Consider the following 72,089-nt stretch of genomic DNA (forward strand, 5'->3'; position numbering starts at 1 on the left):
GTGTTTGAAGGACGGTGGGCCATGGCCCAGCTGAAAAAGCCCAGATGATTTGTTGATTTTATCCAATTTTGCATAAGCATGACGTTCTGAACATGCCATTAAAGAAATGGAGAATTTCTCCATCTTTTAAGGTGTACTTTTTGTTTCTCAAGTGATGGGCCAAAAGTTAGGACAGAAGGAGGTGTTTCCCCAACAAAGCAGAGGCTGTTTGGCAGCCCCTGCTGCAGGAAGGAAGTCCAAGCCAAACACAGGCATGGGCACAGGCACAGAAGGTAATTGCTGTGCCAGGCTCAGCCGGGCTCAGCCATTGGCAGAGCTGTGTGGCTGCAGCTCTTCTTCTTCTACCAGGGCCTCCCTTGCACAGCCCGGCAAAGCTGGAGGTGCCTTTGGAGCTCGTTCAGAGCCCTGGGAAAAGGGGACTCGTGCACCAACGTCCCTCCCACTGCAGCTGCTCCGGAGCTGGCCCTGAGTGCCCAGAGGCCCAAGGCACAGGAGCAGCCCCGAGCGGGAGCCCTGCCGCGAGCCCAGGGCCAGAGCCAGCCTTGGCTCCTGACTGGGCAGGGGCTGCACTGGGTCCTGACAGGGCCTGACTCTGTGCCCTGGGGCGGGGGGAGCTGTCACGGGGCAGGGAGGGCCAGGGCTGGCAGGGGCTGCTCAGGGATGGCTGTGGCCCGTGTCCCTCCAAGCAGCGACTGCCCAAAAAGCTGCGCTGCCCCCGGGCTCTCCTCTCGGCCTGCTGGGCTTTGTTGGGTGGCACAGCCTGTGCCACGGGGTGGCAAGGTGCCTGCAGGCCCCAGCTCTGGGGGAAACGGAGAATGTCCTGCCCGCATCCACCGTGCTGCCAGCTCAGCAGTGCAGCACAGCAGGGGCTGACGATCCCCATCGCTCCCACAGGTGCAGCTGGAACCACAGCACATGTTCCTGATTCCCAGAAGGGCCTTGGAAGGGGTTTCTGTCAGGGAACAGGCTTCTGGCTAGGGTTACTGGCAGGCCTGCTTGTCTTGGAGCTGATCTTCATCTTATGCTCTGTCCGAAGTTGGACTTGCTGGAAGAGAAAAGGGTGAGTGTTTAGTTCACCTTTCCCTCAAACAGCTTCTTTTGAAAGTCTACGTCAGACAGAAAACATTCCCAGTGAGGTTGCAGTGTAGGGGTGGCCAGTCCTTGATTGTCCAAAGAACTCTGCTGAGGGTTCTGCTGCTGCCCAGAGCTTTCATTGGCCTCCTAAATGCTGGGCCTTGTCCTGGGGGGGCCCGCTGGGGCTGCAGCCAGTACTGGCTCCCACTGAGGCTGCCTGGCCAAGAGCAGCCCCAGGGGCACAGGGCAGAGGCAAAGCACGGTGGGGAGGAGAAAGAGCAGGGACGAGATTGCCCTTGAAAGGCAGGGGAAGGGAGAATGTTGCTTATTGGAAGAAGCCCCAAAGAGCGGCTGGAAGGTGTGCTGCCTGATCAAGGACCCCCGAGAAGCGGAGGGAGGGCGTATTGGCTGATGGGGTGTCCCGAGGAGCGGCTGGGGAGAGTGGGGGTGTCCCTTAGTGGGGAGGAGCAGCTGGAGCGCTTGCACGGTCCGGTGGTGGGGAGGCCGGCGGGGCCTGTTGGAGTAGGCTCAGCCCGGCCAGTGGGCACGGCTAACCCTGCCCGCCCGCAGGACCACGGTGCAGTTCCTGTTGGAGGCGGACCTGCACGGGCTGCTGAAGCTGGACACGCTGATCCCGAACGCGCCGCCTGCGCCATGGCAGCGCAAGGCCAAGGAGAGCGGCCCGGGGCCCAGCCCTGTCAGCGTGTCCCCCATAAAGCCGGCATGTCGCTCCCACAGCCCCAGCAAGACGCCGTCCAAGACACCCGGTGAGCGCCGGCCACCGGCGGCAGAGGTTGAGTGCGGGAGCCTGGCCCAGGCTGCTTGTCCGTAGCCATGGGGCTCTGGGCTCCCTGCCACGCTGCCCTACCGGCTGCTGCTCAGGCAGGAGGAGGTGGGCTGTGCTCCTGACAGCCACCCACCTCCTTGCCAGCATGAGGGGCAGAGCTCTGAGCACTGGGGCTGGCGAGCTGCTGTTCGGCCAGCTGAGCCTTGCTGGCACAGCTGTATGCTAGGACGAGTGTGGGCAGGACTGTCAGCTGACAGCTTTACATCCTGTGACCGTTTTTGTATCTTCCCCTTATCTCTGGACTCTGGAATTGTTGCACTAGACCCAAGGAGTTGCACCACACAGTCCCTAACCAACTTGGTGGCAGGGAGGAAAATATAAGTTAGTTGGGACTGGGTGGCATGAGACCTCAGAGTCCTACTTGTCTGGTGGGTGTGATGTGGAAGAGTGTTGGGTTTGCTCCCGTGAAAGCTCTAATACAGGCTGTTAAATAGCTGTAAGACAATATTTTCATATGTGAATGCAGGTAAATCTGGATCCAAAATTCAAAGCACCCCACAAAGGCTGGGGGGGATCGCTACATTCCCAAACGCAGCACTATGCAGATGGAGATGGCAAATTTCCTCCTAACCAAAGAGAATGACCCTGCTGAGGATTCCCCTACCAAGAAGGTGAGCATGTTGCTAAGTTACAATTACTTCAATAACTGCTACTCCTTCCTGCCCCTTTACAGAGCAGTGAACAATAGGTTCTATCAAGGGGGCACACGGCACTGACAAGTCCCAGCCATCACTACTTGCAGCTCTGGGCTTCAGGAGCCTAGGATGAGACTGAAGCTGTAGAGACTGCCATGCACTCGAAGCCTATGCTGCTTCTGGTAGCAAAATTTAGCTTTTGACTAACGAGGCTTTAAAATGTAGCAGGCAACAAAAACACAAAGCTGTAAGCCTATGCAAAGTGAAACTGCTGGTGGTAGCTATTCTAGGACAAGGTCTCCACAGGGAACACTTCTGGAATGTTTTACACTGTGTTCTGAAATCTGTTTATGAAGCATTTGGTCGCTTTGTGGCTGTGGCTTTTCCCTCTGGCAATGACACTGAATTTGCCATTGTTTGAAAATGTGAGCAGGACAATGTATGAAAGTCTGAGGAAAACTGCTTTGACCTGCCTCTGTGTGACTGACCCTTGCAGAACAGTCAAACATCTTCAGATTCTATGAGAAGGGGACTTAGATGTCTGTTTAAATTGTAGTGTGGGAATTGTTTTAAATGCATTGCACTGAGGGTGATTTGTCTCTGTAGGAGCAACAGAAAGCCTGGGCAGTGAATCTGAATGGTTTTGATGTGGAAGAGGCAAAGATCCTCCACCTCAGAGGAAAACCACAGAATGCTCCAGAAGGTATGATACAGGCTCCGTGTGAGCTGAATCAGCAGGAGGGATCAGGTCAGGGGAACAGCAACACAGAGGCTCTGTGTGTGGTCACAGGAGAAATCAACTGGTTTCTGAGAGCTGTACAGGCTGGAGTCTCCTTTCTTAAGGTTCCTGAGGTCGAGGGAGGGCATAACAGTTACAGTGAATTTATTTAGGAGAGTTGCTATGACTGCCAGTTGGTCACCTGTTACAGGGCTTGCAAGGGTCTTCAGGGTGGAGAGAGAGATGAGAATCTTGACCTCATGTTCAGAAGGCTTGATTTAATATTTTATGATATATATTACATTATTACTATACTAAAAGAAATAGAAGGAAAGTTCTCAGAAGCTAGCTAAGCTAAGAATAGGAAAAGAATGAATAAACAAAGGGCTGTTTCTCAGCAGAGGGTGAGACCCAGCTCCGCTGTGAGTGGTCAGTAAATCCAAACATTCACCCAAGACTGATCACGCATCCACCTGTTGCATTCCCCAGCAGCAGATAACCATTGTTTACCTTTTGTTGCTGAGGCCACAGCTTCTCAGAAGGGGGAAAAATCCTAAAGAAAGGACTTTTATGGAAAGATGTCGGTGACAGTTACCGGTACTGCAGGGTCCAAACGTTCATGAAGTCTGTAAGAGCATCAAAGCCTCTGCTGTGCACTTTCTAGCTTAAACTGCAACTAAATATAATGGGATTCAAAAACCCAAATGTTTGTTAAATTTGTTTCCATGAATGAGGAAATTGTAGCTCACCCCTGTTCAGCAGTTCATTCTGCCAGTGATTTTAGTGCACTGCAGGCTTGTGAGTGTTTCTCTTAGGACTTTATTTTCACTCCAAGGGATTCCTAGTTGGGTGAGCAGCACTCAGCTGGGAGGAAACTAACTCAGGTTAACAAACCTGTTCCCCTGCACACAGACTATCAGAATAACCTGAAAGTGCTCTACAGTCTGAAAATGGCACCTGGATTCAGCAGGAAGAAGAGCAGATATATTCCCTCAAAGCCAGAACGGGTCTTGGATGCACCAGAGATGTTCAACGACTACTGTAAGTAGGCTACAGGGTTGAGTGCTGGGCATCCAGAACATTCTGCACTGGATTGCTGTTCCTAGGACAGGGTAACTGGGCTGTCTGTATTATTTGGTGTACCCAGGCTAGCACAGACCACTTCTGGAGTGTCCCTGTGTGGCCTTACAGGCACAGTGGTCTAGGGCACTGTGTAGATGCCTTGGAGCAGGGTACCTGGCCCCAGCAGCTGGGCATAGTGACACTCAGAAGGCTGCCCCTCACCTGCACGTGTGTGTGTGCACGTGTGCACCCACACCTGCTGCAGCAGCACGGGTGAAGGGCAGGGCTCTCTAGCCATCATGGTGTGACCTGCATTGCTCTTTCAAAGTGTAGATCTGAATCTCATAGACTGGAGCTCCCAGAACTTCCTGGCAGTGGTTCTGGATGACACTGTTTATCTGTGGAATCACGCTACTAGGGAGATTATCCCCCTGCTGCAGACGGAGCATCCAGATGTTTACATTTCCTCTGCATCATGGATTAAAGAAGGAGACTACCTTGCTGTTGGCACAAGTAGTGCTGAGATTCAGGTGAATGCAGGAGTAAAACTAGAGGTGTTTTCAAGGGATTGACAGAACTGTGGGGCCTGGGGACAAAACCTTGGCTGGCAGAGGAAGGATGCCATGCACCTGACTTGTCTTCCCTGGTGTGGGGTGGAACTGCCCAGTGTGCAAGGCAGGGTTTGATTTGGGCGTTTTCTGATAAGCAGCGTTACCTTCTGTGCTATGGTCATGAGATACATATTTTCTCTGTTCCCTGACTGAGAAAGCTGAATGCCAGAGCCTGTGCAGTGAGGTTCCTAGGGCATAGAAACAGGATTTGGTTTCTTCTGAAGAACTTTTTACTTTGCCTCTCCAGCTATTGTTGCATTTACATTGTTGTATATCATATTTCTAGGGTCTCATACCTTCTGGGTGGTTTTCTCACAGCAGCTCTTCACAGCAGTGCTGTTGTTCCTTCTCAGCCAGGGCTCCTCTACAGCCCTCCCTGAATGCCCCACCCCCTTTTATCCCAGCTACCTCCACAGGCTACTGCCCAATCAAGGACAGTGCAGCTGCAGCCCATTTACAATAACTAGAATCAGGGCAGGGTCACTTATACAATACAGAGATCTTTTACTGCAATACATATATTTACTCAGGCCCCTATAAGCTATGGGACGTTGAGCAGCAGAAACGTCTCCGAACCATGACCAGCCATTGCGCCCATGTGGGAACCCTCAGCTGGAACAGCTGCATCCTCTCCAGGTAAAGCAGTGGGTCAAGGGCAGTTTCCAGTTGTTGCAAACTCCTATCCCTCAATCTATGTGTGGCATGGGTTAGGGATGGCAGAGAAGTTTGTCCTGGCTTGGGATTCTTACTCAGCCTTATCTGTTGGGGCTGTGAGGAGAAGGCCTCTTTCCTGTATTGCAATTTGTGCTGAAGCTGTAAAGAGCTTGTGTGGGTGTTTCACTCACACCAACAGACCTGTGTTGCTGGTAACACTGGTTGAAACCCAGTGGCAGGTATAGCAGTCTTGCAACAACAAAAATGGATTTGGGTGAAAATGTGCAGCCTGGGGCTGGCTCTGGCATAAAGCCTGATGCAAAACAAAAGGTTAGCTCACACTGCAACACCCAGCCTGGATGTCATGCAAGAGCCACGCAAAGCACCACCAACCCTGTGCTCAGCCTTCAGTCATGTATTCTTCCAACAACTCTGATCTCCCTTCCCCTCCTGCTGACAGGAGGCCCTGGTGCCTCACTGAGGCTTCATGCAGGGGAGCAAGCACCAGGGCTCAGCTGAAATTTATTGGAGCTTGACTCCCCTACACTTGGAAAAACGCCTTTTTTCCAGGCTGAACTGTGCTGGAGCAAGTTGCAGGAAATATATTTGAGCCCTTACCTGACCAACAACCAGCTCAGCCACGCTGCTTTGCACGGCGGAGCCGCAGTGTCTGAGCCACTCCACCAAGCCTGTGCCTCCCATCAGCCCTCAGTGATTAGCTGAGGGTGGATTATTAACTGTATTCACCTTTCCCTCAGCACAGTACCACACTGTGCCTAGCACCAGCTCTGCCTCCTGCGCCTCACAGCAGCTGGAACCTTCAAAGGTTCCGACTTGTGCTCTGCCAAGGCCAGTGAGTGTGTAACCACAGCCACCAGAGCACCCCCCCCCCCACACACACACACACATAAAGCTGATATGGGGGGCACAGTCTCAAAAAACAGCCACTGAGCCAGCACCTTCCCAGCAGTGCTGCTGGTGCATCCCCATTTGGCCACTTGGGAAAGATCAGGAGGTCCAAGGATGGAGCTCTCCCTCAGACGCAAATCCTAGGGCCACAGCTGTCTCCAAAGGGGCAGCAGGCAGGAAAAGACTGAAATGCTCTCTTTATGGGCAAAAGAGCTGGTGCAGTAATTCAAATGCCTGGTACAAAAATTCTGTTTAATATTTAGCTCCTATTTAAAACACAGCTTTTCATTTAATTCTATTTACAGAATACTTTCATTTCATTTGTTTCTTTAAAATTACTTAGTTCTCACCTGTTGTATGTCTAGGAATATTTTCTTCCAAAAATAGAAAAAAATAGATGATATCTTTTCAGCAGAAAACATTGGTTGATACAATTTTAAACCATCATGATATGGAAGAATTGTTCTGTCCCTCTCTAAGGTGGAAGAAGCATTTGGATCACAGATCATCTACAATGAAATACTTGACATGTTTAAGATGCTTTCAATCAATTGTGATCGTCAATTGCTTATTCGTTGTAAACAGTCATTTTTCAGTGAAGGGAAAGTGTGTGTGGTATATCTACATGATGTGTTCAAAGCCAGTTCCTACTAATGGCCAGGCTGAATTCCAGTCCATAATGTCCCGAATGATATTTTGCCACCTTCTTGGGCACTTCATGAAATCTTACCATGATGAAGTGCTGAAACACAGAGATTTTCTCTTAGAGAGTGTCTCATGTTGTAACCCATCCCGTGGATTTTATGCTGTAATTCTTATCTCTTTTGAAATTTGCTATCTTCTGTACAGTTTTCATGAACCTTTCAGTTACAGTAGTGAATATCACAGATAAATGTCATTTTGTACAACTTTGAATTTACCCCAAGAGCTGAGAGAAAACTTGCTCCTATACTTCAATCCCAGTTTCTTCTATAGTCCAACTTTGTTTCTCTACCATCAAGCTTCTCCTTTGTTGCTGCTCCAAGTCCCGTCCAAGCTGACCTTGAATACTTTCAGGCATGGGACATCCACAACTTCTCTGGGCAACCTGTTCCAGTGTTCCAGCACTCCCTCAGTAAAAAAGGCCTTCCTTTCATCTAATATGTGTAGGAAATCATAAATCTAGGCATAGAAACTTGGAGTGCAAATTTGAAATTCTTTTGATTTGAAGCACATTTTATATGAATACTGACTTACAGATGACTAAAAGATGTAGATGGGCATTTGAGCTGACAAGTTTTGAAAAAGTGCACGGAAATTAAAATTGAAACCACTAAAATTAAAAACTTCTTGCCATTTTCTTTTTCCTCTCCAATTCAAAATGGCATATGTCAGATATCAGTGCTTCATGCAAACCTCTCAGATGCTCTCAGAGAAAAAGCTTTTCTTTCAGACTAAGTTGCGGTTGACGTAGAACACTAGCAGTAGTGAAAGTTTTTCTGGGCATCGGGCAGCACCTTCTCCTTGGATTTGTGTGCAGAATGCATTTTATCCAAACTGGAAAATAGATCCCAGCTCTGTTTTATTCATCGATCTTACTGCATCAGGCCTGAAGATTCTGTGAAAAGTAGCCTGTGGACCTTGAAGATAGTGCATGTGAAACAGATGAGAGGTGATGGAGAAGTTGAGGGAGAGAAGAAAGAGCATATGGGCCAGTACAGACACCAGAAAGTATTTCTTCATGTGATCATGGGAGATTGCAGGAGCCACTTGGTACTATCAAACCAGCCCGACTTGGCACTGGTGCCATCTTGGGTCTGGGAACCATCCTGCGTATCGTGGATTTTCAGGAGCCAGCCGGTCACTCCCAGCCACAGGCCCCCAAACACAAACCACGGCCCTTTTCCCTGGCAAACAAAACTCACCTGCCCTGCTTCTGGATGGCAGATTGCAGGAGCCACTTGATACTATCAAACCAGCCCAACTTGGCACTGGAGCCACCTTGGGTCTGGGAACCGTCCTGTGTATCGTAGATTTTCAGGAGCCAGCCGGCCACTCCAGGCTATAGGCTCCCAGACACAAACCTCAGCCCTTTTCCCTGGCAAACAAAACTCACCTGCCCCGCTTCTGGATGGCAGATTGCAGGAGCCACCTCTTACTGTCAAACCAGCCTGACTTGGCACTGGTGCCACCTTGGGTCTGGGAACCATCCTGCGTATCGTGGATTTTCAGGGGCCAGCCGGCCTCTTCCAGCCCCAGGCCCTCAAACATAATCAACAGCCCTTTTCCCTGGCAAACAAAACTCACCTGCCCTGCTTCTGGATGGCAGATTGCAGGAGCCACTTGATACTATCAAACCAGCCCAACTTGGCACTGGAGCCACCTTGGGTCTGGGAACCATCCTGTGTATCGTAGATTTTCAGGAGCCAGCCGGCCACTCCAGGCTATAGGCTCCCAGACACAAACCTCAGCCCTTTTCCCTGGCAAACAAAACTCACCTGCCCCGCTTCTGGATGGCAGATTGCAGCAGCCACTTGGTACTATCAAACCAGCCTGACTTGGCACTGTGTTGAAAGCGAAGGGAAGCCTATCCACCTTGTCGTTGATCAGCATTGACTCCAATTTATTGATTAAATTAGCCATTTTATATAACAGTGTTAATTAACTTCATGCATATTGCAAAATCCAAGCTCACTATAGGTTAACAGAGAAAACTCTAACCCCTCCTTTTGTTTTACCATACCCATGATTGTTTATTGGAAACAAGACCAGCGTTCCCACTGTGATATTAAAGTCAAGTATTGGAGAGTGCTTTTGTTACTTCTTTAGAAGTTTAGAATATGCCAAAAAGATGCTAGCTGGGGACTTGCAATTAATGAATTATTTGCTGTAAGTAGGTCAAATGACATTAGCTTTCAAAAATGAAAAGTAGTCTTATTCCACGTGCCAAATCTAAAGTAGATTAATAAGCCTTAAGCAGAAGATGGATGTGAAGAGGGATATGACATGAAAGGTTAAGCAACACTGCTGACAGCAAAAGGCTTACCTGCTGCAGATACAGGAGACAAAATACTATTTTGACACAAACATTGCTATTCAGACGACAGCAAAATTTACTCAGTCATGACAGTAAAATTTGCTCACATCAAAATGTGCTAATCAATTCTTAGTGTAAGCTAAGCACCTTAAGCAAAGGGTAGTTCAAGCGTAACTGGTATTTGATGGCAAAAAAGGCAACTTGGCCTGCGTTTCTCACCTCTACTCCATTCAAAAGCTTACTCTGTCTCAGATTCCTTCGGAGGGATACCAACGCAAGCCGCGAAACTGCATGAAAATGATGATTGAAAGAAAGATAGATTAGAAAAATGGAATAATGGTTCATGTTCTTTTCCTTCCAACTGCTTTGTTTGCCATTTTAAATTTTTGAAGTCCTTTCTGGTGTCACCATGGTTGCACTGCAGCAAGTGTTCGGCTGTAAGCTGTCCATATTGCCAGCTTCTGGACTGCCTTCAGAAAACTTCCCGCTGGTTTTGTATAGAAATCACAAGCAGTAGAGATGACAAAGACTGCAGAAACCTTCTCATCTCCTTCTAGAGCAAGATCATGTCTTTCACCCACTCTTAACTAGACAACTTTCATCAGTCATGAGGGAGTCTCATGTTCAAGAGCTAGGCAGTGACAGCTGTAAATGACAAAAAGCAGACTGAAATTCTCTTGGGACTCCAGCAGAGAGCAATGAAGGAGGTTGAATTCACCTTCTTGGGAAGTTCTAAAATGCACGTTCACTTGAGCCCAGGAGCTAAGCCATCGTAACCTTTGTTGAGTATGTCTGCGTAGACAGAGTTTCCATCACTGCAGAAGCAATGTTATTTAACCCACGTTATCATCTCTAGCTGCTAAGCTGCACTTATTGCAAAGTATCTGCAACGTATTTTACAGGGTGGGCTTTTATGTGTAATTCCTGAGTAACAGTGCAAAGAGAAGTACTTGGGGTGTGGGGTGGGGGGGGAACCGCAACTCTTAGGTTTTTCAAATCATGGTTCCATTTGAAAGTCAAACAAGATGTCAAACTTTTCTTTCCTAGATGTATTACCAGCACAAACTGTACCAGAAATTTATGACCCGTAACTGTACCATGGACGCTCTTTCTCTGGACTATTCCTTAAGAAACAAAGTCCTCACTAGAAATAAAACAAAATTAGCCAAAGTATTGGCCTGGATTAGTTCCAAGGCTCTGTACTAAAGGCCAAACACATGTAATAATAGTAATAATAATAGAGTGGACTAAAAGTTAAATCAATAGAGCATTACTCAGTTCAAAGACATCTTGTGTCCTAATGTTCTCACAAAGACTGTAAAAACCTGTCTATTTTTGTGGGTTTCTTTTATCCATTTAGCTGTACCTTCTACTTCTCTCCACTGTCTGAGAACATTGATGGTAAGGTTGGATGACCTCATGTCAACTTGTAGAAGTAAAGAAAGAGAAGCCAGTAAAGAAAGGCAAATTTGTTAATTGCAGGTGGAAAGAGGGAGGCCAACAAGAGAAAAAAAAAGAACAGTAATAATGAAATGCTCCCCTGTCTTCTGTGAAAAGTAAAGGCACAGACAAGAAAGAACAAGAGCAAAATTCTCACTAGAGAAACGCACTTGATCTGACTCAAGTATTTTGCGGTACATTTCTTGCTGTTTTCTCATGCCAAACATATTAACCATTGAAGGTATCCCTTTCCTCTTTCTGGAATACAGCGAGGAAGATGGCTGTGTCATTGCTGACAAGCTGCTATTCTCAGAGGTGTCCAGCTGAAAGTCCGAGATCAATTGATTTGCTCTGTCACTTTGATATGGCATGACTTACAGTTTCAGCACCTGAACTGGCCAGCCCTGCAATTCTTTGCCCCTTGAATGGTTAGATAGGCTCCTTGGCAACTGGCATTTGTAAGGAGATGAAACTATGCAGAATTTGCACCGTGAGATGATGCCAAATGAGTCACGCCGGTAGATTAACTAGGGCATGCAAGGCGGAGAGAGGGAAATGAGAGCACAAGAAGAGAGTACACAAGAAGAGAGTACAATCTCCTTTTTTCTGAAACACTGTAGAGATCAAAGTGAACACAAATCCTCCTAGGGGTAGTTCTTGCAAAAGACTAAGAGTTCTTTTTGTGTTCACAGGCCTGGAATCACAGGCCTGGAAGCTTTGGATCACGGCAAAATGCAGATGACAAAACGAGGCCTTGAAGTCACATCCAGTATGAAGCAGTATGAAAGAGGAAAGAAAGCAGCTGAGAGCGTCAACCCTGCTAAGTAGTCTCAGTATTCTTCTTGACATGAGCAGAAATTTGAAATGAGTCTCTGAAAATGGCAAAGGAGGCAGAAGAAAAGGGAGCGATGACTCCTCTGGCATAGTGTTTCCTAACAGGGATCTTCAAAATGGAAAGGTTGTATCATCCTTTCAACTGAAGGAAGGTATGAAAACAACAGGAAGGAAATGGCATCAAATACTCTGGGCAGTGTACTTCTAGACAGAAAGGCCACTGATGGAAAACCAACTAAACTGGCACCAATGCAGCAGCATTGTAACTAAAGCCAGAAATGTCCAGCGCTTCGCTCTCTGCCATTCCATTCAGATGCACACAGCAGCTCTGCAACATTCCTACTGATCATCTCCTTGGCAAACTGGGAGTGAGGGTCCGTGGTGATGCAGAGTCTCCAGGCAGACGCAAAGGAGAGCTGCTTTCTTACAAAAACCAGGCTTTTGAAACACTTAGGCCTTTCTCAGTTCCATAGCTTTAAGCCATAACAAACACAATTCAACCAACCACCATGCACCACGCTGTGAACACACGATGGTTCTAGAACTTGTTGATCTACCTCGAATTCAGCTGCCTCACCTTCCCACAGTCCTTTTCTACTTAGCCAAAGTAATGGGCCTCAGCCCAAGGCCTTCCTTTTGTAAGCTTCTAGCTCTATGCAGCAGCAAACCACTACTTTCTTCTGTGCCAAGACTTCAGGTAGACCATTTGCATCTGCCCTTCCAGTGAAACCTAATGAGGAGAGAAAAGCCTCTCAGAGATGTTCAGTCATTCCATTTTCTAGACAGGCCAAATCCAAAGAAAAGCAAGCTATGGGATTGTGTACTTGCTCTTACAAAACACCTGCTGCCCTCTGACAATCAACTAGCAGAAAACCAGCCAAACTGAGACTTGAGGCAAACAACCCTTGGAAGGGAATAATGATGTGATCAATAAAGACAACACTTTTCCAGGCTACCGAGATATTGGAAATGTCAGCAAAGGCTTGAGAGCAAAGGCTGAACTAATGGGGAAAGGGTAAAAGAATCGCAAGAAAAACATGACCAAAGGTTAAAACAGTTCCAAGAAAAACATAGGCAACTAACCTGTTGAAGCCTTCAGGAAATCAGTGGCCGCTGATTTACATAGGCCATTCAAGTTAATTGACCCGTGCACCTTCCACTCCTTTTTCGGCACCATAGGGTGAATTGAGACCATGGAATCACAATTCCTTGGATTCTGTTCTTAACTTTAGGAGAGAAGTACAGCAGCTGAAGTACCTGTTACTGATGTGAAACCCAAAAACACAGAGTTGACACATTTCATTCTTGGCCAATCACAACAAGCAAGACTAAGAGGATAAGGCTGGCTTATTTTCATGACACTTTTCTTCTTTTACAGCCTGCTCTGATTCCGGTGAAACTTTTCCATTAGCTTCTCTCTAAAAGGAGAAAGTCCAGTTCAATGTCCCGCCCTACTGCTGCAAGTATACCATTTCGTTTGTCGAGCCTAAAAATTGAATGGGAAGGTACGGTGCTCTCTGGAGCTAAGGGTCGCTCCCGGGCGTCTTTCGGCAGAAGCCGCGCTAAGGAGAGCACTGTGAGCGGCACCATCGTCTTTGCGCGAAGAAGCCGCTTCTTCCCCTCCAGGAGCCAGAGAGAGCGGCAGCTTCGGAAAGGTGAAGAAGGAAGCTGTACGACACTGGGATTGTGTGCGCAGCTTGCCAACTGATAGAAAACAGTACCTTACCACTCTCCCGACTTTTCCAATCACATGAACATTCGATTGGAAGCTGTTTTGGACAACTTTCCTTTTCTCCCTGCCAAACACTTGGCAGATCTCCGTGCAAACTCTAGAACACGATGGGAGATGTTTTCTGTGCTGGCAGAGTTTCTCCCTGCCAGAACTAGTGGATTTTTAGTGGTTTTTAAACCAGAAAGCCCTGAGTTCCAAGAACACAGCAGCTGCCAAGGACTACCCAAGAGGAGCGCAAAAGTACCACAACATGGCTGCCTCCCCAGCTATTTCCTTTTAACATCCCTAATTCCTGGCTGATTTGGCTTTGAGTCTTAGGGTTGGTTTTAGGCCTAGGGCTAGGATTTTTAAAATCAGGAAGCCCTGAGTTCCAGGCTTAATGCAGCTGCAAAAGGCATCCCAAATGGAGTGCAAAAGTGCCACAACATGGCAGCTTTCACAGCTTTTTCCTTGGGAAGAACCCTAACACCAGGCTGATTTACCTCCCAAGGGTTAGTGGTGGATTTAGGCCTAGGGCTCGGATTTTTAAAACTAGGAAGCCCTGAGCTCCAGGCACACTGCAGCTGTGAAAAGCATCCCTAGGACAGCGCAAAAGTGCCACAACTTGGCTGCCTCCGCTGCTATTTCCATGAGACCCTCCCGAACCATAGGCTGATTTACCTTCCTAGGGTTAAGGTTTGAGTTACGCCTAGGGTTAGTGGTTTTTAACCAGAAAGCCCTGAGTTCCAAGAACACAGCAGCTGGGAATGACTACCCAAGAAGAGCGCAAAAGTACCACAACATGGCTGCCTCCACAGCTTTTTCCTTGGGAGCATCCCTTATTCCTGGCTGATTTTCCTTTCTCATCTTACGGTTGGGTTTTGGTCTAGGGCTAGGATTTGTAAAACTAGGAAGCCCAGAGCTCCAGGCACACTGGAACTGTGAAACACATTCCAAAGGGAGTGCAAAAGTGCCACATCATGGCTGCCTCCACAGCTTTTTCCTAGGGAACATGCCTAATCCAAGCCTGATTTTTCTTCGTAGGGTTAGCCTTAGGGATAGTCGTAGGATTTTGATTTTTATAATGAAGAAGCCCTAATCTCCAGGCCCACTGGAGCTGCGAAAGTCATCCCAAGGGGAGCTCAAAAGTGCCACAACATGCCTGCTTTCACAGCGCTTTTTCCTTGGCACCATCCCTAGACCTAGGCTGATGTATCTGACTAGGGTTAGGGTTGGGGTTCAGCCTAGGGCTAGGATTTTTTTAAACAGGAAGCCCTGAGTTCCAGGCTTACTGCAGCTGCGAAAGGCATCCCAAAGGGAGTGCAAAAGTGCCACAACATGCCTGCTTTCACAGCGCTTTTTCCTTGGCTCCATCCCTATACCGAGGCTGATTTATCTGCCTAGGGCTAGGGTGAGGTTCACCCTAGGGATAGGGTTTTTTTAACCAGGAAGCCCTGAGTTCCAGGCTTATTGCAGCTGCCAAAGGCATCCCAAAGGGAGCACAGAAGTGCCACAACATGGCAGCTTTCACAGCTTTTTCCTTAGGAAGAACCCCAATACCCGGCTGATTTACCTTCCTAGGGTTACTGTTAGGCTTAGGCCTAGGACTTTTAAAACCAGGAAGCCCTGTGCTCCAGGCACACTGCAGCTGTCAAAGGCATCCCTAGGACAGCGCAAAAGTGACACAACTTGGCTGCCTCCACTGCTATTTCCATGAGACCATCCCGAATCATAGGCTGATTTTCCTTCCTAGGCTTAAGGGTTGAGTTACGCCTAGGGTTAGTGTTCTTTGAACCAGAAAGCCCTGAGTTCCAAGAACACAGCAGCTGTGAAGGACTACCCAAGAAGAGAGCAAAAGCACCACAACATGCCTGCCTCCACAGCTTTTTCCTTGGGGACATCCCTAATTCCGGGCTGATTTGCCTTTCTCGTCTTAGGGTTGGGGTTAGGCCTAGGGCTAGGATTTTTAAAATCAGGAAGCCCAGACCTCCAGGCACACTGGAGCTGTGAAAGGCGTCCAAAAAGGAGTGCAAAAGTGCCACGACATGGCAGCTTTCACAGCTTTTTCCTTAGGAAGAACCCTCATACCCGGCTGATTTACCTTCCTTTGTGGGATCTCAGCACCTCACGATGGAGGTGCAGAGTGGCCAAGAACACCCTTGGGGGGCTCGGGAGTCCTGGAATGTTGCCAGAAGTGTCTGGTGGCTGGACATTGATCCTACACAGGAGATGACACCTGTATGAGGACTGGGAGGATTTCACTGGGGTGAATGGTGAAGGGATAATTTAATTAGAGTGTGAGACACAGGGTTTAGGATTTCTGTACAGGGGGGTCTAAAGAAGTAAGATGGAGGAATTGGGGCGTGTCCTGTCCTTCTTCTTCTTTTTCTTGGCCTCCATCTTCTGTGGTGATGTTGGCACTTTGGGATTGGTCATTACTAGAAGTTCACCGGTTAATAAGAGTAGAAGGTATTGGAGAAAAATTATAAATATTGTACACGTAACTTCGGGTATAAAGATAAGTGACCGCCCCGGGGGCTCGCAGTGTGCTCATGGCTGGCTTGCTGTGCAAACCTCTGTTGGGCTGAAAGAAAATCTTTTAGATAAACAATTAATAAACACTGAGACCGAAACAAGATCAGAAGTCTCTCCTCGTCCTTTGAAGCGCCGGGCTGTCCAAGGCCACCCTGGGCCTTTCCAGGCCACCTAAACAGCCCAGAAACCGACAAGTGGCGTTCGCTGCGTGGGCTACTCCCCGCCAAACCTTTCGGGACGGGATCAGCCCTGAAAAGCTGAAGCTCAAGAGCTGAAGAGCCAAGAGGGCAGCTCCAATCTACGACGAGTTCCCAGGAGAGCACTGATAGCTCCTGAGGAGAGAAGCCTGAGGAAAAAGGCAAAAGTTCTCATTATCTATCTCTAAAATCATCTTCATCTCTGGGAGCACAGATCTTCATTTTTAGAAGCACAAGACTGTGCTCTTTCTTTGTGCAAACTTCTCATGAGATTACAGCTATTTCAACATCTGCTTACTTTAACATAGAAGCCTTTACCTAATATCAATTCAAACACTTTCATTTCCTTATAGTTTTATGTGTTATAAGGGAAAAGAGTCTTTTCTTTATAGCTTACAAGAGGATTTCAGCTCTAAAAACAAAGCATCTTCTCCCCCTCCCATCTGGGCCTTACTTACCTTCTTCTTTATTACCTTTAATATCTTCATCTTGTTTTTAATATACGTGCATGTTGTTCTTTTCTCTCACTCAGAAGAAGACTGAAGCACTGAAAAAGTTAACATCACGCCTGAAGCCTACCTAACCCACCAATAACTACTAACAGAAAGCTGTGGCTCAGTTGTGTTCAGATCAGCTTTGTAGTTAGTGTTTAGTTTTCTACGCCAGCCACAGAAGTCTCTGGTCTCAGCCAGGCTAAGAAGAAGAAGCAGCAGCCTGACAGCGAGATCTTCGCAGCCACAGCCAGCCCTGCTCTGGCTAAAGCTCCGCAGCCTCCCCTGTCTCCTTGCCCGGCAGCTGCTGAAGCCCAGCCCGGCCAAACCAGAGCCCATGGAGAGAGAAGCCAGCAAGCAGCCCAGGAAATAGAAAAGAAGCCCAGCCTGCAGCAAGACGGCCCAGCCCAGCCCAGACACAGAGCTGAAGCCCAAACCGAAACCCAGCACCTCCCTGCCGACCAACAAAGAAAAGAAAAGTTTCTGAATTTTTTGGTCTTTACCATGTGTGTTTCACAAAAGCGTGTCTAGCTTTTCAGCAGCTCAACAGACTGTCAGATACACAAAAAACTTTGCATCACTTCCCTACATTTCCTCCCATTCCCAAACATAACACAGGGGCCACTGGGAACAACTGGGATCAGACTGGGAGCAACTGGGAGCAGCTAGGACCAAGCTGGGAGCAACTGGGATCATCATGGCATCAGAGTAGGATCATACTGGGAGGGACTGGGTCTGTGCTAGAGGCAACTGGGATCACACTGGGAGGAAATGGGGACATGCTGGGGACCAATGGGATCATACTGGGAGCAACTGGCACCACACTGAGGGTGACTGGGATCCTTCTGGAATCATACTGGAAGTGACTAGGGGCAGGCTGAGGGCAATTGGGACCATGTTGGGGCAACTGGGATATACAGGAAATGACAGGAATCATGCTGGAGGTGACTGGGAGTGGCTGTGAGCAAATGGAATCATACCGGAAGCTACTGGGAGCAACTGGGAGTGAGTGGAAACACATTAGGGACAACTGGGATGTACTGGGAGAGACCAGGAGTGACTGGAATCACAAAAGAACCATAAAGGAAGTCACTGGAATAATACTGGGAGTATCTGGGATTGACTGGAATCCTACTGGGTGACTTGGAGTGACTGGGACCATACTGGGGGCAAATGGCACTGTACTGAGAGTGACTGGGTTCATCCTGGAATCATACTGGGAAGGACTGGAACCATACTGGGAGTGTCTAGAACTATAGTAGGGCTGAATGGGAACACCTGGGATCATACTGGGAGTGACTGGGATGATACTGGGATCACACTGAGTGTAACTGGAAGTGACTGGGACCATCCTGGGGGTGACTGGGAGCCACAGGGCCCATGCTGGGAGTGACCTGGGGGGAACTGGGGGAACTGGCCCGGCTGGGGCTCAGGGTTGTTCTCCCCCAGGGCTGCCCTGGCTCCTGCTGCCACCCTGGGCCCCACAGAGCCGAGGGACAGGGGACAGCTGAGGGACAGGAGACAGGGGCAGGGACGTGGAGAGGTAGAAGGGAGTTCCAGGGGGTCCTTGAGCCCAGGAAAGGGGAGTCCAGGGTTTCCCAAAAAGGGGAGACAAGGGTGGGGACAGCAGGGATGTTCGAGAACGAGGAGTTCAGGGGGTCTCTGGTTTTGCACACAGCTGGGGCTGGGGACTGGGAAAGGCAGGAATGGGGGACCAAGGCATTCCAGGGCATCCCAGGGTCAAGCCAATGGCCAGTCTGGAGGCTGGGAGCCATGGGATGGCCGGGAAAAGGGGAGCAGAGAGCCCTGATGTCCAGGAATGGGGTGTGAAAAATGCATGTATTTTATGATTGGCTTTTCACAAATATTAAAATGAATATTATATGTGTTGTATTAGAAAGCAATGCTGTATTAATTTTCTTAAGTACTGTGTTAAATATAGTTTTAGGTTATAAAAATTGTTAAAATAGAACTATGCTATGTAAGATGCTTTGTTTAAAAGAAAGGACTTGCAGCGAGATAACTTGCAGCCACAGGACACCTAGATCTTTCAGAGAAAAAGAATTTACGGCCTTCTTATCAGAAGAAACAAACTTCTTCCCACCTTGGAGGTGCTATTAGGATTAGAGGGAAGAAGTTGACACTGGTCAGACAGAATCCTGTGTTTGAATGGAATTTATGCATCATGTATGAAGTGTATGAATATGCAACGGGCTGTTGTTTGTAAGGGTTAATCCTTTCTTACCAGGGGTCCTTTTTTGGGCCGTGATGCCCAGAAAAAGGTACCTGGACGTCCATAACTCTTTGTTTTTATTGTCTCATATTGTCTTAATTCAATTTGTCCAAATTGTTATTACTCTAATTGTGTTACTGTATAACCATCTTATTACTATTAAACTTTAAAAATTTTAAAAACAAGTGATTGGCGTTTTTCACAATTTGGTAGCAGAGGATGGTTACTAACTCCTCGCTGCCGGTGCTTTGGGAGAGTCAGAGTGGGGAAGGCGCGCCCTGCCCTCTTTGGCAGCCTCGCTCTGCTTCCCCTGAAGTGACCGACAGACGCAGGTTACGATCTGTGGACAAAAGGAGACAACAAAACAAAGAGAAGGGGAAAAGGGTCCCTACAACTGCTGTAATTTGCCCCCTAAGAGTAGTAGTGCGCACGAAGAACCCGGGAAGGAAAAAGGATTGGTAAGTATTTCTCGGGGGGCAGGTACGGGGGGATGAATGTGTGTGAATGAGAGGCGGGCTGGTTGTCCCAGACCTGCCAAGTGAGTGCGGAGTCTCCCACGCTGCGTTTCCGACTTTGCGCTGGAAAAGCGGCCAGTAAAGAGACAAAGCGACTCAAGAGAGAGTGAAAGAATCCCCGGGGGTGACTGGGACTGGGTCTCAGGGAGGGGTTGGACCCCTCGGTGGTGGGGAGCAAGGTTTCCTAGCCCAATCCACTAGGAAACAGGACAGGAGGGGCTCCTAAAACCTGCTGGGTTGAGGGATTTATATTCCAAGAGCATCCAAGAGCAGGGTTGAGCAGAATTCTGTCCGAGTGAGGATATGCCCGAGAACACTCAGGGTGGGACAACACAGCTAGATTGGGGGATAAAAAAATGCCCAAGAACATCCAGGGTTGGACAACACAGCAGAACAAATGAAATGCCAAAGAGCATCTGTAGTTGTACCACACCGCTGGGTTGAGGGACAGAAAATGCCCAAGAGCATCTGAGGTTGAACAACACAGCTGGATTGAAGGAAAATTACCCGAGAGCATCTGGGGTTGGACAACACGACAGGATTGAGGGAAAAATTGCCCAAGAGCATTTGGGGTTGGATAACACAGCTGGGTTGAGGGATATCCAATAGCACCGGGACTGGCCAGTAACACCTAAACTTGTAATAGGCGATGTGAAAGTAAAAGGTACCTTATTGTTGTTTTGTGGTGTGTGAGAGTGAGACCCACACAGAGCCAGCCTCAACTTCCTGGGCAGGTGGGAAGGGGGAGGTGTGGAAAGAGCGAGTGACCTGCACACCAGGCTGCAGCTCCCGGCTGGGTGGGGGCTTCTGGGCCCAAGAGGAGCGAGTGACCTGCGAACCAAGCTAGCGTTCCCTGGGCGTGTGAGGGGCCGTAGCTGAAGAGTGTGAAAGACACGCAGACAGCCTCACAGGGGAACGGGCACCAGAGGCAGCCAGAGTCAGGGCCCTTCTAGGGGGCCTGGTGACACTGAGACCTGGAGGTAAACCCCAAAGCGAAAGAAGGGGCCACAAGGACCTGTGATTTCCTAGCAATAAGGATCCCCTTTGTGTCTTGAGAGTGTGAAGGAATGTGTGAAAGTGAATGAGAAATAAAAGTGAGTGAATGTAGACGAATGAAAGTATAGGTAATGTCGATTGTGCATTTTAAGCCTTACCGTATCTCCTTGGAGGGAGTTGGATTGTATTGAAAAGCAGTGTGAGAAAAAGGGGTTTTTTTGGGTGTAAGTAGTTGAAAGAAAAGTGGTATTTAAGTTGTTAGTAAAAAGTGAAAAACAGAAGCAGGGGATGAATAGATAGAAAACTGAAAAATGAGACAGAAATTCAGTAAGGTGGATACAGGAAAAGAAAAGCAGAAAAAAAATACCAACAGAAATACCCCAAGACAGCACTTTGGGAGTTATGTTAACAAACAGAAATACAACTCATTGCAAAATACAGGGTATGCAGAAGTTGATGAGAAAAAACATGCAAACTTGTGAATTATATACTTAAAAACAGCATAAGAAAATTTAACACACAAGAGTTATATATTGATTCAAGGTATGCCTTTAGAGTAGCACATACCTTAAGAAAAATTTTAAAAGGGAGATTGCTTAATTAAAGAAGAAAAAGATTAGTACATGAGAAACTTATTTTCGAGGTTTTAGAGGCATTACAATTACCTAAGAGAGACAGCAATAGTACATATTAAAGGACACCAAAAGGTAAAGACCTAGAAATAAGAAGAAATAAAATAAATAATTGGCAGATCAAGAAGCTAAAGATGCAGCAGAAAATAGAGCTGAAAGAGTTAACATTAACTCCAAATGAAGAAAAAAAAAGGGGGGGGGAATTAAAACAAGATTGTGGCGAACAAGATAAATTGGGGAAATAGAAACATCTTGATATGGAAGACAATTAGATAATAAAACGCTTACGAGGGAATAGCAGAGGACGTGTATCAAAAAGCCCGGTGGGATACACAGGCTAGGTGTGATCATTTTTTTAAAAGAACTATGGGTGCATTGAGACTTTTAGAGTAAAAAAACAAGTACCTGAAACATGTATAATTTGCCAAAAGATAAATAAAAGTGTGATGAGAAAAACAATATGAGAAGGTCGTCAGTTAGCTCGTCGACCATTTCAAAGCATCCAAAAAGCAAAACGGGGAAAGTATAGAGCTGAGAACAAATTACCTCATCCATTCCCGTTCGTTCCCCGACTCGTTCGCACCAGCCCTCCCAGCCCCTGTGCCGGCTCGGGCACAGTCCGTCTGTCCCGGTCCGTCTGTCCCGGTCCGTCTGTCCCGGTCCGGCCGCCTGGCCCGCGTTCTTGCCGGGGGTGGGGGTCTGTCCTGCCGTGTGCACCGCGGTTACCGCGCTGATCGCACCGAGGGGGGGTCCCGTCTGTCCCATCCCCGGCTGCCCTGACTCTGTCGGCTCCCGCCGCTGCAGCCGGGGTCAGTCCCGGCTTTGTCTCTGCCGGATCAGCCACCGTGAGCCGAGTGAGGGCGATCCCCGCTCCAGCTCGGTCTGCACAGGAACAGCCCCTCGGGCCATCCCAGCCACAGACCCCGCCTCTGGAGCCCCCAGACCCTGAGCTGTGCCGATCCCCTCGGGCGATCCCAGCCACAGACCCCGCCTCTGGAGCCCCCAGACCCTGAGCTGGGCCGAGCCCCTCGGGCCATCCCGGCTGCAGACCCCGCCTTTGGAGCCCCCAGACCCTGAGCTGTGCCGATCCCCTCGGGCGATCCCAGCCACAGACCCCGCCTCTGGAGCCCCCAGACCCTGAGCTGTGCCGATCCCCTCGGGCCATCCCAACCACAGACCCCGCCTTTGGAGCCCCCAGACCCTGAGCTGTGCCGATCCCCTCGGGCCATCGCGGCTGCAGACCCCGCCTCTGGAGCCCCCAGACCCTGAGCTGTGCCGATCCCCTCGGGCCATCCCAGCCACAGACCCCGCCTCTGGAGCCCCCAGACCCTGAGCTGTGCCGATCCCCTCGGGCCATCCCGGCTGCAGACCCCGCCTCTGGAGCCCCCAGACCCTGAGCTGTGCTGAGCCTCCCCGTCCTGCCCTGAGCTCCATTCCCTTGGTAACCACAGCTCCGGCTGCTTAAGGAAACTCTCTAAAGGAATCACTTTATTGAAACACTAAAAAATCAGTTAGAAGAAAGCCCTCTCCTGATTCTTCCTAAAAATACGTGAGAAAGGCTGTAGAAGATAAAAATCCAAAAAGAATGGGATAAAGAGATTGGTCTATTTCCATTAAGAGAGGTTCTCAAAGGGGGGTGATGGATCAGAGTTTGTAAATGCTTCTTTGACTTTGTCTGTGGTCTGAAATTTTAAGAAATAAATAAAAGAGATATTTGGAGAATCCCATAGGCATAGCTGAACAATTAGACCAACTTTTAGGTCCAAACATGTATACTTGAGAACAGATGTGGTTGGTAATGAAAATAATATTTTTCTCAGGAAGAAAAGCAATTAATCAGAGCAACTGAAATAAAAGCTTAAGAAAAAGATAATCTGCAGGGACCCCCAGAGAAGACAAAATGCCAACTGTACCTCCTGAATGGGGTTAAAATAATGAGGAGGGGAGTAAACACATGAACAGTTATTGTAATTACATAACCAAGAGAATAAATGAGACAGCATATCAAAGGCGAAATGTGAAAACAAAAGATTTTTGAGAGACAGCTTTTAGAGGGGAAAGAAAAAACTCCAACTAAATAGATAAACAAACTTTAGAGAAAAAGGAAAATGGTCCTAAGTAAGCAGAAGATCTGAAAATCTTTAAAGAAATGGGCCCATTAAAAAAAAAAAAAAAAAGTCATAGGCTTTAATTTTTTTGGGGGGGAACAAATACCATCAGGAGCCTGTGATAACTTTAAAAGTGGGTCCCCAAGAAGAAGAATTGGAATTTGTTATAGACACAGGGGCAGAGAAAACCTGCCTGTTAAACGTTCCAAAAGGTTATAGTGTGAGCAAACATATAGCGAAAGTAACAGGGGCAAAAAGAGGAAGTTTTACATTTCTGGTCATTAAAGATGTGGTAGTTGAGGGAAGAAACTAAAATTTAGATGGGAGATGTGTTATTGGTCCCAGGGGCAGGTAGCAATTTATTGGGAAGAGTCTTACAAGTGCAATTAAGAGTAAGAGTTATATCAGAAAATAAGAAAATGACAGCTAGAGTTTTGAAATTAAGCCAAGAGGATGAAGAAAATAAAATCAACAAAGAAGTTTGGGCTGGAGAAAGAAATAGGGGAAGAATAAATATCGACCCCATAAGGGTTACAACTGAGAGAGGAGAAGGAGAGAAGTTGAAGTAGAGAAGTAGTTAGGAAACTCTGAGATGTTAGAATGTGAAGTGATGACATCTTGGTGCTAGAAGAGAGCAGAAGTGTGAATGCAAGTTTTTTGCAGGAAAGGCAGAGAAGTATCTTAACACACGGTTGTTAAGAGGTTATTCAATGCCACACTGGGGTCCGGAAAAGCCTTAGCAGAACGGGCCCTCCTTGAAGAGAAAAGAGGATAAGTTGACGAGAGAAAGAGAAAGAATGTCAGGAGCACCTGGGCACGCCAGGTTTGGGGTTGTCAAGGCTGGGAGGTGTCTGAGCGCTCCCTGCGATCGGCGGGGTCTCGGGGGCTGCGGCACGGACCGATCCATGGAGGTGCCCCGGGCGGGGCTGGCAGCAGAGGACACAGGTTTGCGGCCAGGAGCGGGCTGGCTCCGGGGCAGAGCTGCCGGGGGGCTCCCAGACTGTCGGGGTGCCGAGCCCAGGATGGCAGCGTCAGCCTGGAAGTAGGCCGAGAGAGAGAAGGGGAGAGAGAGAGAGAGAGGGAGACAGAGGGCAAAAGAGACCCAGGGCAGCCCCCAGGGTCCCCATGCCCGGGGCTGCTCTCCCCGGCCCCGGCCCTGCAGCCAAGGGGCCGCACCGGGGGAAGGGCCAAGAACAGCACTGACAGCAGGGCTGTGAAAAGAGGGGCAGGGGGGACTAGCACTAAAAGATAAAATCAAAGCAGAGATTGCTGACTCTCCAAACCTCACAAAGCGGTTTGTTTTTCTTAAGTAAGAAGTTTTTTGGTTTTTTTTTCTTTTGTGTGTTTTGTTTGCCGTTAACGAGAAGGCTTTTTTCCTGAAGAAGAGGCTGCTGTAGAGAAAGCTTTTAGCTAAACCCAGAAAGTTTAGAAGGAAAGCGAATCGTAAAAGTTAATGCAGTATTATCTTTCTTTTATTATCTATGCTATTAAGAAGTCCTTTCCAGGTACTACTGAAGCAACAACCAAAATCACGGAAAGAGAGTGAATTCATGCCAGCAGAATCAAAGGACTTGTGAAGAAACTTGAGGAACGGACTATCATATTTAAACCGGGTGATACTGAACTGACTTTCCAATGGGGACTGAGTGGTAATGGTTTGAGAAAACCCAAATGATCCAAGAAATGTACAAAGAATAACACTGAATTAAGAAATAAGATAATGCTTATATCACTGGATTTGAGCACTGCCTGAATAAAACATCTCCTTGGGGAGGAATACCTCAGATAGAAAGATCAAGAACGTTTTTGTATTCTGACCTTAGCCCTAGAATTGTACAAGGGAGAAGGGGAATTACTATTTCCATTAGTAAACTTTACTTGATTCATTCCAATACTGGACATGCTAGGTGGGTTATAAGTAAATGCTTAAATTGTAAGAGTAATTAGTGTTGTGATTCACAAAATTTATGCTCTTATTGCAAAAAGTGTTAAAGTACTGACTTGGTTTTGTGGATGGGAATTATTAGTGCCTGTTAAATGAGAGATACCTGAGGAACAGTCAGAGACCACAGTTAAAGAGTGTCAAAAACAATTTGCCTAGCAATTAGTTAAGAGAAAGTGACAAGAAAATAGAGGGCAAGACCAGATTGGCCTCTGTATTTCACCACCAAGAAGATCAAATAAACCTGCTGTGGGTTGCAACCTCACAGGCATGGGAGGTGGGAGTATAAGCCATACTGGACCTCTGTTATTCCTGTTTCTGGCACTCATTTGTTGTCTTTTCCCTTTCGGGATACCAGCAGGATTGTGTCACAAATGCTACAGAAAGCATCACATAGAAAGAAACCAAAGTTCCTCCTTTATTACACACACCTATGTCAACAGCCACTGTTATAACCCATCCAAATTAAGAACTTGTAGGCAAAACAGAGTAAATTATTAGATTACAAGAAACTTAAGAAAAAGTGGCAATAGATTTAGAACTGAATGTCCAAAAGGAGAGAGATGGATTTGTTTTAAATTTAATCTTGAAGATGCGGTTCAAGATTTGGAAAAAAACCCCCAAATAATAAAGGAAAAGGTAAAACCAGCACAGCAATCTAACTCTGTATTGACTCCAAATTATCTGTTGAATTGTATTACAAGACTCCAAGCAGTTACAGAAATGATAGCAAATAAGGCTGCCCAGGCATTAGAGTTAACATTAAGTCAGCTAAGCCAAACAAAAACTGTAGGGTATCAGAAAGGTTCGCTTTAGACTATTTATTGGCCAAAGAAGGGGGTGTTTGTGGAAAGTTCAATATATCAGATCGTTGAAAATTGATGACCACAGAAAAGTCATTCTAGCAAAAGCAAAAGAAATCAAAAAGAAAAATATATACGCATATAACAACCCAGGTACCAGTCCAAAAATTAGAAAACAATGTTAAAATCTAGCTGGTGGGGTAATGTATTAGAAGAAATTAAGATCTTTCATTTGTGTTACAACTGTTTTTATATTTCTTTCTTGTGTAATCCCGTGTTTTATTTTACCAGCATAGTCCAGAAGATATAAGTAGAAAAAAAATATTGCTCAAGCCAAACAATTTACAAAGAATAAGAGTGGGGATTGTGAAAAATGCATGTATTTTATGATTGGCTTTTCGCAAATATTAAAATGAATATTATATGTGTTGTGTGAGAAAGCAATGCTGTATTAATTTTCTTAAGCACTGTGTTAAATATAGTTTTAGGTTAGAAAAATAGAAACTATGCTATGTAAGATGCTTTGTTTAACAGAAAGGGCTTGCAGCGAGATAGCAGCCACAGGACATCTAAATCTTTCAGAGAAAGGGAATTTCTTGCCTTCTTATCAGAAAAAATGAACTTCTTCTCACCTTGGAGGCACTGTTAGGATTAGAAGGAAAGAAGTTGACAATGACCAGACAGAATCCTGTATTTGAATGGAATTTATGCATCATGTATGAAGTATATGAATATGCAACAGGCTATTGTTCTTAAGGGTTAATCCTTTGTTAATGGGTGTCCTTTTTCAGGCTCCTGATGCCCAGAAAAAGGTACCCGGACATCCGTAACTCTTTGTTTTTATTGTCTCATATTGTCTTAATTCAATTTATCCAAATTGTTATTACTCTAATTGTGTTACTATTTTTATAACTATTTTATTACTATGAAACTTTTTAAAATTTTAAAAACAAGTGATTGGTGTTTTTCACACTGACTGTTCACCGCTGCCAATGCTCACAGTATTCTCCTAACACACTTGAGCTTCCTGTCTTTCAGTGAGAGAAAGATTCAGCTAAAGTCAAGGAAAGAGGGCAGGGGAGATGGAAACCTTCCCTTGAGATGCTTTTAGGAAGGCCTGAAGGGACCCTGCCTTTCCTTGGAACAGAGGTGGTCACCATGCATGGTGTTGCCTGACCTGCCCTAGGTGCTCCTCTATTCCAGAAGGACTTTTGCCCACTTCATCACTTGTCTGTCCCTCCAATTCCAGGGCCTCAAACCTGCTCTGTGAGATACTAAACCTGTAAGTCAGCTGTAAGTTTTCAGAATATGGCACTGACCATGGCTCTAAGTAAGTTTTTTTAATCAGGCTTGCAATATATTTTGAGAAGAAGAAGGAACAGAAGGGGTAGATACCACACAAGAATCCAGCAGAGTCTTCCCAGCTTTTTTGTCTGGGTTCTATGAAGCACAATGCCCAGTGCTTGCATTATGCTGTCTTTTCATGTGTTCTGGTGACCAGAACCATCCCATGGCCAGGCCCAGGATAATTTGGGTGCCAAAGTCCCATTGCCTGCAAACATCACACTCTTTTTTACCCATCTGGTGCTCAGCTCAGCATATTTGCTGAGACAACTTTAGGACTGTTTTCCTTAACTTGGCAGTTCTAGCAGATGTCCTTATGGCCCCTAAATTCTGCATCCTTTGTGTCCACTATCAATGGGCATCCTTCTTCCCAAGCTTTGTCAACCTCCCTCTGGGTCTGAGATCAGTGAAACGGGCCCAGCCCTGAGTCTTAAAGACAATTCTAGCAACAACTACTTTGCTTTTCTAATACCTGGCCATCACTTCGAGCTTGTAGGCTGCTATGTGTGTCACAGGTTAAATGTCTCTTCCTGTTGATCAGGCTTGGAAGTGTGGACAGCCCAGGCATGACAGGATATGTTTTCTTCAGGAAATGGGACGTAGGGCCCAGCTTGCACCAGGTCCAGGCCCGCGCCTTCCAGAGCGCCAGAAGGTTCGCGGCGCCATTGCAGGGCTCAGGGCGCCTCCTTGTGGGCAAGAGTCGCCTCGACAGCGCGGGCGCCGCGCGGCGGGGCCAGAGGGCGGGAAAGGGCGGGCGGGTGTGAGGGGCGGGGCGGTTCGTGCCTAGAGCCGAGCCCGCGCTGTACCTCGGCGCCTTCCCGGCTCGGTGTTGGGAGCGAGCCGCCGCTGCTCGGGCTCTGGGAGAAGCGTGCGGCCGCTGCGGAGTCCCAGCCCGCAGATCTGGCTGCTGGCCGAGGCTGCAGTGCAGAGCTGCCATGCCAGAGCTGCCGTGCGCCGTGGCACTGCCAGAGCCCCTGGCAGAGCCGGGCTGGAAGTGCCGACAGCTGAGGGAAGCCCTGCCATGGCAGCGCCCCAAGCTCTTGTTTATCCCACAGAAAGAGAGGATCAGCACCTGGAGGTGACTGCGTCATTCCTGGAAAGGGACTATCTGCTTACAGTTGCGATGTCTGGCAGCAAGCAGGACGGCGCTGGTGCCAGGGAGCCAAGTGAGGGCAAAGCAGCCCTGTGACAGCCTGGCCCAGGGGCTCTTGTGGCAGCAGGCAGCGTGGGGATCAGAACAGAGGCAGGGGGAGGCAGGAGCTGCTCGGCCATGCCAGGGCTGGGAGCCTCCTTCCTGCCCAAGTGGGGCCTAGCTGGGCCAGGGGGCAGCTCCTGGGACAGCCGTGCCCGCAATGGCCCCTGCTCTGCAAGGCCTCCAGCGCTGCCCATCAGCCAGGCAGGGACAGAGCAGCCTTGGGGCCGATGCTGCTGCAGGCTCAGAGCCCCGCACAGCTGCTCATGCCCGGTGCCATTGGCTCTGTCCCCTGCAGCCTGCATGCTGTGTCACCGTGCAGAGGCTGAGCCCTGTGCCTCCCCTGGCCCTGGCAACTGTTCCTGTGCTGCTCCTGCACTGCCCAGGGCACCCACGGGCCCTGCTTGGGCCGCACGCAGACCAGAACCAGCTGGGGCTGTGACAGCTCTGCTGCTCTGGGCCCAGCCCTTGGGCAAAGCACCCACCTGTCCCTGGGCTGGGGGCAGTGCCCAGGCTGGGCTTGGCAGAGCCCGTCCGCTCCTGGAGGGCTGGGGGCACTGCTCTGGCCTGGCCTGGCCCGGCCCTGGGGTCCCTTGGCATTCCTGCTTGCCCTTGCATCCACCAGGGATGGGCTGCAGCTCAATGGCCCCGGCCTGGCCGCACACTCAGGCCTGGAGCCTTCCCATGGCTCCCCAGGGCACGAGAGCCTCAGCCCCAGCTCCCAAACACGGCCTAACAGGGTTTGCTGATATTGATCCCTGTTAGACCTTTGAAAGCATGTTGAAAGTTACCTTGTTTGGCAAGTCCTTCAAGGAACAAACGTGATTCGCTTCTAATCAGTAAAAACTTTATTGGTTTGCTTGCACTTCCTATAGGGTATCCTAATGCTTCCTTTGGCGTTCCAGAAAATAATGAAAATCTAACAAATTCTAAAGAGAAGTTCTTGAATCCACTATGAGGAGAAGTCTCTACATTCACTATCCTTACATACACTTAAGTAGCTGCTCCTGTAACACACAAAGATGTAGTGGTTTACCTGACTGGACCACACAACAGGATGTTATACACACCGCTACACTAAAAAACTTCTCTTCCCTGTTCATCACAAATTTAAAGCTCTTCTCGAGGTCCTGACTTAATTTTACATGCACATTCATACCTGCAATCCCTCCCCATGCTCAGTTTTCACCTAGACTTACCAGGGAACAGATGTTCCATACTTACCTCAAGCAATAATCTACGTCTGTCTTCCTAACCCTCTTTTTCTTCACTGACTTCTACTAATCTACAAAATAACTTGGACCCTCTGCACAAAAGAAACATCCAATTAATAGCCTTAAACACTTGTGAATGTGCTGCTACTTCTAACAATCTTGACCACCACAGCACTAAAATCAGAAATCAATTCTTCACATCCTTCCTGTTCTCCTGCCCCCACCACGCCTTGGCTCCAGCAGAAATGTTCCCTACTGCAGCCTGGTGTGCTAAGAACAATCAAAGGCAGCAGCACTTTTCCTCAACATGCTGCAATCTGAATTGCAGTGAAATTGCAGCTGTTGCATTAGAAGCTCAGCACCAGCACCCCACATCTTCCCCCAGAACTGAGGCCTGCTGAGGCCTGAGCTCTCCATTTCAACACACCCTGTAAATCAGGCTGCCTGGAAGATTGCAGGCTGGTAACTGTGTGAACACAGCAGTGCATTTCAGCAGAGTTATGGAATCAGTCTCATGGAAGGCACATCCTTTAAGCTTAAGACTCTATTCTACAAAATCTAGCCAGCAATTGTTTTGGTGGCCTGTGCAGGTTTTGGGGACTGTGCATGTTTCCTTTGGATGTTGTTTTCTTTGTTTCTAAACACAAAATTCACTGGATTCAGAAGCAAAACCCCAGATTCATTAGAACAAAGAACCACAGGGACATATGTGGCTGACAAGAACACTCCTCATTTCTAATAGTAACACCAGAAAGAGAGGAAAAAGATAAAGATGATTTAAATACCCGAAAGGATCCAAAATGTCTACATAAGCTGTCAAGTGACTAAGTTTTTGGTAAACTCTAAAAGTCCAGATTCCTATTCGGTAATTGTCTGAAAGAAAAGAAAGCCAGAAAATCTGGTTGACCTTTATTTTGCCAGGACTTTCTCACGGGATTCTACCACAACTTGCATCACAAGTGAGGGTGGCAAATTTTGACTAGAAAACTTTGATAACTAGGCAGCATTTTTTCCTCCTCACTGAATTACAGGAAGGGTTTAAAAGGAAAAAAAAATATAAAAGAGCGTAAAGAAATTCTATCATACCTCTTAGGCGTTCATCATCTTTGGAGAACAAAAAAAAAAACTCTAGCACTTCCTGTGCATGGTAAAGAAAGAAACCTAGAAAAGGACAAAGGGATTTGAGCATCCTAAATTGTACTATCAAATTTCATGAACACAAGTTAATCCTGTAGTGCTTCAGAGAAATGCCATACATTGAAAAGCTTTATTCCCTAGAAACCAAATAAATCTTTTTATTTTCCAAATCCTCTTTTAAAGAGAAAACTGACTGTGTCTTTGGCTTTTGGCCAAACTCAGTTTGGAGTTGGTCAAACCAAAATGACCCAGTTAATTTCCTGTGCTCTGCTCTTTCTTTCCATATTCACATTCACATCCAATGGGTTGCTGGGAGTTTTGACTCTGTGCAGCACAAACGGTTTTCTAAGATGACTTTCATTGCTCAGAGGTGTGCAATGTCAGTTTCCCATTCCCTGAGTGCTGCTATTAATATTCCCACAGCATCCAACTACTACAGCCAAGTAGACAACAAAGAGAAATGGAACTTGCATTTCTTGGTCCTGTTCAATTTCTGACATCTCAGGCTCATCGTCACCCTCAGAACTGCTGTCCTGGAAACGTGGATCCTCTTGCCATGTGGCTTTTACTGGCTTTATTGTCCCAAGCGCGTGAGGCTCTGCAATGACAGCACCAATAGAGAAAAAAAGCCAAAACCAGATTATTCCTCTAATCATCAGGAAGAATTCCTCCTTTCACGTGAAATACTTACAGTGGAGAAGAGAGATTTAGGAAGGACAGAATCTGACCCTGCCAGATTTTCTAAGCTACATTTCTGCTCCACTTTGTATTTTCCACTTTGTTCCAGGGATCCCTTATGTATTCTTAAACATTTCTCATTGCATTCAGAAGACACTGAATACCTTTTCAGTTCAGCACAAGTCTGGGGGGCTCATTGCTTTGTGCTGTTGCGTTGGGTTTTTTAATATTTTGGGTAACTTCACGGGGTTTCTTTTCTCTCCTACATGACTGGGACTTGAGTTAATGTTGTTTCATCTTCATTTCAGACGGCCTCATTTTATCTAAGGTTAGGACACCCCAATGATCATGTGTCATTCCATTTCCTTTTTCTAAAGGTCCAAGAGTAGAATTCAGTAACAAACAGAATGTTCATGGATCTTGGGGCCAGCTCTCGGACTTTGCTCCTCCCTCTACATTAACGCACATTTCCTTAAAAGCCTTGTGAGTTCCTATGAAACTTGATATGACTGGTGTGTCACCTTTTTCCCTGTTTGAGGAATTCAGGGCATGAGAACAAGCTTTTTCACCACTCAGCAAAAACCCCCAATGCCTTCTCAAAGCATGCCTTTCAGAATTCCTGAGATGCAAGCATGAGGCACCTCTCAATAATCTACCACAACCCTAGCAAGCAGAAATGAAGATCAAAATGCTTCTGCCTAATTACTGACTTCTGTTGCTGAAAATCCCCTGCATCCTGACCTTTTTTACACCATATTGCCCTACAGTGCCTGCCAGAAGCTCTTCCTTAGCAATGGCACTGTTAGAAGGGTTCTGCTGTTACCTTCTTTGATGCCCAACTCCTCTGTGCCTCCAAAGAAAGAAAACTTGAAGTAACTCGTCTCCTGAGCTGCATCATCCTCAGGCAAAGGTCCCAAATGGTCATCTGGGGCAGAGTCCTGTGCATCCTCTTTGTCCCAGGGTATTTCCTCAGTCTGGTTTGCTCTTTGAAGGTCTTTCAAAGAATAAACCAGAATAGACGGAGGAAATACCGTCTATTCTGGTTTGTTCTTTGAAAGGCCTCTTTCAAATCCGCAGCAATGGTGTAGGAGTTGTCTTCAGACAGTGAGGCAGTGTCTCATCTCTTTCTTCTTTTTTTGGCTTTACTGAAATGAGATTGTTCAAGGATAGCAACACAGCACATGTCCTTTTCGGACACAGCTTCCCTAAGAGCCACCTTGCTCTGAATGTCTCCCTAAGCATATCCAAGCCCATTAAGGAGTGGTTCATTATCAAGGTAAGCAGTGGGGAAACACCTGAGGTTGAAGTCTAAAGGCAGGAACAAGAGTCCTTTTTAATTAGCCACATCCTTAAGTGACTTTTCACTGAATACACAGTTACACAGAAATCAAGGTATTTAGCCCAGACTTCTTCCTGCCAGTAGAAACATCAAGAGCTAATAGGGTTTGCCCACAGAGCTGCACATCTCAGGGTCCCTGCACTGACCGTTCTCACCTTCACTTCTGGCAAGGAACACACGGCCTAGAAAGAAAAGATGACGGCGCTACGTGCTGCTGTTGGAGGTCCCAGTTGAGGTCCGACATCGCTGGTGGGAGTGGCTGCTCCTGCGGGATGTCCCCGACCATGTCCCCCTACGCCTGGGCCTCTCAGCACTCGCTGCTGTCCTCCTGCTCCTGTCCTGGCGACTCCTGGACCGCACAGTTTGAGTCGAGGCCCGGCGCTGCTGGCGGGAGCGGCTGCGTCTGGGGGATGGCCCTGACCATGTCTCCCTTCGCCTGGGCCTCTCAGCCCTTGTCCCTGTCCCACTGCTGCTGCCGCGGCGACTCCTGGAGCGGACAGGTGGACTCTGGGCCCAGCCTTGCTGGCGGGAGCGCCTGCGTCTGGGGGATGGCCCGGACCATGTCTCCCTTCGCCTGGGCCTCTCAGCCCTTGTCCCTGTCCCACTGCTCCTGTCACAGTAGCTCCTGGAGCGGACAGGTGGACTCTGGGCCCAGCCTTGCTGGCGGGAGCGCCTGCGTCTGGGGGATGGCCCTGACCATGTCTCCCTTCGCCTGGGCCTCTCAGCCCTTGTCCCTGTCCCACTGCTGCTGCCGCGACGACTCCTGGAGCGGACAGGTGGACTCTGGGCACGACCTTGCTGGCGGGAGCACCTGCGTCTGGGGGATGTCCGTGATGGTGTCTCCCTTTGCTTGGGCCTCTCAGCCCTTGGCCCTGTCCTACTGTCCCTGTCACAGTGACTCCTGGACCAGACAGGTGGACTCTGGGCGCGACTTTGCCGGCGAGAGGAGCTTCGCCTGCGGCTGGGCCCAGCACGTCTGGAATGGACCCTGTCCTCAGGGTCAGGGGACGTGCTGCGTGTTGCCCTTGATCTGCTGATGCTGCTGGTGTCCAGTGAGGAAGATGGCAGCGCCTGCTGCCATGCTGCGTGTTGGGGCCTGCTGTGGCTGCCCGTCTCTGGAGATGGAGGTGGGGAAACCAGCACCAATGGCACAGGGCTGTGGGAGCTGGGGCTGATGGCCTCAGATTCTGACCAGCCACGAGCAGATTGTAGTCCTGACTGTCTGGCCGGCCTGGGGCCATTGAGCTCTGTCTCATCCCTGGAGGCTGTAAGGGCAAGCAGGAATGTCAAAGATCACCCAGGCCCCGGCCAGGCCAGGCCAGAGCAGTGCCTCCAGCCCTCCAGCAGTGGATGCTGCGCTCTGCCAAGCCCGGCCTGGACACTGCCCCCAGCCCAGGGACACCGGGGACTTTGACTCATACATGTTCCGAGCCCAGCACAGCTGTCACACTCCCATCTCTGTGTGCTGTTCCTCAGGCCAGAGCAGCGCCTGTGGGTGCCCTCAGCAGCACAGGAGGAGCACAGGAGCAGTTGCCAGGGCCTGGGGAGGCAAACAAGCTCATAGCACTGAGAACAAAAAGTGTACCAGCACGTGGTTGTCTAGCCAAGCGCTTCTGCTTCTTCCTGCTTTGAGCCCTTGTCGAGACACAGGTTCCCTGCAGAGCCCCAGGTGCAGCTTCCCAACTTACCCCTGTTCCTCTGCCTCCTCCCTGCCCCCAGGGTAAAGGCAATCCCTGGCATTGCATTGGCCGTGCCTCACTCCTAGATCTGCGAAGGCATCGTTGTCCTCCCACGTTGGCTGTCTGATGGAGAAAGGAAGAGATGATGAATTTCTTCTGTTCTCCCTCACGGAGGTCCAGGGTGTCCCAGCTCTTTCTCCAGCGCTTTTCCAAGTTGGGGGTGAAGCTGAAGCCCAGACTCACAGGACAGGGCAGGGCCAGGGCTCCTGGGGCAGGGCCTGGCACAGCACAGCACTTGCACCCTCCTGGCTGGTGGGCCAGGCAGAGGGACACCAACCTGAAGGGGACTCGGATCCCCAAGATGAACATTTCAACAGGGAATTCCCCACTGTCTCTGCACAGGGGGCACTGGAAATAGAAAGCACCAGCGCGCAAGGCCTGTCCCTGCAGGGCAAACACAGGCAGGGTGAGCGAGGCCCTGCTGCTGCTGCTGCTGCTGCTGCTGCTGAGCACCTGCTGTGCCCCAGGGCTCAGGGGAGGGCTCCTACCTGGATGCAGTCCCTGTGGAACCAGGCCTTTTTGCACGCTGGGCAAACCAATGTTGTGAAGGTCTTTCTGTCCTCCACAGGTTCCATGCAGATGAGGCAAACGGTGTCCGGCTCAGGAGTCGCATCCACCTCCTGCTCTGGACGGTGCTCAGGGCAGAAAGAGCTGGGGGCAAAGGGATGGGGAAAGTGAGAAATGCTGGATCATTCCCCAGGGGTGGCCATAAAGAGAGATGAGGTACCTGAACGGAGTAACGTATAGATTGACACAGCCGCCCTCCTTGGTACAGGGCAAGTGGAACCATCTGTCACAGTTCTCCCTGCAGCACATGATGGTTGCCCCGCTCTGGCCGCAGACGCAGCAGCGCTGGAAAGAGCCAAGCAGCTGCATCAGCAGCAGCAGCAGCAGCAGCAGCCTCGAGGCCTCCCCAGGCAGCCCCAGGGCTAAGGGCAGGGCGCAGGACGTGGCCGCTGCCGGCTCCCAGCCCACAGAGCCGCCAGCTGGAGGAGGGAGGCTGCTGTGCCAGGGCCTCTGTGCCAGAGCTGCTGGGAGCCAGACTTTGTCCCGACTGTTGGGCCGGCCTTTCTTTCCTGCAGTCTGGGCTAAGCTCTGGCAAACCTCGCCAGGCACAAATCTCCCTGCTCTTGTCAGGCTCTCACCTTCTGTGCCGCCCGCCGCACTGCAATTAGGAGATCTCGAGGGAGAAAGTCCATGAGTCCCCCGCGGTCCGTCTCTTGCCGAAATAGTAGAGTGGCGAAGAACTGCAGCCAAGGGGAGAAGCTGATGAGGAGGGGGCGGGAGGAGCTGCCCATTGCAAAGGTGGAGGGAGCGCCCGGAGCCACTCACCATGCAGAACACGTGGGCACAGAGCCCACCTTTCTGCAGTTTGTCACCGCACATGTCCGGGTCAGCCTCGGCACGGCGACACAGCATGCAGGCTGCAGGGGACAGAGCCAATGGCACCGGGTATGAGCAGCTGTGCGGGGCTCTGAGCCTGCAGCAGCATCAGCCCCAAGGCTGCTCTGTCCCTGCCTGGCTGACGGGCAGCGCTGGAGGCCTTGCAGAGCAGGGGCCATTGCGGGCACGGCTGTCCCAGGAGCTGCCCCCTGGCCCAGCTGGGCCCCACTTGGGCAGGAAGGAGACTCCCAGCCCTGGCATGGCCGAGCAGCTCCTGCCTCCCCCTGCCTCTGTTCTGATCCCCAAGCTGCCTGCTACCACAAGAGCCCCTGGGCCAAGCTATCAGAGAGCTGCTTTGCCTTCACCTGGCTCCCTGGCACCAGGACCCTCCTGCTTTCTGTCAGACATGGCGGCTGTCTACGCTGAGTCTCTCTCCTCGAAGGACGTGGTCACTTCGAGGTGCTGTTCCTCTCTGTCTATGGGAGAAAGAAGGGGGGGGGGGGGAGTTTGCAGAACAGGCCCAGAACCACGAGGCTCTACTCCCTGCTCAGCCCTGCGTGAGCCCTGCTCCTGTCTGTTTCTCCTCCCGTCGTCGCCTTGAGTAACACTGCAGTGTCCTCTGGCTGTTCCTCTGCTGATTCTGTGATTTTGGGAAGGGAGAGGCAGGTGAGCCTGCAGCACAGGCCCAGAGCCCCGAGGTGTGGGGCCCCTCTGGTCCCTGGGCAGCCACATCCCCGCCCTACCTTCTCCTCCCGTTGTCAGGTCGCACTGACACTCGGCTTGAGCCCCGCGTTCCCTTTTGTGGCCTTGGTGGCACAGGTCACAATGGCCACTCTGACATCAGCACCGTGTACCCAAAATCGGGGCAGCCATGGCCCCAGGTCCCTGGCAACCACTTGTGGCGGCCCCCTTGGGCACCGAGCTTCTAAAATGGTCCGAGCGTTTGCTCAGGGTGGAAGCAGGGCCAGGACTCCTGCAGCAAGTGCAGGGTCAAATGCCAGGCCCTGGGGCAGCCATCCAGGGTGGCACTGTAGGCAGGGAGGTGCTGTTCAGGCACTGCCACGCTAGGGCTCCGGCCCCGGCCAAGGGAAATTTCTGCTCCTGCCCCTGGCAGGCGGTGGCCCAGAGAGCCCGTGCGGAGTCAGCTGCACTACAGGGATTCAAACCCTGCTCTAGGTGAACTGATGTTTTCATCAAGACCTGTCTGCAGAAAACTAAGATGAACCTGATTTGATGCTGCTGCTGATCACCATTGGGTACAGGAGATAAACCTGGACACCACCACAGCTGCCTCCGTTATCCTGCCATCATATGAACTAACAACTTTGACTTTCCATATAAATGGAAAAATTAGTATTAAGCTTCTGAGAAGCGTCATCTTTTATACTGACTCAGCAGAAAGACAGAAAATTCACTGAGAATTTTCTGTGTACATTTGACAGGAGAGCTTGCAACTGTCCTCCACTCAAGTCAAATACAGGAGGATGCTTTTCCTACATTATAGGAACTTTGCCAGTTTGGTCCATGCTTTCCTACTAGAAAATACATTGGAAAAAATTAGGAAGAGAAGCACAAACAATTCTTGTCAATTTTTCTCTTTCGTGTCTTTGCAAACATGCTCCTGGAAATGCAGATCCATGACTTGTGGAACAATCAGTGGCATCTCTGGGAAGCAGGGCAGGGACTGACAGGCAAGGACACACTGCACCTGCCTGATGCTGGGGCAGCAGGAGTTTGCCCATTTTCCTGTCTCCATGGGAGAGCCACCTTGGCTGGGAAACGATCCCTTCACTGGTCTAGGAGGGAGGCACAGCCAGTGCAATGCCAGGGAGCGCCTTTACCCTGGAGGCAGGGAGGAGGCAGAGGAAGAGGGGGGAAGTTAGGAAGCTGCACCCGGGGCTCTGCAGGGCTCCCGGCTAGGTCTCGAAGCACAAGGAGCCAGAAGAGCTTGGCCGGACAATCCCGAGCTCTGGACACCTTGTCCTCAGCACCGGGAACCCGTTTGCTTCTCCAGGCCCTGGGCACTGCTCCCGTGCTGCTCATGCAATTACACACAGACACAGAGCTACCTGCTCTGTCTCAACCCTCTTCAGCACTGAACAGCACAACACAGTAACATGTTCTCTTCAGTACATGGTCTAATTATTAATAGTCCTGCAAAGACTCACATTCAAAGCACACACAAAAACCCCAAACCCTGGTACAAACCTTGCATCAACACAAAATGCATGTTGCTGTTCAGAAACACAGGGCAGCACTTTTGGCCAATGCTTTTTCCTATAAGATCTTTCAAAGGATTGCAAAAGTGACATTGTTTGGCAACTTCTTCAAGGAACAGACAGGAGAGGCTTCTGAGTTTTTAAAGATTTATTGGTTTGCTTTCACTTTCCTTTTGGCATCCTTACACTTCACCCAGCATTCCAGAAAATCGTGAAAATCCAAAATAATATCAGGGGAAGTTTCTGAATTCATTCATGTTTCTCCCAAAGACTTTCTTGACATACATACAAGTGACTGGTCCTATGACATACAGAGACGCAGTGGTTTCCCTGACTGGACATTACAAGACAACGTTATAGACTCCACTATACTAAAACACTTCTGTTGCCTGGTAATTACAAAGCCTGAAGCTCTTCTAGAGGCTTTTCCCAGTGCAACTTCATTAGGTTCCTCTCTGCCAAACTCTCGAGCCTCTCCAGGTCTCACTGAAGGGCAGCAGAGCCTTGTGGTGCCTCAGGCCCTGCTCCCAATTCTGTCCCATCAGCAAACACTGAGGGAACACTCTGTCCCTTCTGCCAGGTCACTGGGGAATAAGGCAAACAAGGCTGGGCCCAGCACGGCGCCCTGAGCTCACAGCTACCTGAGTTTGGAGCTCCCCTGTCCACTTCTCTGCCCCACTGTCCCTGAGCTGCCTCAGGGGCCTGTTATGGGAGGCAGGGACAAAGCCTTGCTGAAGTCCCAGCTGGCAACAACCACTGCTCTCCCCTCACAAGCCCAGCCAGTCACTGCAGCACAGGTGGCTATGGGATTGGTCAAGCATGGTTTCCATTCCTGTTATTCCACAGGCTTAGAGATGGCATCCAAGAGGAGCTGTTCTGTCACCTTTCTGGGGATGGAGCTGAGGCTGATGGCCCTGCAGTTTCCTGGCTCTTTCTTGGTGCCCTTTTGCAAGACTGCAGTGATGTTGGCTTTCCTCCACTGCTCATGCCTCTCTCCAGGGCTGTCTCCTTCCCTGACCTGCTGGCAGAGCACCCTGTGCCAGAGGCAGGAGCAGAGATTTCCCTTGGCCCCAAAAGGGAACACTGGGCTCAGGCCGAGTGTCAGTGCGACCTGACAACGGGAGGAGAAGGCATGAAGGAGCAGAGCTCACACAGGGCTGAGCAGGCAGTAGAGCCCTCGTGGCTCTGGGCTTGCTCTGCAAGCTCCTGGGCCTCTACTTTCTCCACAGAGAGAGAGGAACAGCACCTCAAAGTGACCAGGAAACCCGGCCATGGAGCGAGGCTGGGGCTCTGACACCTCAGGGAAACCGGACACGGAGCGGGACTGGGGCTGTCAGCCCTCAGGGAAACTGGCAATGGAGCGGGGCTGGGGCTGAGACACCTCAGGGAAACTGGCAATGGAGCGGGGCTGGGGCTGAGACACCTCAGGGAAACCGGCCATGGAGCGGGACTGGGGCTGTCAGCCCTCAGGGAAACCGGCCATGGAGCGAGACTGGGACTGCCAGCCCTCAGGAAACCGGCCATGGAGCGAGACTGGGACTGCCAGCCCTCAGGAAACCCGGCCATGGGGCTGGGGCTGCAGCTGTGACACCTCAGGGAAAGCAGCCATGGGTGTGGCTTGGCCTTTGACACCTCAGGGAACTCACCATGGCAGCCACCTCCAGGGGTTTTGAAGTACTTGTTTCTTGGTTTAATGCCCTTCCAAGATCAATTTTCCTGATCCTTATCCATGTTTTGGACAGGTATTGCCTCCTGAACAGGCCACCTCCTGGATGTGCAATGATTCCATCTGATCCAGCTGTGCCTCTTCCTTTCTCAAGGGATGGACAGAGGGGCTCTATTGAAGGTGGCATTTCCTGCAGGAAGGGAGGCGATGCCAGACACAGCCACAGGAGGTAGTTGCTCTGCTTCTGGGCCTGAGCCCTGCTGAGGCTTGAGCTGCCCTCTCTGCTGCTTGGCACTGCGGGCACAGCCCGGATAAGATGGGCACAGCCCAGAGGAATTGTCCCGAGCAGGCTCAGGGCACTCGGGTACTGAGCTGTCCTGCTGGGCTCCCTCCGTGGGAGACATGTCCCGAAACCTGGGAGCGGCTGCACAGGGTGCCCGTGGTGGGGAAAGGGCAGAGGGGGAGAGCAAGGCTCCAGTGTGTCCTGAGAGGGCCTGGCTATGTGCCCATGTGATGTGGGAGCTGTTCCATGGGCAGGTGGGCAAGCAGGAGGGAGGGACGGAGGTTGGGAGTGACAGCTGTGGCACTGCAGATTTCCCCAAGCATTTAGTGAGGGTTTCCTGTGTGGCAGGGAGAGAGCCCCAGGGCCCTGGGCTGCTCCAGCTGCCCCTCCAGGCATGTTGCACAGGACCTGCAAAGAGCGTACAGAGTGACCAGGAGCCACAGGCTCCCACAGCCTTACCCCACCCCTTTGCAGTCCCCAATTCCCCAAGGGAGAAGGGGATCCCAACACACCATGGAAATGGTTCTGTAGCATCTGTGATCCCTCCTCCACTGGGATCATGACTTGGATTACCTGGAAATGCTGGTGAATGGTGCTTTGAAGACCTTGTCAGATGTTGGAGGCATGTTCTGAATGTACCTTTCCTGACAGAATAATCTGTGTCAGTATGCCAAGAGCTTACCATGAGCCAGTTCCCTTAAATTTCACTGAAGGTAGATCAGTTCTGGAAACCTTACCCTGCTCCCTTCTGGAGCCCTGAGGGATCCCACAGGATCACTGGCAGTGGGAGGAAGGGGCATTTAGCTGTCCATCCTCCTCCCGTGTGCAATGCCACTGTGTCCTTCTGTGTGCTCTGTGCAGCCACAGAGAAGAGCAGAGAGGGAAGGGGCTGGGCCCAGGACTGTGCCTGGGGGCTGAGCCTTTCTCAGCTCCTTTGCAGCCCCCAGGGAGCCCGAGCTGCTTCTGCTGCCACTGCTAAGCCCTGGCCCTGCCTGGGGCTGGGTTTCAAGCTGCTGGCTGCTCCAGGGAGTCCTTTCTGCCCCGACTGCCCCACAAGGGGCTCCTTCCATCCCAGTGTGGGGCCACTGCAGGCACGAGGTCCCCCTGGCCCTGCTCCTGAGTGGAAGGCAGAGCCAAGGGAGTGCCTTGGAGGGCACCAATCACCCAGATGCCCTCACTGCCACTCGGGCCTGAAGGAGAATCTTCAGCAGTTCCATTGGAGCTGTTGTGTCCTGCCTTTCTTTGCAGCTGAGCCTGTTGCTAAAGGTGATCTGGCTTCCCAGCCCATGTTCAGGATTGAGCCTCTGGGAGATGGTGAGGGTACGCCAAGGCCTTTTCCCTGTGAGACCTGCCAGCTCAGAGCCCAAAGCTCGGCCAGGGGGGCATCGCTGCAGGTGCCAGGACAGAGCCATGGCTGTGTGTGCCCTCGTCCTGCACGATCCACTCACAACTTCTGCTCAGCACTGGCAGGTGTTTGAAGGACGGTGGGCCATGGCCCAGCTGAAAAAGCCCAGATGATTTGTTGATTTTATCCGATTTTGCATAAGCATGACGTTCTGAACATGCCATTAAAGAAATGGAGAATTTCTCCATCTTTTAAGGTGTACTTTTTGTTTCTCAAGTGATGGGCCAAAAGTTAGGACAGAAGGAGGTGTTTCCCCAACAAAGCAGAGGCCGATTGGCAGCCCCTGCTGCAGGAAGGAAGTCCAAGCCAAACACAGGCATGGGCACAGGCACAGAAGGTAATTGCTGTGCCAGGCTCAGCAGGGCTCAGCCATTGGCAGAGCTGTGTGGCTGCAGCTCTTCTTCTTCTACCAGGGCCTCCCTTGCACAGCCCGGCAAAGCTGGAGGTGCCTTTGGAGCTCGTTCAGAGCCCTGGGAAAAGGGGACTCGTGCACCAACGTCCCTCCCGCTGCAGCTGCTCTGGAGCTGGCCCTGAGTGCCCAGAGGCCCAAGGCACAGGAGCAGCCCTGAGCGGGAGCCCTGCCGCGAGCCCAGGGCCAGAGCCAGCCTTTGCTCCTGACTGGGCAGGGGCTGCACTGGGTCCTGACAGGGCCTGACTCTGTGCCCTGGGGCGGGGGGAGCTGTCACGGGGCAGGGAGGGCCAGGGCTGGCAGAGGCTGCTCAGGGATGGCTGTGGCCCGTGTCCCTCCAAGCAGCGACTGCCCAAAAAGCTGCGCTGCCCCCGGGCTCTCCTCTCGGCCTGCTGGGCTTTGTTGGGTGGCACAGCCTGTGCCACGGGGTGGCAAGGTGCCTGCAGGCCCCAGCTCTGGGGGAAACGGAGAATGTCCTGCCCGCATCCACCGTGCTGCCAGCTCAGCAGTGCAGCACAGCACGGGCTGACGCTCCCCATTGCTCCCACAGGTGCAGCTGGAACCACAGCACATGTTCCTGATTCCCAGAAGGGCCTTGGAAGGGGTTTCTATCAGGGAACAGGCTTCTGGCTAGGGTTACTGGCAGGCCTGCTTGTCTTGGAGCTGATCTTCATCTTATGCTCTGTCCGAAGTTGGACTTGCTGGAAGAGAAAAGAGTGAGTGTTTAGTTCACCTTTCCCTCAAACAGCTTCTTTTGAAAGTCTACGTCAGACAGAAAACATTCCCAGTGAGGTTGCAGTGTAGGGGTGGCCAGTCCTTGATTGTCCAAAGAACTCTGCTGAGGGTTCTGCTGCTGCCCAGAGCTTTCATTGGCCTCCTAAATGCTGGGCCTTGTCCTGGGGGGGCCCGCTGGGGCTGCAGCCAGTGCTGGCTCCCACTGAGGCTGCCTGGCCAAGAGCAGCCCCAGGGGCACTGGGCAGAGGCAAAGCACGGTGGGGAGGAGAAAGAGCAGGGACGAGATTGCCCTTGAAAGGCAGAGGCGCTCTGGGGCCCGCTCCTGGCCAGGGAGCCTGCCCAGAGCTGTGCCCTGCGGGCCGGGGCCTTGAGGGACAGCTGTGCAGCTGGGCCAAGCTGTGCCAGCAGCTCCAGCCGTGCTGGGGAGCCTTGCCAGCTCTGGGCCAGCTGTGCAGGAGGCTCCCTGTGTGCCACTGGCAGCTGGGGCCCCAGCCACCTCTTCTTTCCACAGTTCCACCTCTGGACAGGAGTTTTAAGATGGTGGCTGCATGTCACACCCAAACAGCAGGAGCACCTCCTCCAGCAGTTAGAAGGGCCTGGGCAGCCCTGTCATGAGTCCTGAGAAGAAGACTGCAGAACAGCCATCGACAAGGAAATCTCTTATTCTCCTGGATATCCCACTGCCACCTCCTCTCCCCATGTATATCCCCAAGCTACTTCCATCTCTTTTTTAATCCTCCTCTGTCCTGTCCCGACTTCTTCTATAGACCCCAGGAGCAGCCCAGCACCCTCCTGCCCCTCCTGAGTCCAACATGTCCCTTCCTCTGCCCCTGAGCCCCCTGGGCCTGCCCTCTAAACAACACTGAAGTTATCCCCGCTCTCTGCCAGGCCAGGTGATGGCCCTTTCTTTAGTTGCACTAAAGGGAAGGTGCCGTCACCCCAGTGTTTGGGTGGCAGCAGCAGCAAAGCCCAGCCGGCAGCACCACTGGCTGAGCTCCATGGCCAGGAGCAGCCGTGGATGCCCACGGTGTGGGCAGGCAGGAGCCAGGCAGGGGCTGCTGTGACCAGCGGCGGGGTCCCGAGGGCTGGGGGAGCCCAGTGGGCAGGCAGCAGCATGGGGCTCCCGAGAAAAAGCAACCCCATTTTCTTAATTTTTCACTTTTAGATATTAGAAATTTGTAGAAATATTTCAAAATATTTTTTCTGTAGACAGACACCCCCAAATATTTTTTCCCAATTCCTATAGTACTTAAAGATTTTTTAAAGTAGTTTTAGAATCCAAAAAAATGACCTCATTTTGTCTTCACTTCTCATTTTTAAAAATATTTAGAAATATCTCTTGTGTAGAGAAATCCTCATATGTTTCATTCCTTTTTCCACAACACATCTGTATTTTTGAAACTGGTTTTAGAGGTCTGGAAAATATTTTCCCCTTATACAATAAAAAATAAAATTGCATTTCAGTGGTAATCTTTATTCTAGGAAGAAGTAAGACCCCTTCAGCCAGCCAGCCTGCTGCAGAGGCTCTTTTCCCACAGGAGCTTTGTACCTAGTCACAACCAACATACATAAAACCTTTTCCCAGTTATTTCCTGGGATTTATGACAAGCTCACGTCCTAATCTTCTCAGACAAATTTTGAGCACAGTGGGAATGTCTTCAAATTACCATCTTTGTTTGCTTCTGGTGGAACGCCCTCCGTTCTAGAGCAGGGCCTTCTCTCAGCTTCCTGCTGCGCCCGGGCTCTCCTCTCGGCCTGCTGGGCTTTGTTGGGTGGCACAGCCTGTGCCAAGGGGCAGCAAGGTCCCTGCAGGCCCCAGCTCTGGGGAAATGGAGAACGTCCTGCCCGCATCCACCGTGCTGCCAGCTCAGCAGTGCAGCACAGCACGGGCTGACGCTCCCCATTGCTCCCACAGGTGCAGCTGGAACCACAGCACATGTTCCTGATTCCCAGAAGGGCCTTGGAAGGGGTTTCTGTCAGGGAACAGGCTTCTGGCTAGGGTTACTGGCAGGCCTGCTTGTTTTGCAGCTTATCTTCATCTTATGCTGTGCCCGAATATGGACTTGTTGGAAGAGAAAAGGGTGAGTGTTTAGTTCACCTTTCCCTCAGACAGCTTCTTTTGAAAGTCTACGTCAGACAGAAAACATTCCCAGTGAGGTTGCAGTGTAGGGGTGGCCAGTCCTTGATTGTCCAAAGAACTCTGCTGAGGGTTCTGCTGCTGCCCAGAGCTTTCATTGGCCTCCTAATTGCTGGGCCTTGTCCTGGGGGGGGCCCGCTGGGGCTGCAGCCAGTGCTGGCTCCCACTGAGGCTGCCTGGCCAAGAGCAGCCCCTGGGGCACTGGGCAGAGGCAAGGCACGGTGGGGAGGAGAAAGAGCAGGGACGAGATTGCCCTTGAAAGGCAGGGGAAGGGAGAATGTTGCTTATCGGAAGAAGCCCCAAAGAGCGGCTGGAAGGGGTGCTGCCTGATCAAGGACCCCCGAGAAGCGGAGGGAGGGCGTATCGGCTGATGGGGTGTCCCGAGGAGCGGCTGGGGAGAGTGGGGGTGTCCCTTAGTGGGGAGGAGCAGCTGGAGCGCTTGCACGGTCCGGTGGTGGGGAGGCCGGCGGGGCAGTCGGAGTAGGCTCAGCCCGGCCGGTGGGCACGGCTCACCCTGCCCGCCCGCAGGACCACGGTGCAGTTCCTGTTGGAGGCGGACCTGCACGGGCTGCTGAAGCTGGACACGCTGATCCCGAATGCGCCGCCTGCGCCATGGCAGCGCAAGGCCAAGGAGAGCGGCCCGGGGCCCAGCCCTGTCGGCGTGTCCCCCATAAAGCCGGCATGTCGCTCCCACAGCCCCAGCAAGACGCCGTCCAAGACACCCGGTGAGCGCCGGCCACCGGCGGCAGAGGTTGAGTGCGGGAGCCTGGCCCAGGCTGCTTGTCCGTAGCCATGGGGCCCTGGGCTCCCTGCCACGCTGCCCTACCGGCTGCTGCTCAGGCAGGAGGAGGTGAGCTGTGCTCCTGACAGCCACCCACCTCCTTGCCAGCATGAGGGGCAGAGCTCTGAGCACTGGGGCTGGCGAGCTGCTGTTCACCCAGCTGAGCCTTGCTGGCACAGCTGGATGCTAGGACAAGTGTGGGCAGGACTGTCAGCTGACAGCTTTACATCCTGTGAGCGTTTTTGTATCTTCCCCTTATCTCTGGACTCTGGAATTGTTGCACTAGACCCAAGGAGTTGCACCACACAGTCCCTAACCAACTTGGTGGCAGGGAGGAAAATATAAGTTAGTTGGGACTGGGTGGCATGAGACCTCAGAGTCCTACTTGTCTGGTGGGTGTGATGTGGAAGAGTGTTGGGTTTGCTCCCGTGAAAACTCTAATACAGGCTGTTAAATAGCTGTAAGACAATATTTTCATATGTGAATGCAGGTAAATCTGGATCCAAAATTCAAAGCACCCCCACAAAGGCTGGGGGGGATCGCTACATTCCCAAACGCAGCACTATGCAGATGGAGATGGCAAATTTCCTCCTAACCAAAGAGAATGACCCTGCTGAGGATTCCCCTACCAAGAAGGTGAGCATGTTGCTAAGTTACAATTACTTCAATAACTGCTACGCCTTCCTGCCCCTTTACAGAGCAGTGAACAATAGGTTCTATCAAGGGGGCACACGGCACTGACAAGTCCCAGCCATCACTACTTGCAGCTCTGGGCTTCAGGAGCCTAGGATGAGACTGAAGCTGTAGAGACTGCCATGCACTCGAAGCCTATGCTGCTTCTGGTAGCAAAATTTAGCTTTTGACTAACGAGGCTTTAAAATGTAGCAGGCAACAAAAACACAAAGCTGTAAGCCTATGCAAAGTGAAACTGCTGGTGGTAGCTATTCTAGGACAAGGTCTCCACCGGGAACACTTCTGGAATGTTTTACACTGTGTTCTGAAATCTGTTTATGAAGCATTTGGTCGCTTTGTGGCTGTGGCTTTTCCCTCTGGCAATGACACTGAATTTGCCATTGTTTGAAAATGTGAGCAGGACAATGTATGAAAGTCTGAGGAAAACTGCTTTGACCTGCCTCTGTGTGACTGATCCTTGCAGCACAGTCAAACATCTTCAGATTCTAAGAGAAGGGGACTTAGATGTCTGTTTAAATTGTACTGTGGGAATTGTTTTAAATGCATTGCACTGAGGGTGATTTGTCTCTGTAGGAGCAACAGAAAGCCTGGGCAGTGAATCTGAATGGTTTTGATGTGGAAGAGGCAAAGATCCTCCACCTCAGAGGAAAACCACAGAATGCTCCAGAAGGTATGATACAGGCTCCGTGTGAGCTGAATCAGCAGGAGGGATCAGGTCAGGGGAACAGCAACACAGAGGCTCTGTGTGTGGTCACAGGAGAAATCAACTGGTTTCTGAGAGCTGTACAGGCTGGAGTCTCCTTTCTTAAGGTTCCTGAGGTCGAGGGAGGGCATAACAGTTAAAGTGAATTTATTTAGGAGAGTTGCTATGACTGCCAGTTGGTCACCTGTCACAGGGCTTGCAAGGGTCTTCAGGGTGGAGAGAGAGATGAGAATCTTGACCTCATGTTCAGAAGGCTTGATTTAATATTTTATGATATATATTACATTATTACTATACTAAAAGAAATAGAAGGAAAGTTCTCAGAAGCTAGCTAAGCTAAGAATAGGAAAAGAATGAATAAACAAAGGGCTGTTTCTCAGCAGAGGGTGAGACCCAGCTCCGCTGTGAGTGGTCAGTAAATCCAAACATTCACCCAAGACTGATCACGCATCCACCTGTTGCATTCCCCAGCAGCAGATAACCATTGTTTACCTTTTGTTGCTGAGGCCACAGCTTCTCAGAAGGGGGAAAAATCCTAAAGAAAGGATTTTTATGGAAAGATGTCGGTGACAGTTACCGGTACTGCAGGTTCCAAACGTTCATGAAGTCTGTAAGAGCATCAAAGCCTCTGCTGTGCACTTTCTAGCTTAAACTGCAACTAAATATAATGGGATTCAAAAACCCAAGTGTTTGTTAAATTTGTTTCCATGAATGAGGAAATTGTAGCTCACCCCTGCTCAGCAGTTCATTCTGCCAGTGATTTTAGTGCACTGCAGGCTTGTGAGTGTTTCTCTTAGGACTTTATTTTCACTCCAAGGGATTCCTAGTTGGGTGAGCAGCACTCAGCTGGGAGGAAACTAACTCAGGTTAACAAACCTGTTCCCCTGCACACAGACTATCAGAATAACCTGAAAGTGCTCTACAGTCAGAAAATGGCACCTGGATTGAGCAGGAAGAAGAGCAGATATATTCCCTCAAAGCCAGAACGGGTCTTGGATGCACCAGAGATATTCAACGACTACTGTAAGTAGGCTACAGGGTTGAGTGCTGGGCATCCAGAACATTCTGCACTGGATTGCTGTTCCTAGGACAGGGTAACTGGGCTGTCTGTATTATTTTGTGTACCCAGGCTAGCACAGACCACTTCTGGAGTGTCCCTGTGTGGCCTTACAGGCACAGTGGTCTAGGGCACAGTGTAGATGCCTTGGAGCAGGGTACCTGGCCCCAGCAGCTGGGCATAGTGACACTCAGAAGGCTGCCCCTCACCTGCACGTGTGTGTGTGCACGTGTGCACCCACACCTGCTGCAGCAGCACGGGTGAAGGGCAGGGCTCTCTAGCCAAGCATGGTGTGACCTGCATATCTCTTTCAAAGTGTAGAACTGAATCTCATAGACTGGAGCTCCCAGAACTTCCTGGCAGTGGTTCTGGATGACACTGTTTATCTGTGGAATCACGCTACTAGGGAGATTATCCCCCTGCTGCAGACGGAGCATCCAGATGTTTACATTTCCTCTGCATCATGGATTAAAGAAGGAGACTACCTTGCTGTTGGCACAAGTAGTGCTGAGATTCAGGTGAATGCAGGAGTAAAACTAGAGGTGTTTTCTAGGGATTGACAGAACTGTGGGGCCTGGGGACAAAACCTTGGCTGGCAGAGGAAGGATGCCATGCACCTGAATTGTCTTCCCTGGTGTGGGGTGGAACTGCCCAGTGTGCAAGGCAGGGTTTGATTTGGGCGTTTTCTGATAAGCAGCGTTACCTTCTGTGCTATGGTCATGAGATACATATTTTCTCTGTTCCCTGACTGAGAAAGCTGAATGCCAGAGCCTGTGCAGTGAGGTTCCTAGGGCATAGAAACAGGATTGGGTTTCTTCTGAAGAACTTTTTACTTTGCCTCTCCAGCTATTGTTGCATTTACATTGTTGTATATAATATTTCTAGGGTCTCATACCTTCTGGGTGGTTTTCTCACAGCAGCTCTTCACAGCAGGGTTGTTGTTCCTTCTCAGCCAGGGCTCCTCTACAGCCCTCCCTGAATGCCCCACCCCCTTTTATCCCAGCTACCTCCACAGGCTACTGCCCAATCAAGGACATTGCAGCTGCAGCCCATTTACAATAACTAGAATCAGGGCAGGGTCACTTATACAATACAGAGATCTTTTACTGCAATACATATATTTACTCAGGCCCCTATAAGCTATGGGACGTTGAGCAGCAGAAACGTCTCCGAACCATGACCAGCCATTGCGCCCATGTGGGAACCCTCAGCTGGAACAGCTGCATCCTCTCCAGGTAAAGCAGTGGGTCAAGGGCAGTTTCCAGTTGTTGCAAACTCCTATCCCTCAATCTATGTGTGGCATGGGTTAGGGATGGCAGAGAAGTTTGTCCTGGCTTGGGATTCTTACTCAGCCTTATCTGTTGGGGCTGTGAGGAGAAGGCCTCTTTCCTGTATTGCAATTTGTGCTGAAGCTGTAAAGAGCTTGTGTGGGTGTTTCACTCACACCAACAGACCTGTGTTGCTGGTAACACTGGTTGAAACCCAGTGGCAGGTATAGCAGTCTTGCAACAACAAAAATGGATTTGGGTGAAAATGTGCAGCCTGGGGCTGGCTCTGGCATAACGCCTGATGCAAAACAAAAGGTTAGCTCACACTGCAACACCCAGCCTGGATGTCATGCAAGAGCCACGCAAAGCACCACCAACCCTGTGCTCAGCCTTCAGTCATGTATTCTTCCAACAACTCTGATCTCCCTTCCCCTCCTGCTGACAGGAGGCCCTGGTGCCTCACTGAGGCTTCATGCAGGGGAGCAAGCACCAGCGCTCAGCTGACATTTATTGGAGCTTGACTCCCCTACACTTGGAAAAATGCCTTTTTTCCAGGCTGAACTGTGCTGGAGCAAGTTGCAGGAAATATATTTGAGCCCTTACCTGACCAACAACCAGCTCAGCCCTGCTGCTTTGCACGGCGGAGCCGCAGTGTCTGAGCAACTCCACCAAGCCTGTGCCTCCCATCAGCCCTCAGTGATTAGCTGAGGGTGGATTATTAACTGTATTCACCTTTCCCTCAGCACAGTACCACACTGTGCCTAGCACCAGCTCTGCCTCCTGCGCCTCACAGCAGCTGGAACCTTCAAAGGTTCCGACTTGTGCTCTGCCAAGGCCAGTGAGTGTGTAACCACAGCCACCAGAGCACCCCCCCACACACACACACACATAAAGCTGATATGGGGGGCACAGTCTCAAAAAACAGCCACTGAGCCAGCACCTTCCCAGCAGTGCTGCTGGTGCATCCCCATTTGGCCACTTGGGAAAGATCAGGAGGTCCAAGGATGGAGCTCTCCCTCAGACGCAAATCCTAGGGCCACAGCTGTCTCCAAAGGGGCAGCAGGCAGGAAAAGACTGAAATGCTCTCTTTATGGGCAAAAGAGCTGGTGCAGTAATTCAAATGCCTGGTACAAAAATTCTGTTTAATATTTAGCTCCTATTTAAAACACAGCTTTTCATTTAATTCTATTTACAGAATACTTTCATTTCATTTGTTTCTTTAAAATTACTTAGTTCTCACCTGTTGTATGTCTAGGAATATTTTCTTCCAAAAATAGAAAAAAATAGATGATATCTTTTCAGCAGAAAACATTGGTTGATACAATTTTAAACCATCATGATATGGAAGAATTGTTCTCTCCCTCTCTAAGGTGGAAGAAGCATTTGGATCACAGATCATCTACAATGAAATACTTGACATGTTTAAGATGCTTTCAATCAATTGTGATCGTCAATTGCTTATTCGTTGTAAACAGTCATTTTTCAGTGAAGGGAAAGTGTGTGTGGTGTATCTACATGATGTGTTCAAAGCCAGTTCCTACTAATGGCCAGGCTGAATTCCAGTCAATAATGTCCCGAATGATATTTTGCCGCCTTCTTTGGCACTTCATGAAATCTTACCATGATGAAGTGCTGAAACACAGAGATTTTCTCTTAGAGAGTGTCTCATGTTGTAACCCATCCCATGGATTTTATGCTGTAATTCTTATCTCTTTTGAAATTTGCTATCTTCTGTACAGTTTTCATGAACCTTTCTGTTACAGTAGTGAATATCACAGATAAATGTCATTTTGTACAACTTTGAATTTACCCCAAGAGCTGAGAGAAAACTTGCTCCTATACTTCAATCCGAGTTTCTTCTATAGTCCAACTTTGTTTCTCTACCATCAAGCTTCTCCTTTGTTGCTGCTCCAAGCCCCGTCCAAGCTGACCTTGAATACTTTCAGGCATGGGACATCCACAACTTCTCTGGGCAACCTGTTCCAGTGTTCCAGCACTCCCTCAGTAAAAAAGGCCTTCCTTTCATCTAATATGTGTAGGAAATCACAAATCTAGGCATAGAAACTTGGAGTGCAAATTTGAAATTCTTTTGATTTGAAGCACATTTTATATGAATACTGACTTACAGATGACTAAAAGATGTAGATGGGCATTTGAGCTGACAAGTTTTGAAAAAGTGCACGGAAATTAAAATTGAAACCACTAAAATTAAAAACTTCTTGCCATTTTCTTTTTCCTCTCCAATTCAAAATTGCATATGTCAGATATCAGTGCTTCATGCAAACCTCTCAGATGCTCTCAGAGAAAAAGCTTTTCTTTCAGACTAAGTTGCGGTTGACGTAGAACACTAGCAGTAGTGAAAGTTTTTCTGGGCATCGGGCAGCACCTTCTCCTTGGATTTGTGTGCAGAATGCATTTTATCCAAACTGGAAAATAGATCCCAGCTCTGTTTTATTCATCCATCTTACTGCATCAGGCCTGAAGATTCTGTGAAAAGTAGCCTGTGGACCTTGAAGATAGTGCATGTGAAACAGATGAGAGGTGATGGAGAAGTTGAGGGAGAGAAGAAAGAGCATATGGGCCAGTACAGACACCAGAAAGTATTTCTTCATGTGATCATGGGAGATTGCAGGAGCCACTTGGTACTATCAAACCAGCCCGACTTGGCACTGGTGCCGCCTTGGGTCTGGGAACCATCCTGCGTATCGTGGATTTTCAGGAGCCAGCCGGTCACTCCCAGCCACAGGCCCCCAAACACAAACCACGGCCCTTTTCTCTGGCAAACAAAACTCACCTGCCCCTCTTCTGGATGGCAGATTGCAGGAGCCACTTGGTACTATCAAACCAGCCCAATTTGGCACTGGTGCCATCTTGGGTCTGGGAACCATCCTGCGTATCGTGGATTTTCAGGGGCCAGCCGGCCTCTTCCAGCCCCAGGCCCTCAAACATAATCAACAGCCCTTTTCCCTGGCAAACAAAATTCAGCTGCCCCTCTTCTGGATGGCAGATTGCAGGAGCCACTTGGTACTATAGGACAAGCCCAATTTGGCACTGGTGCCATCTTGGGTCTGGGAACCATCCTGCGTATCGTGGATTTTCAGGAGCCAGCCGGCCACTCCCAGCCATAGGCCCCCAGACGCAAACTTCCGCCCGTTTCCCTGGCAAACAAAACTCACCTGCCCCTCTTCTGGATGGCAGATTGCAGGAGCCACCTCTTACTGTCAAACCAGCCTGACTTGGCACTGGTGCCACCTTGGGTCTGGGAACCATCCTGCGTATCGTGGATTTTCAGGGGCCAGCCGGCCTCTTCCAGCCCCAGGCCCTCAAACATAATCAACAGCCCTTTTCCCTGGCAAACAAAATTCAGCTGCCCCTCTTCTGGATGGCAGATTGCAGGAGCCACTTGGTACTATCAAACCAGCCCAACTTGGCACTGGAGCCACCTTGGGTCTGGGAACCGTCCTGTGTATCGTAGATTTTCAGGAGCCAGCCGGCCACTCCAGGCTATAGGCCCCCAAACACAAACCTCGGCCCTTTTCCCTGGCAAACAAAACTCACTTGCCCCGCTTCTGGATGGCAGATTGCTGGAGCCACTTGGTACTATCAAACCAGCCTGACTTGGCACTGTGTTGAAAGCGAAGGGAAGCCTATCCACCTTGTCGTTGATCAGCATTGACTCCAATTTATTGATTAAATTAGCCATTTTATATAACAGTGTTAATTAACTTCATGCATATTGCAAAATCCAAGCTCACTATAGGTTAACAGAGAAAACTCTAACCCCTCCTTTTGTTTTACCATACCCATGATTGTTTATTGGAAACAAGACCAGCGTTCCCACTGTGATATTAAAGTCAAGTATTGGAGAGTGCTTTTATTACTTCTTTAGAAGTTTAGAATATGCCAAAAAGATGCTAGCTGGGGACTTGCAATTAATGAATTATTTGCTGTAAGTAGGTCAAATGACATTAGCTTTCAAAAATGAAAAGTAGTCTTATTCCACGTGCCAATTCTAAAGTAGATTAATAAGCCTTAAGCAGAAGATGGATGTGAAGAGGGATATGACATGAAAGGTTAAGCAACACTGCTGACAGGAAAAGGCTTACCTGCTGCAGATACAGGAGACAAAATACTATTTTGACACAAACATTGCTATTCAGACGACAGTAAAATTCTGAGTGACAGCAAAATTTACTCAGTCATGACAGTAAAATTTGCTCCCATCAAAATGTGCTAATCAATTCTTAGTGTAAGCTAAGCACCTTAAGCAAAGGGTAGTTCAAGCGTAACTGGTATTTGATGGCAAAAAAGGCAACTTGGCCTGCGTTTCTCACCTCTACTCCATTCAAAAGCTTACTCTGTCTCAGATTCCTTCGGAGGGATACCAACGCAAGCCGCGAAACTGCACGAAAATGATGATTGAAAGAAAGATAGATTAGAAAAATGGAATAATGGTTCATGTTCTTTTCCTTCCAACTGCTTTGTTTGCCCTTTTAAATTTTTGAAGTCCTTTCTGGTGTCACCATGGTTGCACTGCAGCAAGTGTTCGGCTGTAAGCTGTCCATATTGCCAGCTTCTGGACTGCCTTCAGAAAACTTCCCGCTGGTTTTGTATAGAAATCACAAGCAGTAGAGATGACAAAGACTGCAGAAACCTTCTCATCTCCTTCTAGAGCAAGACCATGTCTTTCATCCACTCTTAACTAGACAACTTTCATCAGTCATGAGGGAGTCTCATGTTCAAGAGCTAGGCAGTGACAGCTGTAAATGACAAAAAGCAGACTGAAATTCTCTTGGGACTCCAGCAGAGAGCAATGAAGGAGGTTGAATTCACCTTCTTGGGAAGTTCTAAAATGCACGTTCACTTGAGCCCAGGAGCTAAGCCATCGTAACCTTTGTTGAGTATGTCTGCGTAGACAGAGTTTCCATCACTGCAGAAGCAATGTTATTTAACCCACGTTATCATCTCTAGCTGCTAAGCTGCACTTATTGCAAAGTATCTGCAACGTATTTTACAGGGTGGGCTTTTATGTGTAATTCCTGAGTAACAGTGCAAAGAGAAGTACTTGGGGTGTGGGGTGGGGGGGGAACCGCAACTCTTAAGTTTTTCAAATCATGGTTCCATTTGAAAGTCAAACAAGATGTCAAACCTTTCTTTCCTAGATGTATTACCAGCACAAACTGTACCAGAAATTTATGACCCGTAACTGTACCATGGACGCTCTTTCTCTGGACTATTCCTTAAGAAACAAAGTCCTCACTAGAAATAAAACAAAATTAGCCAAAGTATTGGCCTGCATTAGTTCCAAGGCTCTGTACTAAAGGCCAAACACATGTAATAATAGTAATAATAATAGAGTGGACTAAAAGTTAAATCAATAGAGCATTACTCAGTTCAAAGATATCTTGTGTCCTAATGTTCTCACAGAAGACTGTAAAAACCTGTCTATTTTTGTGGGTTTCTTTTATCCATTTAGCTGTACCTTCTACTTCTCTCCACTGTCTGAGAACATTGATGGTAAGGTTGGATGACCTCATGTCAACTTGTAGAAGTAAAGAAAGAGAAGCCAGTAAAGAAAGGCAAATTTGTTAATTGCAGGTGGAAAGAGGGAGGCCAACAAGAGAAAACAAAAGAACAGTAATAATGAAATGCTCCCCTGTCTTCTGTGAAAAGTAAAGGCACAGACAAGAAAGAACAAGAGCAAAATTCTCACTAGAGAAACGCACTTGATCTGACTCAAGTATTTTGCGGTACATTTCTTGCTGTTTTCTCATGCCAAACATATTAACCGTTGAAGGTATCCCTTTCCTCTTTCTGGAATCCAGCGAGGAAGATGGCTGTGTCATTGCTGACAAGCTGCTGTTCTCAGAAGTGTCCAGCTGAAAGTCCTAGATCAACTGATTTGCTCTGTCACTTTGATATGGCATGACTTACAGTTTCAGCACCTGAACTGGCCAGCCCTGCAATTCTTTGCCCCTTGAATGGTTAGATAGGCTCCTTGGCAACTGGCATTTGTAAGGACATGAAACTATGCAGAATTTGCACCGTGAGATGATGCCAAATGAGTCACGCCGGTACATTAACTAGGGCATGCAAGGCGGAGAGAGGGAAATGAGAGCACAAGAAGAGAGTACACAAGAAGAGAGTACAATCTCCTTTTTTCTGAAACACTGTAGAGATCAAAGTGAACACAAATCCTCCTAGGGGTAGTTCTTGCAAAAGACTAAGAGTTCTTTTTGTGTTCACAGGCCTGGAATCACAGGCCTGGAAGCTTTGGATCACGGCAAAATGCAGATGACAAAACGAGGCCTTGAAGTCACATCCAGTATGAAGCAGTATGAAAGAGGAAAGAAAGCAGCTGAGAGCGTCAACCCTGCTAAGTAGTCTCAGTATTCTTCTTGACATGAGCAGAAATTTGAAATGAGTCTCTGAAAATGGCAAAGGAGGCAGAAGAAAAGGGAGCGATGACTCGTCTGGCATAGTGTTTCCTAACAGGGATCTTCAAAATGGAAAGGTTGTATCATCCTTTCAACTGAAGGAAGGTATGAAAACAACAGGAAGGAAATGGCATTAAATACTCTGGGCAGTGTACTTCTAGACAGAAAGGCCACTGATGGAAAACCAACTAAACTGGCACCAATGCAGCAGCATTGTACTAAAGCCAGAAATGTCCAGCGCTTCGCTCTCTGCCATTCCATTCAGATGCACACAGCAGCTCTGCAACATTCCTACTGATCATCTCCTTGGCAAACTGGCAGTGAGGGTCCGTGGTGATGCAGAGTCTCCAGGCAGATGCAAAGGAGAGCTGCTTTCTTACAAAAACCAGGCTTTTGAAACACTTAGGCCTTTCTCAGTTCCATAGCTTTAAGCCATAACAAACACAATTCAACCAACCACCATGCACCACGCTGTGAACACACGATGGTTCTAGAACTTGTTGATCTACCTCGAATTCAGCTGCCTCACCTTCCCACAGTCCTTTTCTGCTTAGCCAAAGTAATGGGCCTCAGCCCAAGGCCTTCCTTTTGTAAGCTTCTAGCTCTATGCAGCAGCAAACCACTACTATCTTCTGTGCCAAGACTTCAGGTAGACCATTTGCATCTGCCCTTCCAGTGAAACCTCATGGGGAGAGAAAAGCCTCTCAGAGATGTTCAGTCATTCCATTTTCTAGACAGGCCAAATCCAAAGAAAAGCAAGCTATGGGATTGTGTACTTGCTCTTACAAAACACCTGCTGCCCTCTGACAATCAACTAGCAGAAAACCAGCCAAACTGAGACTTGAGGCAAACAACCCTTGGAAGGGAATAATGATGTGATCAATAAAGACAACACTTTTCCAGGCTACCGAGATACTGGAAATGTCAGCAAAGGTTTGAGAGCAAAGGCTGAACTAATGGGGAAAGGGTAAAAGAATCGCAAGAAAAACATGACCAAAGGTTAAAACAATTCCAAGAAAAACATAGGCAACTAACCTGTTGAAGCCTTCAGGAAATCAGTGGCCGCTGATTTACATAGGCCATTCAAGTTAATTGACCCGTGCACCTTCCACTCCTTTTTCGGCACCACAGGGTGAATTGAGACCATGGAATCACAATTCCTTGGATTCTGTTCTTAACTTTAGGAGAGAAGTACAGCAGCTGAAGTACCTGTTACTGATGTGAAACCCAAAAACACAGAGTTGACACATTTCATTCTTGGCCAATCACAACAAGCAAGACTAAGAGGATAAGGCTGGCTTATTTTCATGACACTTTTCTTCTTTAACAGCCTGCTCTGATTCCGGTGAAACTTTTCCATTAGCTTCTCTCTAAAAGGAGAAAGTCCAGTTCAATGTCCCGCCCTACTGCTGCAAGTATACCATTTCGTTTGTCGAGCCTAAAAATTGAATGGGAAGGTACGGTGCTCTCTGGAGCTAAGGGTCGCTCCCGGGCGTCTCTCGGCAGAAGCCGCGCTAAGGAGAGCACTGTGAGCGGCACCATCGTCTTTGCGCGAAGAAGCCGCTTCTTCCCCTCCGGGAGCCGGAGAGAGCGGCAGCTTCGGAAAGGTGAAGAAGGAAGCTGTACGACACTGGGATTGTGTGCGCAGCTTGCCAACTGATAGAAAACAGTACCTTACCACTCTCCTGACTTTTCCAATCACACGAACATTCGATTGGAAGCTGTTTTGGACAACTTTCCTTTTCTCCCTGCCAAACACTTGGCAGATCTCCGTGCAAACTCTAGAACACGATGGGAGATGTTTTCTGTGCTGGCAGAGTTTCTCCCTGCCAGAACTAGTGGATTTTTAGTGGTTTTTAAACCAGAAAGCCCTGAGTTCCAAGAACACAGCAGCTACCAAGGACTACCCAAGAGGAGCGCAAAAGTACCACAACATGCCTGCCTCCACAGCTTTTTCCCTGGGACCATGCCTACCCCTAGGCTTATTTACATGCCTCCAGTTAGGGTTAGAGATAGGGTTTTTAAAGCAAGAGGCCCTGAGCTCCAGGAACACTGCAGAGCTGCGAAAGTCATCCCAAGGGGAGAGCAAAAGTGGTGCAACATGGCTGCCTCCACCTCTTTTTCCTTGGCAACATCCCTATACCTAGGCTGATTTACCTGCCTCCAGTGCAGGATAGGGAAAGGGTTTTTTAAATGAGTAAGCTCTGAGCTCCAGGCCCACTGCAGCTGCGAAAGACTTCCCTAGGGAAGCGCAAAATTGCCTCAACTTGCTCCCTCCAGGGCTTTTTCCTTGGGAACATCCCTAATCCCAGCCTGATTTACCTTCCTAGGGTTAGCCTTAGGGATAGTCGTAGGATTATGATTTTTATAATGAAGAAGCCCTGATCTCAAGGCACACTGCAGCTGCGATAGACATCCCAAGGGGAGCTCAAAAGTGCAACAACATGCCTGCTTTCACAGCGTGTGGAGAGCATTATTAATAATTGGTTAGCTGAGAAAGGCCACAATGATATAATGCCGCTGGTTAAACTGAAGGAGAAATGTCAGCAGTCAGCAAGCTGAAAGGAAGAGTCAGCAGCGACCTTGCTGCAACATGAGGATAGGGAGTTGAGATTAGTCCTGAATACATCCTAAGAATATGTAGAAAGTATCAAAAGTAGAACCAGAGGAATGCAGAAGTAGGCGTAGGTGCTGATATGTAAGCTGACCAATCCTGAGCTCAACTTTTGCAATATGTATGAAGCTCATTATTAACTGTATTTAACCCGCCGTACTGATCAATGAAATTGAGCCTGTGATGATCAAAATGATGTCCTGGTTCCCTTCCGTCGACAAATGGTGGAGAATGCGGGCATAACCGAATCTCTGCCCTTTTTCTCGGATTAAAAGAAAAAGGGATTACGCCACGGTCCGGAAGTTAGGTTTGGGTCCCAGCAGCCGGGACGGTGCCGGAATTTGAAGCACCCTTAAGGTTCACAACTGTGACTTAAGCCAATACGTGTCCGCTGGAGCCTGGAGAGCTGCAACAGCGCGCGCTGATTAATAGGTATGGATAGGCAAGCGGCATATGATTTATTTACCGCCTATTTAGAGCGGCGTGGGATAAAAGGGATAGATTTAAAAAAGGAGTTACCAGGGTTATTAGCTTATGGCCATGCTAAGGGTATCTTTTCTAATCCTCATACAGTTCATGAGCTAGCAGAGTGGAAGAAGTTTGGGGAAATATTGTGGGATACAATACTAGACGATGATAAGTCAGCAAAGAAATTCGGGAAGCTATGGCGGGTGGTGTATAACACGTTACTTCAGCAGGTCTCTGAGAGAAAGGCAGCAGAAAGGGCAACAGAAGCTCATAAGAGGAATATAGGGTATGGTCGTTAAGATGATCCCCTGGCACCCTCTGTAACTAAGGTACTTATGCCTAAGAGTCCCCAGCAAAGTGGTGTGGAGGATTTCTCTATAGGCGCAGTGGAACCGTCTGCACCTTTCCTGTCAGAGGGGGAGGGCGAGTCGGATGGTGGGGGTAGGAGCAAGCCAGCTTTGCCTCCGCCACGAGCTTCAGGCGGGTCGGATGGTGGGGGTAAGAGCAAGCCAGCTTCGCCTCCGCCGCCAGCCTTGCCTCCGCCGGTGCCCCTCAGTGAGCCGGCTCAGGTTACAGCTTCGGTGGGGGGGTCACCTCCCCCGCCCGAGCCGGCTCCAGCGGGGGGCCGGATTGCCCCCCGCAGGCTGGCTCCGCTCGAGCCGGCTCCGGTTTCACTGTCAGCTCCAGCGGGGGAGGGGGGGCTCCCGCTTCCCCCGCACGAGCCAGCCTCTGCTTCACTGCCCCCCCCCCGCGCGAAACCTCGGTGTCTGCACCGAAGCGCCAGCAGCATAGCACCCTTAAAGGGCCAGATCCCATCCCAGGGGCATACCGTGATCCATGGGGGGAGATGGCTAAACAGAGGAGGGAAGCTTGGGCTGCTTTGGCAAAGGAAGTAATGCAAATGGGGGATGGTGAGGCGGTGGAAATAGCTTCTAGTCTTGCATGTCCAGTTACATACACACCACAGTATGATGCACAGGGGAACCTTACGCATAATATAGCAGAATATACTCCCTTAGATTGGAAGCTGTTAACTCAGCTACGTTCTACGGTTAGTCAGTTTGGAGTAAAAAGTGAACCTGTTAAGCAAATGTTAGATTATCTTTTTAATACTCAGGTTTTATGTCCTAATGATTTAAGAGGAATAGTTCGGTTGATATTTACTCAGCATCAGCAGTTATTGTTTAATGCACATGACCCATTACATGGGGTGACAGTAGAGGAGCTGATGGGCTTAGAGGCATTTTTACATTCAGAGGCACAGATGATATCGGGAGCTGATAAACTTACAGAGTCTATGTGGTTAGTGCGTGCTGCAATAGATATGGTTAAAGAGCCAGGAGGGTTACCGGCTTATATGGGCATTAAACAAGGTAGAGAAGAATCATTTGGAAATTTTATCGATAGAGCAGCTACTGCTATAGATCGGGCTGGTGTTGCAGGGCACTATTGAAGCAGGTGTGCTTTGCAAAATAGCAATCCAGCAACCCAAAGAGTGTTAGCTACTTTAGGGGCAAATTGGACTATTGAGGAAGCATTAGAGCGAATGGCATTAATGCCAACAGCTTCACAGGCATTTATAGCAGAAGCCTTAAAGGAATTAGGATTAGGGTTGTAAAAGCATAGTCTACTCAAAATCGGGTGTTAGCTGCTCCTGCTCCTCTCCAAAGCGGCTCACTGGCAGTCACGTAAAGAGGCTCGAGACCATTCATCAAGTGTTACCGATGCGGCAATGAGGGACAGACACAAGTTACTGCCGTGACATCGCTGCTACCTCCTGTCTGCAACCCGCAACAACCGGGAGCCTCGGCTTGGACTTATCAGCAGCAGTAGACGTCACACTAATGACAAACCAGCCTGAGAGGATACCCACTGGAATAAAGGGCCCTCTTATATTAAATGGACAAACATGTGGAGCATTATTGCTGGGACGTTCCTCTATAACTATGTTGGGATTATTTGTTTTGCCTGGTGTTATCGATGCGGACTTTACAGGGGAAATACAAATTATGGCTTACACCCTTTATCCTCCGATTAAAATTACAAAAGGACAACGCATTGCACAATTGGTACCACTGTCACAAATGACATCGGGAATACAATCATTTACTGGGCAAGCACGGGATGAAAAAGGTTTTGGCTCTACTGGTGTTACACTTTTAACTGTGGATTTACAAAATAGACCAAAACAAAAGGTTGAAATTACCTATGGGCATCAAAGAATAACCCTTTATGGATTATTGGATACAGGAGCAGATACTAGCATCATTTCTCCAGAAGCCTGGCCACAACATTGGCCTCTATTTCCCTCATCAAACATGCTCACAGGAGTGGGAGGATTTACATTGGCAAGCAGGTCGCCGTCTTTGTCTGTGTGCATTGAAAATCAACAAATATCTGCTGTGTTTTCAATTGTTCAACTGCCTCCTACAGTTTCCTGCTTAATTGGAAGGGACATTTTAACACAATTGGGAGTGGTGTTAACTAATCAGCACCCTTTGGGGTAATTGCCATTGCTTGGACTTTCCCCATTCCACTCACCTGGAAAACGGATACACCGGTGATGGTTAAGCAATGGCCATTAAAAGGGGAGAGTCTTATGCATGCCCATGAATTGGTACAGGAACAATATACAAAGGGACACCTGCGACTGTCCACAAGCCCTTGGAATACACCTATTTTTGTAATCAAAAAGAAATCAGGGAAATATCGTTTGATACATGATTTGAGGGCTGTAAATGACCAAATGGAACCAATGGGGGCCTTACAGCCTGGTCTTCCAAATCCAGCTATGATTCCAGAACACTGGCCACTTTTAATTATTGACCTAAAGGATTGTTTTTTCACTATTGGCCTGCATCCTGATGACATGAAGAGATTTGCTTTTACTTTACCAGCAATAAATCGTGGGGAACCAGATAAAAGATTTGAATGGACATCTCTTCCGCAGGGCATGCGCAACTCTCCCACTTTATGTCAGCTTTATGTTGATGCAGCATTACAGCCACTACGTCGTAAATGGCCAGCAACTATAATATATCATTACATGGACGATATTTTGTTTGCACAGCAACAGCCATTCTCCTCTTTACAGATTAACACCATTAAAAATACTCTTGCTGCATATTCACTTGTTATTGCTGCAGAGAAAATTCAGACTACAAAGCCCTGGAAATATTTGGGATGGACTTTGACAGATCAAATAGTGATACCACAAAAACTGGAATTACAATTGGACATTAAAACTCTACATGATGCACAGAAGTTGCTGGGAGACTTACAGTGGCTGAAGCCTATTGTGGGAATACCAAATCACTTATTAGAAGCCCTACGACCTTTGTTAAAAGGTGTGGACCCTACTACTCCTGTACACCCGACAAAGGAGCATCATCTTGCCTTGCAGCAAATTAGTAACTGTGTACAGCAAGGGTATGTGTCTCGTCGACAACTCGACCACCCCATTGACCTTACTATCTGGAATAGCCCTTGCCACTTGCTTGGTGCTCTCTCAGTTGCAAAAGAAAACGGGGGAGATACGGGTGTTGGAATGGTTGTCACCACCACTACAGCATAAGAAAACAATATCTTCAAAAATTGAACAATTGGCTGCATTAATCAAAAAGGGGCGTCTCAGAATTCTTGAAGTGGATGGTAGAGAACCTGCTACTATTAGATTACCTATGGAAAAAGAAACCTTGGACTGGTACTTGATAAATTCAAAGAATTTACAAGAAGCATTATTGATGTCACCTGCTAAAGTAGAGACTAGTAAATTAGTGCCTAGAGTTTTGCAATGGATGACAGAATGGAACTGGATTACTCGACCTTTGAGAGAAGAAAACCCCATAGAAGGAGCTATTACAGTTTTTACAGATGCAGGAAAGAAATCAAGGCGTGCTGCTGTTACCTGGCAAGAAAAAGGACAATGGAAGCATCAACTCCTCACAGCAGACCCTGCAGATAGCTTACAAACTTTGGAATTGTTAGCAGTAGTATGGGCGGTGTCAAACTTACAGGAGCCTTTAAATGTGGTCACAGACTCTATGTATGTTGCAGGAGTAGTCAAACGAATAGAGGAAGCAGCAATTAAGGAAGTGAATAATAAACGATTGTATGAGTTACTGATACAGTTAAGGAAGGCTTTACGAGAAAGAAAGGCAGCATATTCTGTGATTCATATTAGGAGCCATAAGTGGTCTGAAGGTTTAGGAGAAGGGAATGAACGTGCAGATAAATTGGTTACCCTACCCATTGATAATTCTTGTCCTATTGACAAGCACACATTGGCCAGAGAAGCACATAGTAGATATCATCAAAATGCAAGAGGTTTAGCAAAACACTTTGAGCTGAGTTTGTCACAAGCCAAGGCCATTGTCAGAGCATGTCCAACATGTAGTTATCATAATGGTGGGATAGGTCTAGGCATCGGGGTTAATCCTCGAGGTTTAAAAATAAATGAGATATGGCAAATGGATGTTACACACGTAGCTAGATTCGGTAAAGTCAAGCATGTGCACGTCACCATAGACACATATAGTCATTACATATGGGCTACGGCTCAGGCAGGACAGAAAGCTATACAGGTTATCAGACATCTGTTAAGTTGTTTCGCTGTTATGGGAGTTCCAAAGAGTATCAAAACAGATAATGGTCGAGGTTATGTAAGTGCTAGGGTCCGGAAATTTTTGAATCAGTGGTCTGTTAAGCACGTGACAGGTATTCCACACTCTTCTACTGGACAGGCAATAGTGGAAAGAGCAAACGGTACCCTTAAGCAGTATATTGAAAAACATCAAGATTTGACAGATCCACAAGCATGTTTGGCTAAGGTTTTGTATGTGATTAATCATTTATGCATTTTTGGGGAAGATGATACCCCCCTGCAATGAAACATCATCCGAGGTCAGGTCAGGAAAATACTAAGGAAACAGAGGTCTGGGTTAAGTATAAGAACCCAAGTTCAGGATTATGGGAAAAACCTGCAAAAGTATTATATTGGGGTCGGGGGTATCTTTGTGTTTCCTCACCTACAGGGCCTTTGTGGGTGCCTGCTAAGTGGACTAAACCTGTTTTTGATGCAGCCTCTGGTGGATTGCCTTACAGAGGAGGACAAGGAGCGACTGGGGAAGAAACTGCTTCTAGTCCTACAACCACTACTGTTTCAATTGAAGGGGTACTCGGAAGCGGTGGACAGAGCACTGACACGTCACTACCGGACGGCCCAGGAGTTGATTGGTTTCATTGACTCATTATCAACTTTTCACTTAACAGATCCAGCGAAACTACATTGCCTTGACTGTCACAATCCACATTGCGCTGCCTGGATAGCTCTACGTTGTGGGGGTTGTAAAAGAACTTTTTGGATAGAACAATCATTATTACGGGATTTGTGGTGTCATACTTGTGAACACGAGCATACGTGGGGAAAAAGCTGGCAAGATGAATTAAGGAGACAAACGGGGCAAAACGCATATATAGCTTTAAATCGTTATGAGTCTCCTGAACAGAAGGTTCTTGCTTATTATCGATGGGAAATACAATGTATTGTAAATAGAATTAAGGTTCAAAGTAAATCACGTATAGTTTCTATAAGGTGTAGGAAATTAGTGCCTTTAACACAGCATTCAGTTGTAGGACCCTTCCAAGGGGATCCTGATAGAGCATTAGATTGCTGCATTGATAAGTTGCAAAAATTAAGTTTGAAAGGGACAGGACCAGTGAAATTAGGAGCAGCAAGATTGAAGACTGATAAGAAAAAGAAGGCAAAAAAGGGAACGGTCCCATTTGAATAGGGGTATCAGTGATTGCTAATTAATTTTCTATGATTAGAGCAATTTTACTGTTGTGGGACCCTCGGGAGGATATAGTTGTTGAGGAGGATAACGAACAAGAACTACGATTACGAAATAAGATACACCTTGTGTTAAAGAAAGACCTTGAGCTGTTAGCCTCATATAGTAAAAAGGCTGAAGAGGCTTTGCGATCACCACCATTGAATTGGTTGCTTTGGGTTGAAGATACACAATTTTATACTGGTCCTTACTTACATTCGCTTCCTTGTTATGTTTGCAAAAAGGATAAAGATAAATGCTATGCATGGGTAGCTTTGCATTGTGCAGATTGTAATCAGGTTTATTGGTATTCACAGAAGTCATTAGGATATTTATGGTGTACATCTTGTTTTGGAAAGTGGATTCGAAATCATATCTGGGTTAGAGCTCTTGAACAAAGTACTGGCCTGCCAGGACGGACAGGATTACAGCTCTTTGAGAGTGCAGAACAAGTGGTTATAGCATATCTTAGGTGGAAGTTACAGGAAAACCTTAGAATATTTGAAATTACTAAAGCCTCACGCATCATAGCAGCTCGCTGCAAAGCTGATTTGCCTTCAAACTTACCTCGTGCTATACTTGTGAGCAAGGATGCTGATTTAGAATTAGATCAGAATATTCAAGAATTGACTCAGCCTTACAATAGACAATCTAGCAAACCAGGGAAAAGACAGCGAAGAAAGGAAAAACAATGTAAGCAGAAGGAAGAAAAGGAGAAGCAAAGCAAGCAGAAAGAAAAATGAGGTTTGTTTTTGTTATACTGCTCAATGCTGTAGCAAGTGAAGCAGTAGGAGTAACACACTTTAGTCAACCAAGGGAAAATTTATGGGTAACACTTGCTAATCAAACTAACCAATCATCACTTTGTCTTAGTCTTGGAGGAGTCACTAACCCATTTCGAACATGCCTGGTGGGACTTCCGGTGTGGTCTCCTGGAGAATTTTGTAGTTTGATAAACAATCAAACCTTATGTATGTCTAACATGTCAAACCTCACATTGCCGGTGCAACAAGGGTATACTGCAGGTCAGAGTGATGGCTATCGTCAATGCTTACTAATCCAATCACTTAACACCTCTTTGCATTCTCCTCCTGAAGAATTGGATCTTTTTGGAAGTACAAATGCCAGCATATCTAACACTACAGCTGGTGGATGGTTTAGCTTCAAACTTTTGGGTGCTCAGAATTTAAACCAACCTAAAGAAACATGGGCCACCCTAGATTCATCCCTGAATGTGAGTGAATTCTCTCCACAGCATTACAGTCAATGTAACGGCACAAATATCACAGCACCAATGAAATTAGCCACAGGAATATTTTTGATTTGTGGAGACAGGGCATGGAATGGTATACCAGCTAAACCACAGGGTGGACCCTGTTTTTTGGGAAAATTGTCACTGTTTCATCCTAATGTGTCCTTGCTAATGCAGCTGAGTCAAAATTCAAACAGGAGAAAACGTAGCATACATGACTTAGACTGCAGCAAGATAGGAGATCCACGGTTTTGGGGCACATTCAAACAGGTGGTAGTTTCAACTATCTTACCAGGAGGATCTGCCAATAAAGCCATGAATTTAGCAAAACAATTAGGATGCTGGGCAAGGGATGAGCTGAACAAGACATCACAAATTCTAGACATGTTAACTGCAGATGTGCAAAGTGTTAACCATGCTGTTTTGCAAAATAGAGCTGCTGTAGATTTTTTGCTCTTAGCACAAGGGCATGGATGTGAAGAGTTCGAGGGAATGTGTTGCATTAATCTGTCTGATCATTCGGTGTCCATTCACACTAAGATAAAAGAATTACAACAGGGACTTCACAAACTTAAGGAAGAAGACGGTTTAGGAATTGACGAATGGCTTAAAGGCCTGGGACTCGGACCGTGGCTGAGGAACCTTGTGATCTATGCTATAGGATTTCTGGGTGTAATTTTACTGGTTTTGCTTATTTTGCCTTGTATCTTTAACTGTATCCAAAACATGGTCAGCCATACAATAGCAAAAACATGGCAAACTAATCTCCTTGCTCAAGAAGAAAACGGGGGAAATGTGGAGAGCATTATTAATAATTGGTTAGCTGAGAAAGGCCACACTGATATAATGCCACTGGTTAAGCTGAAGGAGAAAAGTCAGCAGTCAGCAAGCTGAAAGGAAGAGTCAGCAGTGACCTTGCTGCAACATGAGGATAGGGAGTTGAGATTAGTCCTGAATACATCCTAAGAATATGTAGAAAGTATCAAAAGTAGAACCATAGGAATGTAGAAGTAGGCGTAGGTGCTGATATGCAAGCTGACCAATCCTGAGCTCAACTTTTGCAATATGTATGAAGCTCATTATTAACTGTATTTAACCCGCCGTACTGATCAATAAAATTGAGCCTGTGATGATCAAACTGATGTCCTGGTTCCCTTCCGTCGACACATGATTGGTTAAATCCTTTTTACGCACGCATTTTGATATTTCAGTTAATTTTAGTTAGTCTTTCTTCTTCATGCATCTCGCTGTGGTTTTCTTGTCTGCCTTTGCATCCTGAACCGTCTGCTGCTGAGCGTGTTCTCCTTCTTTTGTGTCCTTCAAGGGCATGGTGACCTCACTCAGGTTCTATGAAGGCTGGATTGTGAACATGTTACATATGTCCATTGTCCTCCAAAAAACCCTCAGCACTCCTCCCGGTGCTTTCTGGTCATTCAAGTGCCCTTCAGCTGACTGGTTTCATGCTTTGAGCTTCAGGGAATTGCCCAATCTTTCTGAAGCTGAAATAAATATCATATTAGTCAACATCTTAATTGTGTTTATATCTCACAGAATTGCCTTTTCTTTTGCCTTTGTTTAAAACTGTTCCTGTGTGGAAATCTCTGGGGGATGGTGGACATGTCAGATGCTGCTGGGACATCCCAGAGCACTTGGACCTTGGCTCTGCACAGGAGAGCTCTTCATCCCCTTTCTCTCTTTTCCTCCCTCTGGGCATGGAGGGAGCTCCTGACTTCAGTGTGTGACTCGTGTGTGCAAAGAGCAAATCTGGGCAGAATTGGGGCAGGGAGGGTTTGGGGGGACCTTGGGATCTGTGCTGGGCACAGAAGGTGCTTTCCATTGCTCTGAGGCTGTCTGCTGTGCAAAGTGGATTTAATATCCAGCAGAGGAATGACTTTTGCATTTGATGGAACTGTGCCTTCCCTTGGCTTTGTTGGCTGAAAAGATACAGAGGAGCACACACAGAGTTACCAACTCCTGGATTCCAGCAGTGTTCAGATAGAAATTACAACAGGAGGCAGGGTCAAGATGTCTGCTTGCCTTGTGGTCAGCCTCAAATACCCCTTGGTCTCCCTGGGCCCTTCCCCCAGGTGGGCCTTGGGCTCATTTGGTCCCTCAGGAGCTGGGCTGGGGCTGCAGAGGTGGCTGTGGAGCATTGCCTGTGCTGTGCCAGGGACTGGCAGCCACTGCTGGGCTGGGATGGAGGCTCTGGGGGGATTGGGGGTCCAGGGCAGGGCAAGGCTGGACCTGCCCCTTCCTCCCTCCCACACAAAATGTTTAGAGCCAACAATCTCCTCCAGTCTGTCACAACAGGGAATGCTGGAAGTGAAATCCCAGTTGTGGCCATGGGCACCTGGCTGAGAAGGACAGTTTTGTTCCATAGGAAGGAAAGCACAGAGCCTCAGTGTTTGGAAGGCAGGTGAGAGTCTCACTAGGCCAAGGCCAGCCAGACTTGTCAGGAATGGCAGATTTTTTTTGGGAGCAGTCTTTGGATTTAGGGAATTCTGGAGGTGGAAGACCAATCTCAGCCATGCATGCCTGGAGAAGTAGGACAGTTCTTTCTCATAGGGAGGAAAGCACGGAGCCTTCCCCAGTGTTTTGGGGACAGATGGGAGGTGACTCTCCTGAAAACATTGCCTGCCACACTTGTCCTGGCAATATTCCTATGGGAAAAATCTGGAGTTGAAATCCCAGTTCTGGCCATGAGTAATTAGAAGAGATTGACAGTTCCTTTCCTAGCAAGGAAAGCACAGAGCCGCAGTGCTCCAGGAGCTGATGAAAGGCAGCCTTTGACATTCCAACATCAGCCAGAGCTGTCCAGTGGCCCCTGGGAGGCCAAGCCAGCCAGGCCTGTTCCACGTTCCCTCAGTTCCATGGGACCCAATGGTCCCTTGCTTCCATGTGTCCCTGAGGTGCCATAATGCCCCCTTGGTGACACGAGGCCCTGAAGGGTCCCAATGGTCTCCATGGTTCCATCAGGCCCCACAGAACCATAATGGTCTCTGAGTCCATGAAGCCCCGCTGTGTCACCAAGGCCCCTCGGTTCCATGGGCTCCAGGGGTGCCACAATGATCCCCTTGGTTCCATGAGGTTCCATAGTGCCACCACGGTGTCCTTGGACCTGCTGGGACTCTCGGTGTGTTCCCAGACACCCCCAGCATGGTTACAGACGCTCCCAGTATATCCCAGTTGCCTTCAGCATACTCACAGTCATTCCCAGTCACATCCACTTGGCCCAGTAAGGTTCCACTTTCCACCAGTATGATCCCAGTCACTCCCAGTGAAGGGAACGGACCGGGATGGACTGGGACAGGCTGGGATGGACTGGGACACCGGGATACACCAGGCAGGATACACTGGGATACACCGGGATAAACTGGGATACACTGGGATACACCGGGACACACTGGGATACACTGGGACACACTGGGATATACTGGGATACACCGGGACATACCAAGACACACCAGGATACTCCAGGATACACCAGGACACCCTGGGATTCACCGTGCCCAGCACTGGGACCCACTGGGAGCAGGATCAGAGCACACTGGGACTCAGCAGGGCCAGAACTGGGGCAAAAGGGATCATAGTGGGACCCACTGGGATATACTGGGAGTGACTGCAACCATACTGGGGATGACTGGGAACACACTGAGAGTGACTGGAGTCACTGAGTCTACATTGGGGGCAACTGGGAAGACTGGGATCACAGTGGATTCCTACCGGGGTCATACTGGGAGTGACTGGGTCTGTGCTAGGGTGTCGTGGTTTTGGTTTGCTAATATAAGATCTCTTTAATTTTGAGATTTTTTTTGGCTAATGCACTAAAGAATGTGGTGGGTTTGGTGTTGGTTAATTACTAATACACTTATTTTTGGTTGTGAGATAGGATTAGGAGAAAGGTAAAGCAGGCTCAAAACTTTAAAAGGGTAGAAAGAAAAATTTTAATAATAGTAAGTAAAAAGAAAAAAAAAGGTAGTAAGAATCAAAGCAAACTTTTTAGAATACTTCTCCCCACAACTTTTTCTTTCTCACTGACAATGTAAAGAAACTAAACTTAAGATTTCTAGTCAGTTTACTACCTCTCAAAGAGTCTTTTTTTAGTTCACTTAGGGAGAGAAGTCCCTCTTGATAAAGTTATGGAGACTTTTCTACAAAAGGAAAAAAACAGTTTTCTCGTGGTTCTCAATTTTGTCATGAATAACAACTGCCAGGGGAACCTTGCTATCCTGAAATCTTTCATATTTCTACAAACCTTCCCACAGCTTGGAGATGGGCTATGTTGATTGATGGGGTATTGTTTTAAAGATGAACTGTTCAAAGGCAAAAGTTCTCATTATCTATCTCTAAAATCATCTTCATCTCTGGGAGCACAGATCTTCATTTTTAGAAGCACAAGACTGTGCTCTTTCTTTGTGCAAACTTCTCATGAGATTACAGCTATTTCAACATCTGCTTACTTTAACATAGAAGCCTTTACCTAATATCAATTCAAACACTTTCATTTCCTTATAGTTTTATGTGTTATAAGGGAAAAGAGTCTTTTCTTTATAGCTTACAAGAGGATTTCAGCTCTAAAAACAAAGCATCTTCTCCCCCTCCCATCTGGGACTTACTTACCTTCTTCTTTATTACCTTTAATATCTTCATCTTGTTTTTAATATACGTGCATGTTGTTCTTTTCTCTCACTCAGAAGAAGACTGAAGCACTGAAAAAGTTAACATCACGCCTGAAGCCTACCTAACCCACCAATAACTACTAACAGAAAGCTGTGGCTCAGTTGTGTTCAGATCAGCTTTATAGTTAGTGTTTAGTTTTCTACACCAGCCACAGAAGTCTCTGGTCTCAGCCAGGCTAAGAAGAAGAAGCAGCAGCCTGACAGCGAGATCTTCGCAGCCACAGCCAGCCCTGCTCTGGCTAAAGCTCCGCAGCCTCCCCTGTCTCCTTGCCCGGCAGCTGCTGAAGCCCAGCCCGGCCAAACCAGAGCCCATGGAGAGAGAAGCCAGCAAGCAGCCCAGGAAATAGAAAAGAAGCCCAGCCTGCAGCAAGACGGCCCAGCCCAGCCCAGACACAGAGCTGAAGCCCAAACCGAAACCCAGCACCTCCCTGCCGACCAACAAAGAAAAGTTTCTGAATTTTTTGGTCTTTACCATGTGTGTTTCACAAAAGCGTGTCTAGCTTTTCAGCAGCTCAACAGACTGTCAGATACACAAAAAACTTTGCATCACTTCCCTACATTTCCTCCCATTCCCAAACATAACACAGGGGCCACTGGGAACAACTGGGATCAGACTGGGAGCAACTGGGAGCAGCTAGGACCAAGCTGGGAGCAACTGGGATCATCATGGCATCAGAGTAGGATCATACTGGGAGGGACTGGGTCTGTGCTAGAGGCAACTGGGATCACACTGGGAGGAAATGGGGACATGCTGGGGACCAATGGGATCATACTGGGAGCAACTGGCACCACACTGAGGGTGACTGGGATCCTTCTGGAATCATACTGGAAGTGACTAGGGGCAGGCTGAGGGCAATTGCGACCATGTTGGGGCAACTGGGATATACAGAAAATGACAGGAATCATGCTGGAGGTGACTGGGAGTGGCTGTGAGCAAATGGAATCATACCGGAAGCTACTGGGAGCAACTGGGAATGAGTGGAAACACATTAGGGACAACTGGGATGTACTGGGAGAGACCAGGAGTGACTGGAATCACAAAAGAACCATAAAGGAAGTCACTGGAATAATACTGGGAGTATCTGGGATTGACTGGAATCCTACTGGGCGTGGCTGGAATCCTACTGGGTGACTTGGAGTGACTGGGAGCATACTGGGGGCAAATGGCACTGTACTGAGAGTGACTGAGTTCATCCTGGAATCATACTGGGAAGGACTGGAACCATACTGGGAGTGTCTGGAACTATAGTAGGGCTGAATGGGAACACCTGGGATCATACTGGGAGTGACTGGGATGATACTGGGATCACACTGAGTGTAACTGGAAGTGACTGGGACCATCCTGGGGGTGACTGGGAGCCACAGGGCCCATGCTGGGAGTGACCTGGGGGGAACTGGGGGAACTGGCCCGGCTGGGGCTCAGGGTTGTTCTCCCCCAGGGCTGCCCTGGCTCCTGCTGCCAC

The sequence above is a fragment of the Melospiza melodia genome, chromosome 7 (genome assembly GCF_035770615.1).
Source record: "Melospiza melodia melodia isolate bMelMel2 chromosome 7, bMelMel2.pri, whole genome shotgun sequence".
NCBI lineage: Eukaryota > Metazoa > Chordata > Aves > Passeriformes > Passerellidae > Melospiza > Melospiza melodia.